This window comes from Tinamus guttatus, unplaced genomic scaffold, assembly GCF_059628265.1.
Source record: "Tinamus guttatus ecotype Peru unplaced genomic scaffold, ASM5962826v1 Tinamus_guttatus_pri_ptg000566l, whole genome shotgun sequence".
Taxonomy (NCBI): Eukaryota; Metazoa; Chordata; class Aves; order Tinamiformes; family Tinamidae; genus Tinamus; species Tinamus guttatus.
Genome location: NW_028289100.1, coordinates 592,512 through 653,459, shown reverse-complemented (window position 1 = coordinate 653,459; position 60,948 = coordinate 592,512). Strand labels below are relative to the sequence as shown.

The 60,948-nt window shown below is 45.1% G+C and overlaps 2 protein-coding genes and 3 non-coding genes across 5 annotated transcripts; all 5 read right to left on the bottom strand.

Moving 5' to 3' along the window:
• Window positions 1–1,815: 1,815 nt before the first annotated feature.
• On the bottom strand, window positions 1,816–7,111 carry HSPA8 (heat shock protein family A (Hsp70) member 8). The gene is made up of 9 exons (XM_088534552.1): window positions 6,981–7,111; window positions 5,896–6,105; window positions 5,208–5,413; window positions 4,962–5,114; window positions 4,312–4,867; window positions 3,777–3,979; window positions 3,256–3,454; window positions 2,702–2,934; window positions 1,816–2,268 (listed from the first exon to the last, which is right to left on the bottom strand). Exons 2-9 carry the CDS (start codon window positions 6,098–6,100, stop codon window positions 2,083–2,085), a joined length of 1,941 nt encoding a protein of 646 aa, XP_088390678.1. The 5' UTR covers window positions 6,101–6,105; window positions 6,981–7,111; the 3' UTR covers window positions 1,816–2,082.
• LOC148592533 (small nucleolar RNA SNORD14) lies at window positions 2,527–2,623 on the bottom strand. Its single transcript, XR_015913921.1, has one exon. It is a non-coding gene; the product is annotated as a small nucleolar RNA SNORD14 (small nucleolar RNA).
• Window positions 3,543–3,639, bottom strand: LOC148592532 (small nucleolar RNA SNORD14). Its single transcript, XR_015913920.1, has one exon. It is a non-coding gene; the product is annotated as a small nucleolar RNA SNORD14 (small nucleolar RNA).
• On the bottom strand, window positions 4,054–4,144 carry LOC148592531 (small nucleolar RNA SNORD14). Its single transcript, XR_015913922.1, has one exon. It is a non-coding gene; the product is annotated as a small nucleolar RNA SNORD14 (small nucleolar RNA).
• Window positions 7,112–13,575: 6,464 nt separating the features above from the next.
• CLMP (CXADR like cell adhesion molecule) lies at window positions 13,576–47,994 on the bottom strand. Its single transcript, XM_088534543.1, has 7 exons — window positions 47,952–47,994; window positions 19,341–19,498; window positions 18,409–18,610; window positions 17,431–17,598; window positions 16,930–17,052; window positions 15,230–15,371; window positions 13,576–13,873 (listed from the first exon to the last, which is right to left on the bottom strand). The coding sequence occupies exons 1-7, from the start codon at window positions 47,977–47,979 to the stop codon at window positions 13,579–13,581; spliced, it is 1,116 nt and encodes a 371-aa protein (XP_088390669.1). The 5' UTR covers window positions 47,980–47,994; the 3' UTR covers window positions 13,576–13,578.
• Window positions 47,995–60,948: the final 12,954 nt, after the last annotated feature.

The following is a 60,948-nucleotide window of genomic DNA, read 5'->3' as shown; positions in this document are numbered from 1 at the left end:
GTTTCCTACTACACTTACTTTCTCCATCTTCAAACCAGACATTTGCAGGCCTCGGCTTAGCTGAGGTTTGCTCTGCTGCCAATTCTCAAACATCTGAGACAGCTTCACCCTTGCAGCCAGACATCGGCATTTCAAACCATCCTGCGTATCAGCACGAAGCCCTAGGGGAGATCCCTTTCCTCAGCATTTAAATCCCAAGCAAATGCACATAAAAAGGATTCTGCTCAAACCTGCTGCAGGAAGTTGTTACACCAAAATCAAAGTTAAAACCCAGCTTACAAAGGCAGCCTGACACAACTCGTACGTGCCATCCTCATAAAAAGTGCAAGTTTCACCTGCCATTCCTAAAAGGCCCTAAAATACCCCTTCCTCCCAAACACTGCTGCAATGACACTGTTGCACACTCTTAATGTCATGCAAAGAGCAAAGTCGGATGTACTACCTGCTGAGGCCACTTGAGTGAGAGCATTTTGTGGGGCTTAATGACCCCCTCAGAAAAGGAAAGCAGCTTTGAGGTCTGGCAACAACTACTGACATCTTGTGGGCAAAATACATCAGCGTACCCAGGCAGGAGCAAGAGCCTGTTCCGAACACAAACCTAATCCCACTTTAGACCACACTTTAAAATGCTAAAGCGAAACCGAAATGTGTGCTTTTTTCCTTATTGCATGAACAAATTTAACTTGTATCTCCATTAATTTCCAACTATTACTAGGAAATAATGCCTTTGATGTCAGTATTGACACAAATAAAAACTGCTGCTCTCCTGCAGAAAACTCCCTCCACCGTAGCAGCCTGTTACTAGACAAGACAAAAAATATTAGGGCTGAAAGTGTAAAACAGGATCTAAGTATTTTTTAATCAAAAGTTGCAGTAAGGAAGGAAACAAAGCTTGGATCTTGCAGGTCTAGGTCACTACCTCCAAGTCCATGGCTTGTACCTCCAGGCTTTTTGCTTCAACATCCTGCAGCACAAAGGTAATTATATTCTTTTTAACAGTGGTATCCTGTTTGCAACCCCACTAATCAAAGGAGGAATCCAAAATAGTTGCACAGTCTTGCTATGGTGCTGTGCAAACTTGTCCACCTTTTATATGAACATCCCCTCAGCTCCTGGCTTTTCTTTCTGAATCCTTGGTCTAGGTAGCACATTTCTTAATTAAAGTTACACCCCCAAGACTCGGAAGCAAAAGACACTTGAGAAAAATTGAAACTTATTTGGCTTAAACAGTAACCAAAACTGTATCAGAAAGACCCAGGCTTCACCTCTCCATTTTTATGAAGTGTAGTAGGTTGTGGACTTACCCATTTGCACCTCAAGTGTGTGTAAGGCTACTTGACCAGCCCAGAAATGAGAATAATCGCCAGCTTTATTTAAATTCAAGCTGTCCAGAAGGTAAAGAACACAAACAAACCCCACCTTATGACAGAGAACCTTAAGCTCTGAAGAACCCTTTTTAAAAACATGCTTTTAAAGAAACTCCTCATTGCTGGAGGTTACACATAAGCAGCTGTGTTCATTTTATTGCTTTCAACAAGATACAATGCTTAGCATATGCCACCACCAGGCTGGTTTGGACACGCAACTGCAGCAGCCTAAACCAACTTCCCAGTTGAAGAGATGCCAGCCAAGACAAGCCAAACTTGCAGAGCTTTTTTCCCTTAAGTCAGGCTGCTAAGGTTGGAGTCTCCATGAACTCTTACACCTAATTTCTCAGCTATTGCTGTAAATAATTATTTTTATTTATTCTCCCCTGCCCCTGTCTCAAAGTCACTCCCATCCACACCCCAAAAAAGGAACCAAGATGCATTGTGATGCCCATTAAATAGTTTTTATTCCTTAGGACATGAATTGCATTTCCACTTGTTTACAGTACTGTAAAGTGCAATGGTATTCATCTCCCCTCCTGTGCACATGGTTCAAGTATTTAAAATGCCCAGAATTTTTTTTTACAGCAGCTCAGTTATGGAGTTTTAATCTGGCAATACACCCAGATGTGCCTACAGGTTTGCGTCCTTCAATCTAAGCCCCAGGCGGGGTCCTCCAACACTAACTGCTAGTGGAATGCATTTCCCAGCACCTCTAGTCCACCTCCTCGATGGTTGGTCCGGAAGAAGCTCCCCCAGACGGAGGTGCTCCACCACCAGGGAATCCGCCGGGCATCCCTCCGGGCATCCCTCCCGCACTCTGGTACAGCTTCGTGATGATGGGATTGCACACTTTCTCCAGCTCCTTCTGCTGGTGCTCGAACTCTTCCTTCTCGGCCGTCTGCAAAAGGATGAAGAGCTCAGCACGGGCTATGCTGACACACACATTGCCAAGGCGTTAACTGCTGCTGCACACTTCCCCAGGAAAGCGGAGGGTGGGGTTTCAGGCAGGACAGTTAGTTAAGAAGACTTTAAATTGAGTTTAACTAATTGACTTTAAGTTGCTCCTGAAGCAACAGGATCATGGAAGGGCAGACTTGCAAGCGAGCCAGCCTCAGCTGGGAAGCTGGAGAGCGCTGTGCGCTTGCACAGTCTGTGGTCGCTCAGACATCCAAGGAAGGTACTTGCGCCAACACAAGTCTTTCGACTTCTGGTGGAAACTACGAATGGCTTTGGAATCACTTTCATCACTGCAACCAGTTCTCCACACATTGACTTTTACTTGAAACATAGACATGTTACAGCTAAACGCTACCCAAAGAACACAAACGTACCTGGTTCTTGTCCAGCCAGTTGATGATTTCATTGCATTTGTCCAGAATTTTCTGTTTGTCCTCATCAGAGATCTTGCCCTGAAGCTTCTCATCTTCAACAGTAGCTTTCATGTTGAAAGCGTAAGACTCCAGGGAGTTCTTAGAGGACACCTTGTCACGCTGCTTCTCATCCTCTGCTTTGTATTTCTCTGCTTCCTGAACCATGCGCTCTATGTCTTCCTTGCTCAAACGACCTGTAGAGAACAATCACATTTTAGCTGCTTTTCAAGACAGACCTTTTTAGCACAGGACTCCTGTGCATGTTACCCAGTAAGTCCTACACTTAACTTGGTCCTATCAGCAGCATTAGCCATGCACACAGGCAAGCTTCCAGATGCTTGAATTGCTAATGACCTCCTGGGCCTCCCCAAAACTCGATCCCAACTGCACTAACAAAGTTCACAGCCCTAACTGTAAAGCTTCATATTGCATCTCATTTTGATAAGCTAGGCAAGGGCTTTACAGAGTGGAAGCCGCTGGGCAGCCTCCCGCCCTCAGACACGGGCTGCACCTACCTTTGTCATTCGTGATTGTGATCTTGTTCTCCTTGCCAGTGCTCTTATCCACGGCAGACACGTTCAAGATGCCATTGGCATCAATATCAAAGGTTACTTCAATCTGAGGTACACCTCTGGGAGCGGGGGGAATACCAGTGAGTTCGAACTTGCCCAGCAAGTTGTTGTCCTTGGTCATAGCTCGTTCCCCTTCATATACCTAGATGGAAACAGAAAGCAAAAATGTATATTCAGGTTTGACCACTGGAAAATTAAGATGTAATAGCACCTGCTCTGAAAGGACATGGTCGCTCAGACATCCAAGGAAGGTACTTGAACCAACACAAGTCTTTCGACTTCTGGTGGAAACTACGAATGGCTTTGGAATCACTTTCATCACTGCAACCAGGTGCTGATGTGCCAACACAGAGCAACTGCAACATGGTTGCGTGCCCAATGCCTACTTAACAAGCAGCAAGTGTCCAGTTTCTCAAGATCACTGGGGGAAGCCCATCATCACATCACTTGTGTTGCTTGCCTACCTGGATGAGCACACCGGGCTGGTTGTCAGAGTAGGTGGTGAACGTCTGGGTCTGCTTGGTGGGGATGGTGGTGTTTCGTTTGATCAGGACCGTCATGACACCACCGGCAGTCTCAATACCAAGAGACAGAGGCGTCACATCCAGCAACAACAGATCCTGTACGTTCTCAGACTTGTCACCGGACAGAATAGCAGCCTGAACAGCTAGGGAAAAAAAACAACACAAGGATAAGAACCTTGCAACAGATCATCCCTCACAATGAAGCTACCCCAAACGCTCGCTCAGACATCCAAGGAAGATTTTGGCCATCATTAGTAGACTTCTGGTGGAAACTACGAATGGTTTTGGAATCTGATTCATCATTGCAAGTGAAAACAAGATTACTACCCGATTCTGGTGCAAACCTAGGGCCTGCACTAATGCTGCTGAGATGTATCTCAGCTGACAGCTTGCCAACAATCCCCACCATCCAACAACTTTAGGAACTTACTTGCACCAAGTGCAAGAGAGGCTCATCTCTGACAGTTATTATTACCTGCACCGTAAGCCACTGCTTCATCAGGATTGATGCTCTTATTCAACTCTTTGCCATTGAAGAAATCCTGCAGCAGTTTCTGAATCTTTGGGATACGAGTAGAGCCACCAACCAACACGATGTCATGGATCTGTGATTTGTCTAACTTGGCATCCCGCAGGGCCTTTTCCACGGGATCCAGGGTGCCACGGAACAGGTCAGCATTCAGCTCTTCAAAGCGAGCTCTGGTAATGGACGTGTAGAAGTCAATACCCTCATAGAGAGAATCGATTTCAATACTGGCCTGCGTGCTGGAGGAGAGGGTACGCTTTGCACGCTCGCACGCCGTGCGGAGGCGACGAACTGCTCTCTTGTTCTCGCTGATATCTTTCTTGTGCTTGCGCTTGAACTCAGCGATGAAGTGGTTGACCATGCGGTTATCGAAGTCTTCTCCACCCAGGTGAGTATCACCTGCAGTGGATTTCACCTCAAAGATGCCATCTTCAATAGTCAAAATGGACACATCGAAGGTGCCACCTCCAAGGTCAAAGATAAGGACGTTTCTCTCAGCACCAACCTGCAAGAGAGATTTCACATACACAATACAACTGTGTCTTTTCCATTACTAGTTTTGAAGCTTATTTATCAGAGACAGGGACCACAGAGCTTACCTTCTTGTCCAGACCATATGCAATAGCAGCAGCAGTTGGCTCATTGATGATTCGGAGCACGTTGAGCCCTGCAATGGTTCCAGCATCCTTTGTAGCCTGGCGCTGAGAGTCGTTGAAATAGGCCGGTACAGTGACCACCGCATTTGTAACAGTCTAGAAGAGAGCAAGTAGAACAGTGAGCTATATGTGTTCATCATTATGCTCGTCACGTTTGGCTACATCTCCCCGAGGAGTCCTGCACCTCACCTTCCCAAGATATGCTTCTGCAATTTCCTTCATCTTGGTTAAAACCATTGAAGAAATTTCTTCTGGGTAGAAACTCTTGGTCTCTCCTTTGTACTCGACCTGGACTTTTGGTCTACCAGCATCGTTCACCACGGTGAAAGGCCAGTGCTTCATATCAGACTGAACAACAGAATCATCGAATCTACGCCCAATCAACCGTTTAGCATCTGAAAAAATAATTGAAAACAATAAGCATTTTCCATCACAGCACAAAGGCATCAGAGTTCCCTCTAAAACACAACACAGAAGTAGCTTAACACTGCCATTAACCCCAAATTACTAATGCCTTACCAAACCTTTAATTCGGGTACTACTAAAACAGCAGCAACTTTGAAATATACAAATGCATGTTACTATAAACTCACAGGCCTAACTGCAGCAAACACCTAACTGCTATAGCTGTAGCAATGAAGCACCTTAAAATGAAGTAGCCTTCGCTGAACACATGACTCATAACACCAGGACCGCCACAAACAAGCTAATGCAGTCTGGCTCTAAGGCATGCGTTTTCCTAATGCGTATTGTAAACAAAAGTTGACTGCTTAGTTGTCGTGCAACAAGTTAATTAGCTACCTAAGTTCCCTGTAGGAAATTTGACCCTGTCACCAGCTACCCATTCCTACAGCCTAGTTAAACCAAGTTCTCTTACCAAAGACTGTGTTGGTTGGATTCATTGCAACTTGGTTCTTTGCAGCGTCTCCAATCAACCTCTCTGTGTCTGTGAAGGCAACGTAGCTTGGGGTGGTCCGATTACCCTGGTCATTGGCAATGATTTCCACCTTCCCATGCTGGAACACACCAACACAGGAATAGGTGGTGCCAAGATCAATTCCGACTGCTGGTCCCTTCGACATTTTGTCTGTAAAAAGATAAACGAAGAGTAAGCTGACTTATTACAAGCGACCTACTACATGTGAGTAGCTTTCCATGTGGTAAGTCCACCGTAAACTGTAAAATGAAGACTAGCAGAGTATTTAATCAGCAAGGCTCTTTCGATGACACGGACGATAGATCTAAGAGCCAGGCACACGTGGTTCTGGAGATGGACTCCAAAGGCCCCGGCCCGTGCTGGAGCACGTGGCCCCGGACTCCAAGTCCCATCATGCAGCGCCCCGCCGGTCACGTGGCGCGAGGCAGCCATCTTGCACGGCGGGAAGCGCAGTCCCCCCCTCGCGTGGGCCGAGCCTCCCGGGCCATGTGGCCTGGCACGGCACCAGAGCGGCTGCGGCATCAGCCCACGCGGGCCCGAACGGGGACACGCCAGCCCGCCCCTCTCCCCGAGCCGTGGGCCTTCCCCCGCCACGTGGTGCCTCTGCAAAATCTCCCTCCGCTCCATAAAGGACTACATTTCCTACCATGCCTCGGGCGCCCCAACGGCCATCCTCCCCCCGCCTTCCCCAAAGGGAAGCGAAACGGGCGCCATGCAACACCCCGATTACGTATCCTTTCTCTGGATTGTGCAAGAGCGCCCGGGGCATGAAAGAAAACGTGCCGAGACAAAATTACAGGTGCTGCATGGCTCGCGAAATAGACACAAAGCTCTCAAAGGGCCGCGCACCCAGGCGAGAAAAGCAACCAGCGCTCTGACAAAATGGCGCCCCCACCCCCAGTCTCGTCCCCCCCGCAGTCCCTCCCGCGGGCAAGGGACCTCCAGGCCCCCTACGGAGGAACCCCCAGACTCATCCCCTCCTCCTCCACCCCCGGGACAACCCGCTGCAGGCCGGGCCCCGTTACCTGAGCGGCGCGGACAGGCCCAAGCGCGCACGGCAGAGGACGCTCCGCGGAGGTCGCTGCTGAATGAGAACGGTCGTCTCCCGCCCCGCCGCCTTTATATATCCCCGCAGAACCTTCCAGAATCGCCCGCCCCTGCCCGCCGCTCCAGCCAATCGCCGCGCGCCTTCTCGCCCCTGCCCGCCAATGGCGGCGCGCCGGAACCCGCGCCCCGCGTGACGCACACAGGAAGGGGGCCGGCGTGCCCGCCGGCCGGCATTCTCGAACCTTCATGCGCTTTCCTGCGCTCGCCCCCGCCCGTCGGCCCCAGGGGCGGAGCTTGGGCCGCGCGGGAGCCAATCAGCAGCCTCCCACGGTCTCTCTATTTGCATGAAGGTGACGTAAGCCCTTCCCGAACGCAGAAGAAGTAGGCGGAGGGAGGGAAAAAAAGCGCGCGAGCGCGAGGGCCGTGGCCAATCGCGTCGCGGCGCTCCCAGGTTGTTTTGCATATCGGCAGCGCGCTGGGGCGGCGCTGGCCAATCCGAGGGCGCGGCCGCCGGTGTCGTTTGCATAGAGGGTGGTGGGCGGGAGGAAGGGGGGCGCGGGAGGAAGACAAAATGGAGGCCGGCGCGCGGGTAGGGCGGGCAGGGGGCGCGCGCTGCCTTGACCCGGCCTCTCAGGACAGTTAATGGCCGCAAATCCCGGTCGCGTGTGCCGCGCTACAGCTCCGCAGAGAGCACAACCCCGTCCCAAAGTAAAGCGCTAGGTTTTCTGCGAGGAAAGGCCCCTGCCAAGCTGGCAGGGCTCACTGCCCTCCCTCAGGAAATGGCGGCACATGCGAGTTTGGCCTTACCACGTTGTGAACGCATGGGCTGTTGTTACTCACAGCCCCTTGCCTAATGTTTTTAGGTATGTTCTACAGCCCTGGCCTCACAAAATACAGCTCCATGTGCTAATGCTGCCCAGCAGGGCATTGCAAGGCACTTCCATTTTGCAAGATGCAAATAATACCTCCCCCAACTCCAATTCTGCCATCAAAAAGCCACCTTGTCCAAGTTGTTTTAGGCAGACATGGAGTTCTCAGAGCAGAATCCAGCCTCTCTAGAGTCCAGCTGTGCAATCCCTCATAAATCCTTTATGAATTTCCCTCGCCATAAGTGCTGCTATTCATGCACGCTTGTGGTAATGCCCCGGGCCGAGCGCCAACACGGTACCTCATCCCCTGTGAGTGCTACTCGCTGCTCCAGGTGCACACACATACCACTTACTGCAGTGGGAAGGAAGGACAGGCCTAGAGCATAACAGCAGGAAACAGCCACCACTCCGCTGGGATCCTTCAGCATCCACTGGGATCATGCAGGCAGATGAATGGCAACCAACATACAAGATGCTCTCAGAAGAGTCTTAGGCTGAAAACCAATCAGAAGTCATAAACCACCTCAGGGCAGGCCCCACCAGCAGTGCCCTGAGTTGCACTGGATGTTTACGGGGCATAAAACACCCCATGGAAACGTCAGAGGGAGTTCAGGAAGAGAAGGGTTAGAACTAAGTTATACATCTTTGCAGACTGCAATATGATGCAGCGAGGAATGAGTACAAAGGGGCTTCTGCAATGTAAAAGCAGAACAGCCCGGAAAAGCATTTTGGTGCTCTCCGTTAACACTGTGTACCAACTTGACCCCAGAAAAAAAGCACTTCTGCTGATAGCTCAAAGCCCATTGCTTGTAGAGAGCACCCAGATCTTTCAACCTTGTCCCAGTCAAACGTCCCTTCATGATGTGCCTGCATCCTGAAACACACACGTTAACGTGTCTTTGCACAGCAACTTTGAGGTACCCTACAGGGAATCCAGTGCTCCTCCCTTGGATCCACTGACAGCCGGTAACTGCTGCTCTCAGAGCCCTGATATCAGATTGTCCTTGCCACATCCCAGCAGACAGGACCTGCTCGTGGCCGCTGCTATGGGCACCATGACCTGCAGCACGTCAAACTCGGGTCACGCAGCAGTTTGTGGTTGTGCATTTCCTCTGCTCTGCCACCCACGGTGCCCCGGCCTGAACTGGAGCCTCTGGGTGACCACATGAGGCACCGTTTGGGGCCGAAACTTTGGGACGCAAAAATCAGAGAGACAGGAGGTGCAGCAGGACAAGTTAAGGGCTGCCACCCTCCTTTGCTGTGGAAGATAGGAGTGTGGGGGGCAATATTTAAGCACAGGCCAAGCCAATGAAACGTGGCATGCAAAGCACTCCACCCTGCCCAGAGTACAGCTCATGGAGCTCCCAATTCCTCTGGGCGCTGAATTCCTCAGCCGTACAGCACCGACTCCTGCACTGAATCCATCAGGCATGGATTCAGCTGGCTGCTGGCAGGGGAAGGCAACCTGGCAAAAGATGGTACAGGGAGGAGGGCAGGCAAGCAACAACTCATTGCAATAGTAATTACAGGCTGTTTATCTGCTTGACAAAGGTCACCCACTGACTGCAAGTCAGACAAATTAAGGCTCAGTAGGGCTGGGCTGGGCAATGACAGCCCTCCCCACCTCTTTTGTTTTAATGATTTCCAGCATTATTTCTTGAAACCCATTTGGCACCTTAGATCACAGATTGCTTCTCCTTTTAACTCTTACAACAGAGCTGGGAGACAGCACAGAGCATTAAAGGCATGCTTCCTTTTCATGATAACATCTTTTCTTTTAATTTATACCACAGCAGTGTCTGCACACCCCAGCTTAAGCCTGAAAACCATGCATTTCTAAGGCAGTGCTCCCCTTGGCAAAATTATCATCTTTCCCATCACGTTACCCCCTTCAGTGTGTCAGTATGAGCTGATCCAGGTTAAAAATAACCCCAGATTCCTCATACTGTACACAAGGCTGCAGTTGCACAACCCCCTTGCAACGCTTATCACCTCATCAGCAGTCTGGGTGCCATGGCCGGGCGGGAGGCGGCAGGAACCCTTCCTGGTGAGTCAGGGAGATGGCAGGAGGACACACCTAGCACACAAGGGTGCTGGCACTGCCTGCAAGGAGAGCGTTGCAAGATCTGCTCACAGCTTGCTGCACATTGCTGGTGCCAGGAGACCTCTGCGTGAAGCACCCTGGGGAAAGAAGGCTGAGCAGCCATCGCGGTAGGTATCAACCACAGTCATATTGACTTGGCCTAAATTCCACCTACATCTCTGCAACAAGATACCCCTGTTAGCTGCTTCAAAATATTCATCTGTAGGCAAAATCTAAGCCACATCATGTTTCATGCTGTCACGTAACTCAGACTAAAACAAAACAGGATTAAGCATGACTTGCTTGTCATTTCTAGACATTGCAAATAAACATACAATACTTATTAGCTTAAGAAAAAAAAAATCCCACTTTTGCCCTCATACCTTGTGCCTCAAATTCAGCTCGAGAGCACGGAGCGTACCATAGCACAAAAGATACTGCATTAGTACCAGTTTAGTTGAGCTGTAGCTCTTCCGCTGCAGCACATTTATTTATAAAACAACCAAACAAAAAATATGAAATCATCGATTCAAAGGAATCTGTAATAAATATTTGCTTTCCTCCGAGGTGTTCAGACACAGTACAATACACCAATTAGAGCAGGTAAGAGATGTAAGCTTAGTTTAGCTGCTGCGAAACCAAAGAAAGCTACATAAGATCATATGCGTGTAATCACACTCTAGTAATAATTGGTATATGACAGTAAATGCTTTAAATACACTATTTTACAAAATAGTTTGGCTTATGGTTCATTTGTTTCCCTTTAAGACTCCTGATGCTCTCATCCAGGACTCAGAAAACGTCCCCTTGGAAATAAAACATGCCTTGGGAACACTGTCTTTCTGGTATTTCCTCGGAGCAGGGAGCTTGTCCCCTCTCGGGTTCCTCTTGGCAAATGCAGTGCAGAAGGACGTGTGTGTCCGCGAGATGACCCGTGCGGGCCCTGCAGAGCGCCCCAGCGTCCCGGACTCCCCAGGTTTAGGCCAGGGCAGTGCCCACGCTCGGTGTCCCCATCGGGAGCGGCGCCCGGTGGCCCCGCTGCTGGCTCCTGACTCACCGCTTGGCCCCAGGATCCCCAGCCTTTCCTCCCACGCGTCCGCAGGTGCCCCGAAGCACCGGGAGCAGCTCCGGGGAGCCGGCAGTGAGCAGAGGGCTGCCACGGCTCACCTGCCCTGCGGCCTGTCCCCAAGGCCACCAGCAAAGAGCCTGCCCAGAGTGTCGCAGCCAGCAGCCTCCAGGCTGTAGCCAGAGGATCCTTCATCCAACGAGTGACAAGTCTGCTCCATGACTCAGGTGCAAGCCAAGTATTTCATACCTAGGACCTTTGCCAGCACAACCACTTGAATCGTTACCTTTATTATGGTGTAATGAGCTGCTGGTTGCTGCAGCACAGGTACTTCACTGAGAAACTGGCTCCAGTCTGTATATGCACAGAACACACATCCTCAGATAATCCATTGGGGAACACGGGGAGCATGCACTCCTGAACACCGAGCTACCGTAAAAGCCACAAACTGCTCGAAGTCCTGCTCGTGCTCCTGTTGAGGACTTGGCCAGCTCTGGAGTGTCCTGCAAGTCACTTCAAGGCCCAGCAAAAGAGCAAACTGCAGCGGAACCCCCAACACTCACAGCTGCTTCTTCCATATGGCAACAGGTACAACCATCCACCAAGACAGGGCCGAGTCTGGGACACACTTTTGGATTATCCTTAGGCAAAAGGAACAACATTCAATACCAGAAGCTGTCACAAAACATAAGCTTATCAAACGTCTCATACCAGAGGGGTCCTTGGTTTCAATCAGTGATCTGCTTCCCTTACACAACCAGTTGGTCCTCTATCCTCCTAAAGGTGGTTAGGTTGGCTCATGGATACAGCCACCAAGTTGCACCTTAATGCATGTGAGAAGTGAGTCCCTCAGATAATACAGGGCAAGTAGCTTTAGACTATTTCCCATACAGAAGTAACAGTCCGAGGCTCAGTTTTGATCAGATGTTGGTACTCCTGTAGAAGTTAGAGCAAGTGTTAAGAGCTCAAGCAAAGAAGCCAGAATGCTGGGTCTTAGTCAGAGAAGCATATTAATCATTGCTGGAATGACAGAAATACAGATTCATGGTTCTTCTGTGCTGATCCATGCCCTATAGAGTCCTTCTGCAAATGAAGAAAACATTGCCTCCCTCAAACCAAAGATCAGGCCATACAGAAAGCTGTTGATGTAAGATCACAAGAATTTGACCTATAAGCTGAGTGTCTTGTGTGTAGCAGTGGCCAGAGGCAAGTCCTCCAGAGGAAAGTGTAAACGAGAGCAAGTTACAGGAGCATCTGCCTGCAGAAGCCTGTCCCTATCTCGCACCATTTCTTGTTTGGCTTGCAACTTGAAGCATAAGGCTTTATATCCCTTATAAACACTTGTTCTGGCTAATTTAATCACGTAAAATATTTATATGATTCTCTTATTTGAGTACTGCTAAAGTTTAAGCCTCAAAAACAGAGCAAGGCCCAATGCTGGAAGTAAAATGGGACAAAGCACACATTTTCTTCTATTAGTTTTGTATGTGTTTTCCTGACCTTGCAGTATTTTCCTCACACTATGCTGTCAGTCCACTCTTACCTGGATGCCTGATGGTCAGATTAAGGATGCTGTTGATTCAGCCTTGGGAAGAGCTCTCCTTTAGGCTTCTGCAACATGACTCATCCCAAAAGGGGTGAATTCACAGCATTGCAATGGGAAGAAAATATTTTCTAAATGTTTCTTCAGGGGCTATTTGGCAGACTGGTTGCCTTTTCTTTTTGAGATGCTACCTTAAGTTGGGATTCAGCATCTGATTCTCATCTCACTACAGCTCATTTGATAGACAACTCCAGTGGAGTTACTGCTGATTTACAGTGCTGACCATAACAGCAGAATCAGGCTCCTGCCCACATCTTTTGCTGTATTCCTTACTTTAACAAATAAGCACCTGTTTCCTTGACAAAAAAGATCCTTTTAGAACAGAGGTTACTTCAGATGCATGTCCTGGTGCTGCATCTCTGACCCTTGAATTACATTTCCATTCTGGTTCAGTTAACAGCCGTCAAAAGTATTTCACTAGGAGACCAAATGCAGAAATCTGAGACAGCTCTAAGTTCCCTTAAGATGGCTCAGCAGACACTCTTCAGCAGAGAAGGTGCCTCAAGAACTTTAGATAATGGTTCTTTTAGAAAGTCCACTAAAACCAGTTAAAAACTTCCCCTCCCCTGTAAACCTCACCAGAACTTTGTATGCTATTTTGCCTCTGTTGATCCCTTTTTTAAAAAGTCCTGAGGTTTGGTTTCATTTCATTTATACAGCGCTTAGATGATTTTTTTAATCTGCAGGTTTATATAATGCTTGCTGGTCCATTTCTTAAAGACTTAATTAAAAAGAAGGCTCCCTTTTCCCTCAAACTTATCTTTGTTTTAAAAAAAGAAAAAAAAATCTGTAAGAAGATCAGTGCAGGAAGGTCTAAGACAGATTTGAGTGGGAGGGCTTCTCGCAGTGTGAATAATCAGCAGTGATTGAAAGGAGGCTGCCTGGGAAGGTAGGGAGCTACTCTGCAGCTACGTGGCTGGCGGTGCGCGAGGTGTTTCGGGAGCGCGGGCCGCGCTCACACCGTCTGGAACGCTCGGCTCTGCGCGGGCACCATGACCAGCGTGGCTCCCATCTTCACCAGGTTGCCGTAGTCAACTTTCTTGGGCTCAGCTTCCCTTCCCTCCGGCTCCTTCTGGCTGTACTGCGGGGGAGTGAGATGCGGAGTAGCTTCCGTTGACAAAGTCCGTTGGCTGCGAGAGGCACTGTTGGCTGTCGACCTGGTTGAGGAGGAACCCGAACGCGAGCTCCTGGAACCGGAGGAAGAGGAGCTGGGCTTGACGAGATGAGCTTTGGGCGCCTCTGCATCTTCTCTGCAACCAGAGAGAAAACAGGGTTCATTCAGACACCGTGACAAGAGAAACATTCATATATTGTATGAGGCTAAATAGCAGGTGCAATGAACAGTTGTTCGTTCACATGGGCACATTTGCCCAGCAGGTTGAGCAATGCACCAGGTTGCACAAATTCTGTTCTCCATAACTTCTGCGAGTTGAAATCCCTCTGGTTCTGCAGAGGGTTTGATCAAATGGCTTTATAAAAACCAGCTGCGTGTGCCTGCTCTTGCGTGGGGCTACGAGGTCTGGGGAGTGAGTGCAAAGAGCTCAGATACAACCGTGAGTGCTGTAATCCTTTCCCATAATGACACAGCACTTGCCCAGGACTAGTAGAGACCAGTTCTACTAGTAGAAATGGGAGGAGGAAGAGAAATGCAAGAACTGGGCCCAGAGAAAAGGCAGGGGGAACAACTGATGCAAGAATAGGCTGAAGCTATGACTGCAAATAAAATAAGGAAGGAAACCTGGCTGGTTAGAAAAGCTCCCCCCACTTCAAAAGAGTTATGCTGGTTACATATGCAACCAGAGCAGTCAGCTGCTGAATGGATTACAGAGATTCTTGCTCAGCGGTACATGGGTGTCATGCGAGGACAAGCAGTCCTTCACAAATAGAAACGAGGATGCAACAGCGCAGCAGGGTCCTTCAGGGTCAGGAGCCTCTAGCCTCTTTCCTCATTCTTGGAAACATAGTTTTCTTTCGAGCGCTTTCCTTCCTGGGAAGTTTAGGCTCCGCTGGCTGGAGAGCAGCCTCGGCAGCAGAGCGCGCGTGGGCATTCCCGCGTGGGGCAAGGCCTCCGCGCTGCGCAGCCCCAGGGGATTTGCAGCCCCAGCTAAATCCAGAAGTGCAGTTGTTCGGAAGACTCAAGAAAGACCGAGAACCTGCCCGCCTCGCCGTTCCAGACATCGGACTATAGAAAACAGCCATCTTGGAGAAAAAACATGGACAAATGCCTTAAGTTCAGTACTGCAAAGGGCTAAGAAAATGCGTAACAATGATTAAAACTGCAAGCAGAAAAAGAAAAATGTTTTCAATTGCATTTAACATGTGGGTTTTTTTTTGGCGGGGGGAGGGGGGGGGTTAATGCTATTCTTGCCCTGGAAAGTGCCATTTCATCTATTTTTGTCTACAGAAAAGTAATTCTTCCAGTCAAGATATTGATCAGCAACAGTTCAGGGCGACTTTGCAAGTTTTTTAGAACAACCTCCGCAGACACTTGTGCCTGGGTTACTTAAACCCGTAGTGAAGGAGTGTGTTACTTAGTATCATGCCGAGTCTATGTGAAAGTAAGAGAAGGGAAGGTGGGAGGTGGTGGATGCAATAAAAAGTGTTACCTGATTTCATTTGGGGCCTCCTCCTCTTCATATCTCTTTTTCTCTTTCCTCCTTATCGTCAGCCTCACCACCAGGAGAAGAAGGCAAAGCCCCACCACCACTCCACAAACTGCTCCAGCAATCATGCCGATATTCTGTGCCTCTGTTGTCCAGAAAACACACACCTATATTAATAGATCAACCCTCAAAATGGGCCATATATTCAGATTAAAGCTCACTCCACAGAATTTCTGCCACTGGGTCTAAACCAAAACAGCATGCCCTCCTGCAGAGGTTGAACTGGTTTATCTTAAGGTATTGCTAAAACGGAGCAGACACCAACACCGAGAAGAATATGTAGCTCTCCAAGGGTGGGATCACAAGTGCTGTGCCTTCTAGCTGTGTGCCAGAAGTTAAATGCCAAGGAGGAACTCTCTCACACAGAGCCACAGAAAGCAGAAGTAACAAGACCAGGCAATCCACATCTGAAGCAAGGCAGCAAGCAGTGTCCTAGAGGCAGAAGTGTCTCTCAAGCATGAATATTTCCCCATGAATATTGTTTTCCCCTCCTCATCCTGAAACTATTACCATCCACTTACAAAATGAATTATTCAACTGGGGAAAAAGTGACTTGAGGGGAGAGAAGAGGAAGAAAGGAAGACCATACTGCATAAGTGCAGGGCATTATTCATCCAAAACAAGGTTTACGAGGCCTAACTTGCTAATTCCTATGAGCCCTCGGTCGCTTCCCTAGAAAACCTTCTTTTGATAAGAAGAAGGCGGTTAAGTTGGATTTGTCTGGAATTTGTTTCCCTAAGACTTGTCCCTGCAGACTACATAGCAATTCTGGGTGAGGTTTAAACCAATTCAGTTCAAGCACCATAAAAGCTGCTCAAAAGCTTTCATTTCAACGCCTGAGGGGAACAGACTTTCCTTGCCACATGATCCTATTGCAGTTATTTCATTCCTGGTTGGGCAGACAAATTCCAAAGTCGGGGAACCTTCACAACAGAGACTGCTCGATTAGCAGCCCTTTATCACAGCAGTTCCATCTCCTGCAACCTGACCCGACAGCTGCACCTAAAGAACAGGCTAAACTGTATTCCTGGTATTTGTCATTAGCACCAGTGCTCAACCCCACCCTTTTCCTTGTACGCATATGCAAACACACTGGCGTGTGGACACATACACCCTCTTGATGCAACTAACCATGCAGGACATTGTAAACTCCAGTGTTTGCACTGTAATTTATTAGACATTTTAAAAACAAATTCTGTCCAGAGTAACTGTATATTTTGCACATGATTTTTCATTTAAGACAGCATTTTTCAGGCAACTTTTAGTTAGTTTACTACCTCAGGTAGGAGCGAATTTGGCATTGCAGTGATGGACTACCTACTGAGATTTTATACTTGACAAGAAATTATCATGCAGTCACGGTATAAGTACCCTTAAAGTCTCCGAAAACTCTGTGGCTAAAGCTTTTATTTATTTATTTATTTTCCTCCCTAGAACTCCATTAGTTATCCTGAAGAAACAAAATTTCCAACAGACCAAAGTGTTTGAGCCTGATGAAGGTATTTGGCACTCTACATGATTCTGGGAGATGCTGTGCAAACCATGAGGGCAATAAGGAACTGCTTCATGTAATTCCATAGACAGGGCATGTGTGCAGCAATGCTGCTCAGTGCTGCAAATACTAGTTATACACTGATACTCACGCTGCACTGTCACCTGAACAACACAGCTTTCTTGTCCAGCCTCGTTGGTGGCAACGCATTGGTATAAGCCTGTACTCATCTGTGTGAGATTTTTGAGTAAGACTTGCCCAGGATTAGATATATCTGAAACAGAGAAGCAGCAAGATCAACCACAGTTTTAAACAAGGAAGCTATAAAGTATGGTTTAAAAAAAAAAAGGGGGGGGGGCACAGAACTTTGACACAGAGAGATTGAATTACCAAATCAAATCAGCTCAAGATTGGCCTCACAAAAGACCATTTGTCAACCCTCAGTAAAATAACACAAACTACACTGCCTTGTTATGGGACATCACCCAGCTGCAGCAGCGAGGAGCACTGGCACACCACTGCTATCACTGCCACTACATGCTCCCCGTTTACGGCACAGGCAGACGACTTCCAGCCTCAGGACTCAGTGGAGTTCAATGTGTTTGGTTACGGCTTTCCTGAGAGTACTCTAAGGAGAGGTGACCTTACTTACTGACTCTGGATGTAGGTGGGAGATGTTCAGTTCTCTCTTCATCCTCACTTAAGCGCTGCCATCGGTAGGAGATGGGTGCAGTGCCAGATCCAGAACGACACTGCAAGGAAAGGTCCTTTCCTTCCAACAGCTCCCCTTCTAGCCAGCATTTGGGCTTGGAAGGCTTCTCTGGAAGGAACAGAACACAGATTGTGCAGATGCCACAAGCCATTGTCTTGGTGGACAACACTTGATCTGGCAAGAGAACATGTATCAAAAGCAGCTTGAGAGCTGGCTCCTCCGGAGAGGACGAGCAGCAAACAGGGATGCTTGCTAACACACTTGAACTGCAGCTTGGTGCAGTTTCCTAGCCTAAGCAGCAGTGCTGGCTGGCCCACAGACATGGAAATGCTACCCTGTGCCTTGGGGCAGTTAGCATCATGAAACCCGTGTAGCTTCATCCTTGCACTGCTTTAGGTACCGCCTAGAGAACATCGTCTCCCACCCCCTTCCTCCACTCCTTCTCCTCCTCACAGTATCTGGCAGGACACAACAGTTCTCTGGGAGGATGGCATATGTGCCCAAAGGCAACCAAACTGAATTCAAGGAAGGGGAACAATGCCAGCAGTTTACAGCTCAGCTCTGACTCAGTCCACCTTGCAATCCTGGAAGATGGACGTAAAATTCTCAGTGAGATCTGGGCAGGGTGAACACCACCTAAGCTAGAGTATCATCCTAAATTGTCATGAGATCATAGGTGTCATTTGGAAAATGTTTTATACGATTTTACAACTATGTTGGCCTCTAAACAGTTCTTTAAGCTCTTCCTGTGTCTTGTCCTTTGCCAAAAAATGCAAAGACAGACATGGAGCTGGTCAGTGAAATCCGATCACGAAGCATCTTTGTGTATTTATACCTTGCTGAAATAAATCTGCCTCCCGGACATTAGTCTAGTGTTTTTTCTTTTTTTCCTTTGGAAGAACAGCAAAATGACCTTACCTATAACCTTCAGGGTGATGCGAGCCCATTCGTATTGCCCGGCATTTTTAACTTTACAGATGTACTTTCCTGCATCACTTGACTGCAGAGATATGATTTGCAAAGAGGCATCTCCAGCAAGGAAGTTGGAAGTGAAAGAAACACGGCCTTTCTGTTCTTCATTCAGGTCATCATAAACGTGGCCTCCAGAGTAAGTGATTACCTGACAAGCCGAGACAGACACTCATCAACCAGTTATTCTGTTACTTGTAACACAAAGAGCAAAAAAAAAAAAAAAAAAATATATATATATATATCAAAGCATTTCCAGAAACCGGGGGCTAAGGTTTTTGCAGGGCAAAGTGACTCAGCTAGGGTCATACATGAAGCCTGAAGCAGAGGAAAAAATTAAACCTGGATTTCATGGCAGAGACTCACCCAAACAGTATTTGCACTGCAGGCTTGTATTGAAGTATTTGTGCTTGTATCAATATCCTGGTATGAACATGAGCTGATGGCATAACATACAAAAGCAGCCTGCAGTCTTGGCTGATTGGAGAAAATTCAAGTTATCCCACGTCTGATTTTTAAGGACAAAGCTTTTTATCCCCCCTCTCATAAGCAGCTATTTCAAAAACTGCATGTATGAAAACATGGGACTATCTGAAAAGTTTAAGGGCTATTTTAAGGTTAATCCAACAAGATGACCAACACTGGCATAAAGCAGACCTTATTATCAGTGCCTGCTTCATTATAAGACACATTCATATCAAATAAGTTTGTGCCTCCCATTCCTTTAAGTCAATTATGTCTCCTAAGCCTTAGTTATTCCCACATTATTACTTCCAAAGCAGAATACAGAAGGCTCTACAGATTAATGACTGTTCTTCAAGTCAAAATAAAAATAAGGGCATTTTCTCAGCCGATGCAAGCCACAGCTCCAGAGAACCTACCGCTTTCTGTACTGTTTCCGAAACGTGCAGCAGCCACTCGATATCCAAGCTTCCTTGCTCCAGCAGGCCCAGGCGGTGGTGACAGGGCAAAGTCACGTTTTCCTCAGCCACTCTCTTGAATTCCGTCTGAGCCTCAGCTATCCAAACCGAGCAGGAAGCTGGAACACAGATGCTGGCAATCAGAGGACAAGATAAAGGATTTACCTCTGCCGTGACAAACCAAGCAAGCTGGCTTAGATTTCGCTGGATTCTTCGTTTGCTTCACAGCATAAAAAAAAACCCAACAGCTTGACTTCATGGACAGATTGCAGCTGATCCAAAATGACATCTATATGTATACAGGGAGTGAGTTTCACACTAGTATTTAAGCATGTAAAACAGATGGCTTCACACTCCAGAGCTGTCAATAGCGAAATCGCACAAGCCTTTCGTTAACCTTCATCTGCACAGTGAAATTTGCTTGAAAACCATAAAGGCAGCCTGGAGATTCGCAGGCTCTATGCACACACCTATATCCTCCATGAACTCCAGATTCCAGATGACTTGTTCACTTTTGCCTTTGCTTTTTGGCTACCTTCTTTCATGAATATCATTTGAGCCCGGGACACTTCCAAGGGCCATGTGCTTAGTTCCCATATCCGTGTGACAAAGCTTGGAGCCTTGTCCCTAGTCCTGGAGATCCCTCTTTACGTATGTTTCAACAGTGGAAATAAGAGACCAGATCAGAAACAAAAAGCTTAACCTTAAAAGCACAGTGTAAGTAGAGTAGAAATGTCTTTGAATAGCAACATAAAAAAGCAGAAGGGGTCACAAACTATTGGCAAAGTGAAAAAAAAAAAAAAGTTTTTCCCGGTTGAACCACTAGAGGGAATCAGAGCCTTATAAAAGCTACCAAAAGGCAGAAAAATGACACCAGAAGGGACACTTCCGAGTTTCTGCTGTTCCTTCAGGACCAGCCCTGCTTTAAGAAACATCCACCCATTCCCCCTGTCCCATGTTAGGGCAACCATTCCTCAAGTTTTGAGCTTCTGATACTTAAAATCCAGCCTTGCTCAGTATTTCTATAGAAGGCACCAACACGTGCATACCCACTTACAAAAACACATAGAAATACACCAGGTGGAGTGCTGCAAAGGATTAATTAAACTCTCCTCCCCTACACAGATCTCCACATGAATCGATGAGCCTGAAAGCTTCTTTTCAGCCACATTAGCCGCATTCTTTAAAAGAAAAATTAATCCAGTTTGGGCCTAGTGAAGCCAGTACTAAAGTGCCATCTGCCAAATACAATTAGACATTTTGTCTAAAAAGGAAGGCCTGCTTCCTCCTGCAGCCTGCATTGCTGGGGGCTCCCTTCATTAACACACTGACACGCGCTAGATGGACTGATCAATGAGCTTAATTGAATGGCCCACTACAGCAACTGCAGCTTTTTCCCAAATCCTGTGCCAGCTGCACACACCTCTTGCAGGGAACCCTTTGGAGAACAAGCATCTTCTCCGCTCATTAAACCCCTCCCTCAGGAACCCGGGTTGCATTTTGAGGCAACACAAGAGCATCGTTTTGCTGCCCCTGTGGCTTAGATACAGCAGATACACTCACATCCTGAGCACACACGTTTGCTAGCTTGGACAAGCAGCTGGTTGTGCTGTGCCCCACGGGCCCTGCACCTTCTCCCCAGGGGATCTGCAGCCACACGAGGGCAGAGCCTGTGCAGAGAGCGGCACCCAGCACCACTGCATCAGCATCACCTCAGACCAGAGCTCCTCTTCCCCAAGCCTCCCAAGGGTCCTCAGCAATGTGCTACATCAGCAGGCTGCATGGGCCTTGCCCCAAAAACCACTCCTGGAGCCCCTCTTCCCCTTGCACATCCTGTGTGGCATCTCTTTTACAGCTTGGGAACCGCTTTTCCCTTTACTCAGCCGGAGCTCCGATTCGGTCCCATGACTCCGGGGCTTGGTTTTCCCTGGAGCAGGACGCCGGGCTCTGCGGCAGCTCCTGCATCCTGTCAGCGTTAGCACACAGGGCTGGAAGGATACAGCGTTCCGAGCAGGTCCTGCTGACGCACGCACCCAGGGAGAGCCGGATTGTTTTATTGTTTCAACATTCGTGCTGTTGTTCACAGGACAAAAGCTCGGCCACCCAAGGCCCCGCAGGCAAGGGAGAAAGTTTGCCCTTTCTTTCCGCACAAGCATTTTCTATTCAAGGATTACTGAGCAGCAGATGTTTAAGCACAAACGCTAGCACCCCTAAACAGGGCACCCCAACAGCACAAGGGCAATTTCACCAGGGGAAAGACACAGGACCGACCAGGGCCAACGCATGTGCTCTTATTCACATAACTAATACAAAGCCCATCCAAACCCCAGTATGTACATATGCAAAGGCAGGTACCTATTGAGAACACAAACAGACTGGCAAGACAAACCTACGCACAGAACAGAACCAAAATATGTTGTTGACATTTTTTAATCACTAAACTCATGTGCTAAAAGCTAAGAGCTTCCAGATTTAAATCTTTCATTACCTTCAGATGAGTGCTTAAATTAGGGAGCAATGCTAAATATAGATTATACATATTAAATAATGAATTGTGCTATATCACCTACTGACTGCTGGAAGCAGAAGGAATGGCCTAGAAAAGATTGAGAGATCAACACATAAGAAACACGCAGTCAAACTTAGACATGGCCCAAACCACCCACTTCCTGACTAATTTGAGAAAAACTAAAATGGGTCTTGAAATACAGCCTGCAATTTTCCTGTGACTCGATACACCCTGTGTCTTGTTGCACCAGACAAAGAAGATTCCCACAGTTTCCAGGGTTATTTGCAAAAGTCAATTTGTTACCTTAAAAATTAAGGTCACCATCTTAAGCTCATAAAGTGAGATGTAAACCTCAAATTAAGTAATGTTTTAAGTGCTCTACGAGATCAAAACCTTAACAGCAAAAGCTGTTCACCTGCGACTACTGGACATTCGCACGATGTCAGTCGCGGTGCGTATTCACCTGTCCATGTTATAGGAACTTCAGGTTTAGGGGCTGTAATACCACCATCTCTTAAAACAAATCCAGGAACAGTATGTGTTATTTAGCTCTTACGCTCCTTGAGCCAGCAACTTTTAAGAAATATGAGTGTAATCCACTAAGTGTAGGGTGACTGCAAGAAACTTTCCACCAATTTGCAATTTGGAAATGCAGCATTTATCTAGTGTTCATACCTCAAATCTGAGCTTACCTACTTCTTCCCTCTACCACTTACATCTACGGACTCTAACACAAGCTGTTTTATGATTCTCTTCTGTTTGTATTTTGATAGCTCTGCTCATATCTGAGGCTTAGTTCGACGAGTTACTAGACACAAGGTCAAAAATGATTTCTGAGAGTACTTTAAAGCATTCTCTAGAGCTTGCAAGCACAGATTTGCTGCTGAGGCAAAGTTGCTTCAATATCAAGGCAAAATTCCAAATTTACAAATTCTGGTTTCCTATTTTATGCTGCACAGTCTGTAATATTGTATGGACAACTTCCACTTCACCTGGGATAGGTGCTCTTTCTGCTTTTATTCATTTATGTCAAAACATTTCCATGCATCTAAATGTGACAGGAGCACTGAATGGCAAAAGTTGTCAAGGCACATCACATCTTTTCTGAAAGAATGAGAACAACCCACTACAGAAAATTTCTTAAACGTTATCAATCATTTTGGTCATTAGGATTTGGGGCTGCCTCCTTGGAATACTCAACCATTTTTCACATATCTCCACATGACCCCAGCAACTGAAAAAAAGTCTTGTAGGAAGGAAGATCTGCTCCCACGGTTCTCTGTTAAATCCACACTCTTCCAGATCCCTGCAGCCTGTTAGCAAACACCTCAGTGTACCTGACAGCTCCATCCTACAGCTGGTGGCAGCTGCGGACTCAACTGCTCCAGTACCTCAATTCGTTGTGGTCAAAAGCAAAGTTAGAAAATATTTTAAAAATCCTTCTAATTTAGAGCCATAAATAACTAGATACTTGATATTCCTATTCCTATAGAACACCTATCCTACTCAGCAACACAGTAGGAGACAAAGTATTATCTGTCTAAAGTAAATACAGTACGAAGAACATTTAAGAAATCGGAAAAAAACAGCACAGTCTGCTGTACTGCAGCTCTGATCCATTCCTCCATGCCAGGAATTTAAGACATTTCACATCTGCTAGCTTGATTTTGCAACAGTTAGTTAGGAAATGATTTACCAAGCTCATTTATACAAAAACAAAAGCCTGTTCCCACTCTAACCAATGTTCATAACAGTGGTAATTATTGCAAAATACTCAGCTTTTGTTGAACAAAAATTCATCATTTTACATGCCTGAAGAGGCTAACTACTTTTATAGCAAAAAATAATCTGGGTGAAGCTTGGAGAAATTCTCAATTGACTTAATCCAGATCAACTAAAGGAAAAAGACTAGTTTAAGAAAAAGCCTTTGTTAAAATTCTTTCCTGCCCACAAACACTGTTCAATAGTGATCGCTAAGACACGCACCAAGTTTTGCCGTTCTCTCCGGAGCCCCGTGCCCTGGATTTGCAGCGGATCACTGCAGCCCTGGCTGATTCAGCAGCTAGTTCAGGGCCGCAAGCAGCAGCCGGGAGGCTGGCACCCTCCGCTCGCCATGAGGCCGCGCCAGCCCTCGCGGCACTTCCAGCCAAAATAAATACAAAATGGTGTCTTTTTGCAGACAGCTACTCTGCATTCTTAGCGCAAGGGAGGAGAAGCCGGGGGCGGCTGGAAGTCTCCTCGGGATAATTAAGTGGGCCGAGGCCGTGCTCTGGGACATCTGCTCTCTGCATGCCTGGGCTGGAGGGGACACAGAGGCCACGGGTCGCCTTCTCCGGAGAGCTCGAGCGCTCCCGGGAGCGGATCCCGGCCCCAGCGCGTGCTGCCTGCAGCCTGCCACCCTCGGCCTCCCTTTGATCCCAGGAATGCGCTTGGGAAGGCAGAGCGTCGCGAGCAAGGGAAACGCGGGGAGCCGTCGGCTCCCGCGGGGACGGGCGAGCTGTGGCGAAACGAAGAGGTCGGCCGAGCCCCATCCGTATCCGCAGAGTCTCTAATTGGAACCACATGTGCTGGCGGCTGAGGTTTTCTGAGGAGGCTGCTGCACAAAGCAAAGAGAAGAGCCCTGCTGAGTTTCCAAACAGTGACGCGAAGAACGTGGAATTAAGAGCACTGAGGGGCTAGGAAGGACGCAGGAGAGAACCCGTGTTTCACAAAGCCAAGTCTCTGCTTTAAGAGCCTCGCAAGGAACAAGAGGAATCCTGGGGCACAGGTGAGATGGTGGTCAGCCCAGCAAGGAACCAGTGTTCCTTGAGGGAACTGAAGGTTTCTCTAGCAAGCAAGAAGAGATACAAACCTGACTGAGATCCTGCAGCATTAGTGATCACAGATCATATGAAGGTCTTACAAACATTCCTAGAAACAAGAAGCCAAATCCTGTCCTTGAAAATGCTAATGGGAGGTTTACCTTTAGCACCTACCCCCACAGAGGATTGAACCCAAAGCCTGGAGAGCCTTTCAAATAGAGGAATAGCCCTGAATTACCTGAGCACTCGAGGCAGCCAGCTGCTCGGCACTGTGCCTCTTTCCTCATTACATTTTAAAACTAAGCGCAAGTAGGAGGCTCTGGGTTTACCTCCCTGGAGGGCACACAACACAAGACACAAGAACTGCATCTTCCCATTTCATGGTTCGCAGGACGTTTGTGCAGAGAAACATGTAAAGTCTGAGCCCTTCAGTCCTGGACCAAGTGGTCCAGGTGGCTTCTGTTTACAGGAACACAGCTCAACTCAGCATCAGTAACACGCCTGGTAATCTCAAACTGGGTGGATTAGAGAGCCTGTCAGCATCTACCACAGGTTCCTCAGGGGCTGAAGCACCTAAGGCTCATGGCGAGTGCCACTGGGCTGCTCCGAGGGCCTCACAAAGCTGTGCTGAGGAAAGCCAGAGAACTAGACATCCCACCCCACCAGAGCAAGGTTCACTCCTTATCAACCCAGGGCTCCCTGGTTTCAAAGAGGGCTTAGTTATGGGAAGAAGGATGAAAAAAGAAGCCAAAAACACAGGAGCAAAACAGATTTAAGTCCACTAGATCAGATCCCTTATATGTTCTTCAAAGTTTAAGAAGCAAGTTCTATCAGCTGAGGCAACTGGTAAAACTTGGCGAAAAAGGAAAAGCAGATGATCAAGAAGACTCCTCATAAACCATTAAGATGCTAAAGATGCTTTTTCCTCTCACTTCCAAAAGTTAACAGAAAGCACTCAGCTATTACTTATCGTTTTCTTCCTAGAACCGACTCTTAGTTTGGCAAGTAAAGTGCTAGTAAGAAACCTGCAGTTCTCCCAAATAAACTTCATCTTTTTCTGCATCTTTCTCTCCCAGACACTCTCCACGAAGTTGGATGCCATCTTAAGATATAGGCTCCAGTCCCTGCTAAGCTCTTCCATGTTACCTCAGTGAGATGTTCAGCAGCATACCCATAATTGCACATAACATGGTGTGACATCTCACTTACCCACTACAAGCACTGCTAATATGATACAAAATGAATGTCTAATGTATTAGCACTCTGTCACTTCTCATATTCTCATATTCACTCCGTCTCAAACCCTGAGCCACAGCCTACCCTAGGGCAGAAAATGAACAGCAGCAGCAGCTCCTCCCCATCACCCCCATAAGTCTTGTGAAGAAGATATGTTAAACTCTAATACTCTGTGGATGGACAAGACTTGGAGTCTTTTGGCCTGAATACTGGACCAGAAACATCAAACTCACCTCAGAAGGGTTAGATACCATTGACAGCCACAAGGCAACTACTCAACTGCCCCCAGCCTCAGTTTCTCTCCAGTGCAACAGCTAGGGCTTGTGCTAACTATTTTCTATTTTCTTTTGAGCATAGTGACAATTCTTTTCAGTCCTGGCCTTAACCAGCTTCAGCATCAACCGCAAGTAGAGAAGGAAGACCAGGTTTTTACAAGTGCCACTACTACAGTTCAACAACTGCAAAGCTGCACAGCTGCTACAAGTGTTTCTCAAACAGGACAGTCAGAAAACAAGAAAACTTTGCTTAATCTTTGCTACAAAACGACAGACTTGTGCATTTCTTTTGGCTTCTAGTTCGTTAGCTGGACATTCTTTTCCAATGACTACTGCCAGCGCAGCTCAACCTGAGGCATCCTAGTGCAGTGACTATAGCCAGACCCACGCAAAGTGGGGACTGCGTTACCCCAGACCCATGGCTGATGAGCTCATAGTGTTACTTGATCAGGTTTGCTGCAGAGCTGCGAGTAGGTGGCAACCTGAGAAATATTAACAAAAGAGTAATAGCTTCTTGACTTTTGTAGATCTTTGGGGAGTTTCATACAATAGCCTTTTTCACATACTTCTCTTATTACTCAAGAACTGGCTTTGCACTTGAAATGTTCTTTTTCTTTAACAGGCTGAAAATCTGAAGTATTTAAATATTTCCTCCAAGCGTTAATTAAAACACAATGGAAGATAGTTGGTAAAGACATAAACCAAAGAGATCCATTTCCGTTTGCTCTATTGCTTCACTCAGGAATAGAAGCAGCAGCCTCAACATAATGACTTCAAATCCAATTTTAGCCATCTCCATTTCAAACACTCCAGGTGGAAAGACTAAAACAAAACTCCAGATCACTTGAGCTAAATAAAAGTTGCAAACAGGGGTGTGGGTGGAAGCTATATTCCAATGAGTTAAATAGCTCTAAACCTATGAAAAGGCTGAGCTAAACTCAACTGCCTGGTTTCTGGTACTCCTAGCAGCAAAGCACTGCCTCTGTATTAGGGATGAGACTGGTAGAGAGGAAGATTTTCTCCTCCCATCACTGCTCTTCTCATGCCAGCAGCTAGAATGTGCATTACAGATGTTTTGCATGTTTGCAAACGTAAAGGGCTCTGCACAAGCCTAAGGCCATTGCTAGGGGAAATCCTGAATGAGAACATACGAGCACCATGCCTGCCAAATATTCCTGTGACCTTTGCAGAAAAGACTAATCTAGTCCTCCTCTGGCACATGTCCTTTTTCTGAAGTGAGGGATGCCCCAAGTACAACTGGAGAGGCAGAGCCCTTTGCAAAAACTGGCACTGGGTATCAGCATTTGAGAACAAGAAAGCCCCCAGAGTTACAACACATCATCCAGCTCTGGTGAGCGAGCACAATGTTTTCAAGATGCTGAACAGGAAGCAGGGGGGAGGGCTGGGGTAGATAAAATGAGATTTGGTCAGCAGTTGAGCAAATCTGCTAATTGGATGTGAAAAGGTCGGGCATATTATCAAGGAACATACTGTAAAGGTCAGGTGAAGTATATAGAACAAAGCCCAGGAGGAATGGGCAGCACTTCCATGACCAGCTGAAATCCCATCAAGATACTCTGAATTTTCACCTTCCCTAGAGTGTATCAGGGAGGTCAAACCACATTAAAGGTACCAGCCTAAAAAGCACAGCTCCCCCAACCCACAAACACTTCTAGATGCAGCCCAGGATACATTTGGCTTTCTTGGCCACAGGAGCAATGTGTTGGCTCACATTCAACTTGCCCACTAGGACCCACAGGTCTTTTCCCGCAGAGATTAAAGGAGATAAGCTGGAGGGTACAGGAGTTACAGAGTTAGAGCAGAGATACAGGATTTCCATGGAAACAGGGATCTCAGTAAGTCTGCACAGCCTGAAGAGAAGTGATGGATGAATAACTTATGCCAGATGATTTGGGAGACTTTGCCCTGGGGATTTCTCAGGGACTTTGTCTAAGTTTCCTGGTGAGAAAGATCAAGCTCTAGGAAAGGACCTCAAGTCTTGATGCTAAAGCAAGCAAATCCCAGAGAAATTGCAGTTTCTCTGTCTCATGACTCTCCTTTAAAGTACAAGATATAAAAGCAGAATTCCAGACAAATATTAGGAAAATATTTTCACCGTAAGGACAGTCAATACACTTGAAACTGAGGCTAACACTGCTTTGAGCTAGAGATTGAAGCAGAAGCCTCGCCATGCGAGGTCCTTCCAAGCTATTTTGGTCCTTCCAAGCTATTTTATCCTATAACAAGCTGTAGATCACAAAGCAGGTGAAGGAAGGACCTGTGTGATTTGAGCCTCGCTCCCTAAACCTTAGGCCTTCTGCCTTAACTAACTCTAGACCACACCAAAGATGAATAAAAACAAGAAAATCAGTCAACTCCTCCTACCTTGGTTACAGAAAGGTTCCTGAAAAGTACCCGTTGGGTTTAGCTGCTGTGACACACACGGACTGTGTACACAGCTGCTGCACGGGGGTGATGGGCTCCTCAATGATTAAGTTTATTGTAATGTCTGGCAGCCATCTGTCAGCAACACTTACAGTAAACGCAGCTCTCCTAGCATGGGTGGTCTGTGGGGAGAGCTCAGCACATTTGATGAATTTTACATAATTTAACCTCTTTTTTTGCTGACAGTATCTGTGACCAGGTCACAGCTGAGTCAAGTTCCTTGGTTACTATAGTGCTAGGCTCTTTTTGTGCCTTTAATTGTCACTCCATATGATAGAAGAAGCCAGCTGCTGTCAATCAGATGGGTCACCTGATAATTCTTCCTGGTTGACTGAACTTTCAGGTAAATGCACATTACATTTAACATGAGGTTTTCTCCAATATTTACTTGTTTAACGCAAGGATTTTTTCCTGCAGCCTTGAAATAAAAGTCATTAGGTAACCATAGCAAGTGGCAAAAGGGCCAAAGCAAATTTGTGAGGGATAAACAATATTTGTGGACTACTTAGCACTGCCTGGCAGTGCTCCCAATTGAGGGACTGAACCTAGAAGTCCAGCTACCATTCCCAGTAGCTGCGTCTTGCTCCAAACCCTAACACTGATCCTGAGAACGTACATGAATGCACCCTCTACAGAAAACTTATTTCCTTCCTGCCACAAGTTTAAAACTATGGTTTATATTTTTGCTATTCTTTGTTTCAAATGGGTTAATTCTGTCTTCAGAAATCCCCAATATTCTTGGGCCAAAATTGCCACAAGACAAGCCAACAAAACATTTGGCAGCTCACTGAAATACTCGTGGGTTTTTGCTGTTTCACTTTCTCAAGGAAAAACAGCTTTCCCTATCATTATCCTCCCCCACCAGTGCCCCACCACAGAAATTGTGCACACTGGACCACAAAAAGGATAGTCATGATTCTCCCACTGAACTTTTCATTCCAAGGTCTCAGTGGTTTTTACAGCCATTAGTTAAATGATACCCATGGCCTTAAAATGAAGCTGCTCAGTATCATTATTTTGCATTAAAATGAAAGGTGGAACAGATATCAAAGGCTCAAATAACCCACACAAACTACAGACGCAGCAAGACTGACCAAGGTCACAAGGAGTCAGTGGTGGAGCAGCAAATAGGATATATAAAGCACGAAATCCAAATCACACTAATGCTGGAAACTCCTCTAGACAAGCTCTTTGCAGGAGAAGAATTTAGGGCTGTGTCCTAACCAATAGGCCAGACAACCTTCAGCTGAAGTAACCTTACAGGACCATGTTTACTTTTTTCTTATAAGCAGCGAAGCACTTAAGGAAGTGAGGAAAGGATGCTGGCCCTCCTGCAAATTACTTCTCAGCCTCACGGAAAACGTGTGCCCACTGTGCTGACTTGTTCACTCGAGTGGCATCCTCTGCAGACCGCACAGTCCGAAGTGGGGAAATCAGCTCATGGCAGCCAATTACTTACAGTTTCCAAATGGGACAGAACGCAAAGCCAGCACAGAGCTCAAGCTGCGAGGAGGTGGCTGGCTTCTTGCCCGATGCATCGGTTCATGTTTCTGAGGCCCCCTTCAGCCTCACATTGCCGAAAAAGGAAAAGGAAAAATGTTACACCAAGAAGTGAGTAATGCTGCATCTTCTCCTTTCGCTCCCTGCCTAGAGGACACATCTCACCTAGGTACGCTTCAGCCATAGTGGAACAGTTGATCATTTCTACCTGACACACTTACTTCACAAAGGGAAGCAGGACAGGGACCTGCCACTAACTGTTCATGACACTCACCATATTCCTGGCTGCTGCTCAAGGTGGCTCTAGAATGCACCTTTCAGGTAATACCAAACCCCCTTGAGCTCCTGGAGAAACCTGAAGACCAAAATGAAGCTAGCCGGTCTTTCTCACTTAGTGAAAGCGCCACTTGAACAGACCTGGCAACAGACACAGCATTTCCTACTGAACCTTGCACAGTTGATAGGAAAAGAAAATATTTTCCTCTCATTACTAAAAAAGGCAACCAAACCTTCTATTCCTATGGCAAGAGCAGGCAGGGTTTTACAAGGCTGCTCCTTCCTCCAACTGGCATAGCAGAGGGAACAAGCACTCCAAAGAACTTGAGCTCTTTGGCTACCTTCCCAGGGGTCCAGTTCATCTTCAGCCTTATGCTGCTGATCAGGAAACCAATTAAATCCTAAGTACTGCATTGATTTTGAGATGACACTAAGCCTTTGCGTCCCAAGGTGCTAAAAGAGTAGATAAAAGAGCCAGAACATTAAGTCTTTTGCATCTTAGAAGTATGAAGGCTGGTACTCTACAGCACACAGGTGCAGGGAAATGCAGATCATCCCAAGCACTAAGATGCTGCCACCGCTCTCCATCTCCCCTCCACCTCTCCCTGTTAATGCTGCAGGAATGCAGGGAACTGTCCCATCCCATGGCAAGGTAGCTGCTTGTGCTGTGCTTGGAGTCGAGGTCTCAAGGGCTGCTTACACGCACAGTATCCAGTAAAGGTGCAGAACAGGGCCCTTAATCGCTCTGTCTTCGGAAACATGCTGCTCATTTCCTCCTGCTTTCTCTGCCATCTCACAAAAACACTGCCCTACACCAAGAAGGGGGGTAAGTCTAGGATGTTACCAGCAAAACAGCGAGCAGCTCCACCCCACTGAACACCCCTTGCCTCATGCTGCAGGCATGCAGCACTGAGCCCTGCAGTTCACATTCATTTCCTTTCTTCACCCCAAACTTCTGCCGTGGTTCCAAGCCTGCGTGAGCGCCCTTCTCTCCATAACAGCTCCCTGCACGAGGTCTCTGGAAGCAGCGGGTCGGGAAAGGCGTTATGTAACAGCTGCAGGAACCGAGGGGGAGGATGAATGTCAAAACTTGCTAAAACATGAAGCCGGGAGCCTTGAGGATTCACTCTCTAGCATCCATCAAACATGATTAATTTTAATGTCACAACATTTTAATGTCAATTACTTTTAATGTCACTGCTTCTTATTTACAAGTGTAACCACAGTTTACAGCTGATAAGAGATTCCCCCAAAGAACTTTTAAGATCTAATAAAGCAAATGCAGCACAACTCCCAACCTGGTACCTCCCTGCTATTGTCAAGCTCTTGATGTGATAAAACCAACTACTTCAAAGGCAGTTTAAAAACAACTGAGGCTTGTGGTTTTAGGGTCAGTTTTTTGTTTTTGTTTTGTTAAGTGGCTTCTGCATTTACTTCCCTGACTACAGAGACAACTGGTAATGGAACATGTTCTCTGTCAAGTAAATGTAAATAATGATACCAAGCCATACATGAAAAATTAAGCCTCAGACAATGACCTTCTGTCTGGACGCTGCATAAAGCAGAAAATGCATTCTGGATATATGTATATATTTTTTTAAAACTATATGGAGAAAACATAGGTTGAGGGTTGATATAGGTTGAGGGTTGATGAGACAAATATCTTCAGAAGGAATTAAAGGGTGAATTAACTGGGGAGAAACTGAACAGCTAAGATATTTACAAAGCAATAGAAGTCTGAAGAAAAGTTTCAGATCTACTCAGATGTTGTATTTCAAATAAAATTACTTTTTATATGCTCTTAAATAGAGATTAAGAAGCAGATTTGAGGAAAAAAAGTGAAAATAGCACAAAACAGATAAGAGAGCAACAGAAGAGAGAGTGAAAAGGAATATCAACTGGGTTACTCAAGACCTGCGAAGCACTTGGTAGCCACACCAACATACTCTCAAGGTATATATGCACAATTCCTGCTACCCTGGAAAGCAGTAGTTGCAACTACTAGGTCCAGCTACCACAGGCAAGATTGGTACATGAATTTGTCTGCTAAGTAAATTCCTGGGGAAAAAATAGAGAGGTTGACAAAGCCTCAAACCTCATGGGGTTCCTCACAATGAAGACTGAAAGAAACTGTCCATATCTTTGGAATCAATTACATAAGATGCAAAGACGAGTCCAGCCTCTATTTCAGCTAGGAACTTAGATGAATAAGATAAAAAAAAAATTGCAAAACAGAAGAACAAACTGAAAGGAAAAAGGAATAAAATCAAACATTTTAAAGCATAGCATTGGCTACTGATGGTTGTAGAAAGTGACCCTGTAAGGACTAATGTACTGATTAATCAAAGAAAAAGCAAAGCATTACTGAGTTGAACAGATAAAAGAGCACATGTAGCAGGGCAAGTATTTTTTTTTATGCTTAGCTGAACCCTGATATATATATATGGGCAATTAAACTGAGTTGAATGGGAGGGTAGGAAAAACATCTTTGTATAAATAAACAAAGCAGCATGGAGACAGTCTACAAACTACAGACTGCAGCTTTTGTTCCATCTTTTGTTTTGCTGTAGTTGCTGGTGATCCTGAAAAGCTGTCATCTGTGCAGTGCTCAGTTTCATTTCTCAACTCTGCTTTTTGCCTGCCCAGTTTGCACTCAGTGATCTGCAGTTCTGTTGTAGCATTAGCAGCTGCATTTACAGCAAGTTTTAACTCTTGAGGAACTGCAATTCATAAGGAAAATGAGAAGACTGAGTGAAATTTCATGCTACTTTGTCACATTCTGAGGAAAGACCTGGTAATCAGGACCTTAAACAAGAGGAAAACATCTAGCTTGGCAGTATTTTCCTGGGAATATATCTGTTTGTCAGGTTTATGACTTTTTTTGACAAATTCTGGCCCAGGGAAGTCCACAACAGAACACTCTGGTTGAATGTAAGGGAGAAGTGCCTCAAACCTGGGAGAGTACTGCTGGTCCTGCAGAAGTGCTACTGCTAACAGAAATGAAGGACAAAAATGAAGCTTTCATCAAAACTGAGGCAATGAATTGCACAAGTTCCCTACTCAGATGGGTTGTGTCTGTAGACCAGTTTGTCAGGAAAAGCCTTTATTAGAGCAAAAGAAAGAATGGCCAAGACTTATTCCTTCAGTGATATTGTTATCTATCCTTATTTACACTTGCTGTCACCACTAAATGGTAAAGCACAAAGCAGCTCATTAGAGATAACAGTTTTACCTCACAATCATCAAAACTTTAGACCTGTAGCACATCCTCTGTGGAACAGCCTACATGCTTGGCTCTGTTGCTGAATTAACTCCCAACCCACTATACAATTATAAGTAAAGGTAGCATGATTAATAGATATTTAAATGCTAGAGTAGAACAGCACTGATCACACAGTCTAATTTTCAGCACAGCAGAGACACCACAAAATGTCACCATAACCTTTACACACAGTTAAATAGCTCATGGTTCAATTAGTCTTTCAGAGAAATAGCCCCATTTGCTCCACTCTGAAAGACTGATTCAATGGTACATTAACCTCACCAATAATTCCTTGAATTGTGATTTCCATTCTGTACTTATTCAGCTGTTAGCTATCAACTCCTGTTTAGCCCTTGTCTGCTAGATCACAAAGGCCACTGAGAAAATATGTCTAATCAAAGATCCCATAAAACAATACCTAATTACCTCTTGATAGAAAAAAATAAAATATAGCAACACAGATTCTGCACTTAGTGTCTCTGGGTAACTCAGGGCAAGTAGTCACCCCATGTGCATTATTCCCACTAATCCTGTTGCTTCCTGTACATCTCCAGAAGAAGGGGCTGTCCTCATCTCAGGCTCCATCTGTGAGGGGAGAGGTTTACCATGAACCGGGCCTAGCTGTCAGCTAATATTAGGATCCAGGGCTCACAAGTGGGGGTAGGATTTATTTAACAGTCAGTTGTGGTTAATCCCCTCTCTCTTTTCAGAGGGAGTGTCACAGCATCCTGCCTCTTGACCATGGGAGATGCCCATCATAAACCTCATGCCCAGGTTGGCCTGGACACCCTGGTGCACATCACTAAGCATTTACTATAAATGGTCATCAGGTAAAACATACAGAGATGCCAAGAGCTGTGAGACGGCACTCTGACCAAGCTCTGTATATATCCGACAGCCAGCACAGCCCAGAGCCATCTCCCAGTCTGGAGCAGTTCACATTCCTTCCTCCAGCTACACTCGCTTGGCTGCATTGTTTCAACAAACTGAAAAGCTGCCTTGTGCCAGTGGTTTAATGCAGGGACCTTTACCCTGACCCAGACTGCGCGAGTCTCTCCAGGCACAAGCTCCCAAACAAAACACCACACTCCAGTTGTTTATGCATTTCTGCTGTCCTGGAACAGGCACAACACACACATGGCTGCAAGGCTGCAGGGACATCCAAAAGGCCATCTCTTCACAGCACTTCCTGAGGCTGCGAGAAGCTAAAAGGCAAAGGCAAAACAAATTCATTAAGAAGTTCTTCTGCCTAGTTTAACTCTTACCAATCAGCTTCTCTAGTCCATCGTTTCTGCTCCCTCCAATTCAGAGTCTGCAAACTGATTCAAAACTGCAAATGCTAGAAATGAGTGCACAGTCCTTGAAATAAGATTTCTATCTTCCCCGTCCAGATAAGCTAAGTCCAGAATGGCAGAAAGACTTTTATTTATGAAACAGGCATCATTCGTGGCTACTTCCCTTAAGAGAAAGGAGAGGATGGTAAATACCTAGGGCAGTAATACTAAAGACTGCCAACAGGAGACCCATGCAGCTCAAAAATGCACCTAATGAAGTGGAGCATCTGGCAACAAGAAAACAGATTTAAAATGCTGACCCTCAACAGTTAAAAGGCTCATAACCAAAAGCCAAGGTTTTTTTTTTTTTTTTTCCCCTTCAAGTATAAAAATGCCTGTTTTTTTGCCCAACTGCCCAAGTTCAGCAATGTTTCCCTCACAAGCACGCTGTTCCACAGCTCAGGTACAGGTTTTCTTCCCCACCTCACACTGATACAGGAGCCAGTTAGGGGGAAACAGTGATATAGATAGACTGTCAGTCTGATCCAGTCCAGTAATTCCAACCTCCTTATTTCCATGTTTGCTTTCAGGCAAAAGCAGTCTGACTCACAGAATGAATTCATGTTGAGAAAATGAAATACTTTCAAGTTAGGGTTTTTGTAGAGTTTCCAAGGCATCTGTCAGACAGCGTCTGATGCAATTGTGACAGCACACAGAGAACCAAATCCAGGGCACGAACGGCTATGACAAACCTGTGGGCCAGAGAAGAGAGCGTGGCTAAAAGTACATTTGTCATTTGCTGATACCAGATGACAAGGGGCTAATGAACTTCACAAAAATGTGCATAATTGTTTGGGGACTTGGCTTGCTCGCCATATTGCTCATGGCAACTTGGACATGCATTTGCTCCCTCAAGCTTCCATGTCTTTGAGTTGCAGCTGAATGGCTTTTTAAAGGCACATCACTGACTTTTTCACCATATTCTGGGGCAACAAGTCTAATGGGCAACATACCTGTAACAGCAATATATGAATAGCACCAAGGATACCACTGCCTATTGTGGAACCAAGACACTTATGGGAGATCTTGAAATGGAGGTAATTCCTCTGTTCCCAGTAGAGCAGCCGTATGGAAGAGCTGGTGGTAAGGGAATAGGAGCAGTAGACACAAGAAAGCACCTACCATTAGCAAGTAAATGCAACCAGGCTCCGAGAAGCACAGAAGGATCCACAGCTCCATGCCAACAGCTCTCTACAGAGTACCAGGTGCAGCCCAAAGAAAGCAGCTGTGATGCTCCAGAAAAGAAACCTCAGTGTTCTGCAAGATGAGCTCAAAGGTATCAATTAAGCCTAAACTTCTGCAGGTTGCCAAAATAGTAACCGTAAACAGCCAGAGAAGAATTCTCCATTTTTTAACCCAGTTCTACTTTCGGCTACTCTGCATCAGCTCCTGAAAATTACTGGAAAGAAGTGATCGGGCTAACTGGTTATTCTAACTCACATGGTGCCTCTATTCTCCAAGAGGCTCATTAGTGTTGGCTTTGAATTTGGGAGATGCTTTGACTACAAGTGTGGCAGTTGCACATTTAACATGCCTACCAGCTCTTTCCTTCCCATATCTGCTGCAGTGACAGGCTATTTACCCATTTTCTCCCCATTTGGAGCCTAAGCTTACCCTCTCAGCCTCTGCTGCGTTCCTTCAGCCCAGGGAGCTCAGCAAATGGAAGAGCTCCTTCTGCAGCTCTGTAATCTTGCGAGTACTTGATTACATTCGCCTTCTACAGTGAGAAGTGAAAGAGGAAATAAAGTAGCTCATCCTGGAGATAACAGCAGTTCACTGGCCCCAGACCACACAAGTCTATGTCTGGCCCTCATTAGCATCTAAAAATAAAACCAGATCTTCTCATCTGCCTCAATTCAAGTACATAAAATGCATTCCCTTGTACAGTCCTCATTCATCATCAAGGCTCATTTGGAATGATTACAGTATCAGCATGATTGGCACAGGCATAACAGTAGCAGGTAAGACTTAAGATCTGGTTTGTGATGAGACCACTTCATCTCATGCAAACCCTTAACTGACAGCCAGCTGCCTTTGCCCTCAGTGTGGAAGCTGCTGTGTGGGGAGATTGTTTGAGGGGAGAGAATTGTCAAGGGTTTGCCCAGAAATGTTTTATTCAAGCTGTTTATCCTCAAAAGAACATTTTCCTTTTAGAATAAATTGTCTAGATTCTGCTCATTCTAAACACAGGAGACAGGATTCAAGCATGTTCACTTTGAGGAAGTATGGCTGAGCATTTCCTACAAAATTTATAAAGAACTTAAGTCAGAACTTCTGACTCCCAAAGATAAATTCTTGCAAAACATAAGGGAAAAATTGGTTCTGTCAAACAGCATACAGTTATGATGCAGAGTAATGAATTGCAGATAAAAACAGAGAGCAGCTAGAGGGTCTCTATAAAAGGAGAGCTGGTAAAAATGAACTACTCATCAATACTGAGAGATCACAATGCAAAGTACCATAAACTACATGGTTAAAGAGGACAATTCCATTCCTGCAGATGAGGTAGCTATGGCCCAGAAAGGACCTTTACAGAGCATATGAACAGTGCCCATTTAAAATGTCCACAGAAATAACATACATCTGCTTCTGTGGGCCTTCCTGTCTGCACATGATGGACCTAACTGATGGTGTGCATTTATAAAGCATGTACCCTCATTACCTGCTCAATTACTGCTTTTACAACACATGATTTGGCAATAAAGGTTGCCCATTGTGAGGCTCTACCAGCTCCCAGCAGATTTTCTGTTAAATTCTGCTTCATAATGAAGTTTTGCATTCATAAACAAATTCCAATTCCCCATTATAATTTAATGCAGGTTGGCTCAGGATATATTTTCTTGTCTTCTGTGTTATCAGTCTGCTTGCCACATCCTCGCCAAAGGGGATTCCTCTCCAAGTCCTCCTCTTGGTAGGGTAGGATGGCCTCTTTCAGCTGAGTATTATACACACTGACAGTGCTGACACAGAAGAATAAAAGCTAGAATGATTCAAGGCAGCAAGCAGGGCTCTTCCCTCAAGATCAGAAACAGGCAGCTGCACTGCAGTACTTCCCTCCTATAGCTCAGACTGAGACCCTACCCAGTGAGGACAACCCACAAGCCCGTGGTGATGTCCAGCCTGTCACACTCTCTTCCACTATAGAAAAGCTTATTAAGTGATAACAGTGAGACCACACAGATGTTTCTCCTCCACAGAAGTCAGAGGGCTTTGCTGAGGAAGCCCCATGTCATGAGGGAGATGTTAGTAGCCGGTTTGGGACACTGTGGTATGAATGGGTCAGAGAGCACTGACCCCAAAGCTTCCCATCTGATCTGGCCAGGTTAGCAGGACCTCAGAGCACTGAAGATCTTCTGTAATAGGAAACACTTAACTGGGAAGATACTTTCTCATTTATCTTGCAGGGCTTGCAAGGGCTTGCAGCAGCACCTTGGACTAGGATCACAAACTAGGATCCCTTTGCACTAAGCGCTATAAACATGTCAGCATGAAGAGGCAGTGCCTATTCCAAGAGACAGCTCAGCAACCCTCATACTCACATTTATCCCCCTTCTCACCCCTGCTGACAGAGCTGCAGTGATGGAAGTGAGGAAAATAGAGCTGAAGAGTTCTCTGCAGATCATACACATGTCACAAGGCATTGCAGAGTGATAAAATCTTGCATTGATAGGATTTTCCTACTCAGGAAAGACATACATTTAAAAATAGAGAAAAAAAAGAAAAAAACAACTTACCTCAGCCCAGCACTGCCTCCATTAAGTGACAGATTTTTAAGTATATGGAGAGTGCACAGTATAATTGTTTCAGCTCTAACCAATCATTCAGAGCAAGCTTCCTTGTTCACTTGTGATTCTTCCGAGCTGGGGTAGGGGTGTAAATACTGCTGCTTTGTTTTAATCAAACCAAGCATACATGAGTTTTATCCACACATCAGTTTATGGAGACAGAGCAAAAATCACCTGGCTTATTTCAGCTAGAGCCAGTCCAGCAAATGGGAAGAGCCTGAGCATTGACGAGATGTTGGAGGAGCAGTAATGGGGGATACAGACAAGATTGGCATCTCTGTAATTTGTTTAAGTGGCCAGTGAAACAAATCGTTCCACGTGCGTGAAAGTCTAAGTCCTCTCCCCATCTTTACACCCGAAGATGTTTCTAAAACAAAAAAAAGAATAGTTTAATTCTTTAAAAAGTTTCAGGATACAAATAGTTCCAGGAGCTCAGAAAGCTTAAAAAACCCCAAGAGCTAAATGAAGAAATAAATCCCACTAAATGAGTAAGGACTGAATGTTTCAAAAGGCCCTAACACCACACTGCTTTCAGCAGAGCCCAAGCACAGAGCCTTTAAAAAACCTAACACCTCAAATTGGTTGCAAGCATCTTGGCAGAAAGATGCAGTGCCTGGCATCTTGGCAATGCAGCAGCAATCTGCTTCATGCTACAGCCATTTATTTGATCTAAGCAAAGCCAGCACTAAGTAAAAGGAGCTCAGCCACTCCAGCTCATCAGAAAGACAAAAACATGGTTACAACATAAATATCTTAACAGGGAAGAAATATTTTAGGAAAAAACACCAAGAGTTGAAGCCAAAAAAATATTCATTTTAGTAAGATACATGATTTGCTGACAATTTTATGGAAGACTTTCCACCATTTGAGGCCTTCAAACCAAGCCTGTCTTTCTGGAAGAGATATTTTGCTTATATGCTTAAAAAACTCAAGGGTAATAGGAGTGAAATTCTCTAGCCTCTCATATACCTGCCCTCTAGCAAACCTCAACACTGCCCTTCATTTTGTTGGGCTCCATCTTTGAAGAGATGGTTCTTCCTGCCAGGCTGCCCTAGACCTCCCGGAACTGTGTCCACCAGAATATCAAGGATCCCTCAAACAGAACAAATCTTGCAGGACTATTTTCTTCCCTGGCTTCACATGCTGTGATCCTACCTACGCTGTACAACTAGTCAGTTGTAAGGGCCTTCAGCAAAGCATGATCCATGAGTCTCGTGCAACCCTGGATTAGTAGCTCCAAAGCAAGTCACTTGAGGATTGAGCTCTCCTTATACCAAGCCAGAATGGATGCAGATTAACTAAGGGCCCCAGGCTTAGCACGTTGTTGGCCTGAGCCAGACAAGTTCATGAGGCCCTGCAGCTGCATTTCCAGAAGTGCCGGCCCTTTATTACCCAAGTTCACCACTTCAAATAGAGGCATTCCAAAAACACTTACAAATGGAGCCTGGGACTACTTATATCACTGAGTCACTGGCAAACCAAGAAAAGAATCTAGACATGCTCAACACTGCTTTGACCAGACAGTCCTCTGAACTGCTTACAATCCCTAGCTGGGAAAGAAATAAGAAAAAAATTACAGCATTTGTCAACAGAAGAACTAGGCTTTGTCATGTGAAAATGCCCTTTGTCTCCAAACAAGGACTCAAAACAATGGAAGCAAAGACTGGTCTTGCCCACAGCACAGACCACATCAGAGGATGACAAAGCAGTATTGTTGAAGCATCCATCCACACTGGATGGATTCCCTAAAACAGATAGTTATGCCAAATGCTGCGACTCCTAGGGCATTAACACCGAGCTCTCAGAGAAGGGGAACAGGCTGCTGCAGAACAGGCCTATTCCAGGCAAGCAGATAGCACCAAATTTCAGAGCTGATGCTCAGCAAGGCTTTGAAGGCCTCAGAACAAAGAGAATGCCCAGTCACCAATATGGAATATAATCTTTGCACTTTGCTGAGATATATGGACTTCCAAACCCACACTGCAATATAGATGGGATCAGGAATTGCCTGAAACTACCACTGGATAAAGCAGAGTCAACTGCTGACTGAAGGGTGAAACCATGAGGGATGCCCTCCCTCAAGTCTTTGCTCTGCCTTCTAGAGGCTCTCAGTACTAGGGGCTTTCCAAAGGAAATGGCTCATAATTCCTGGTTTACCCTTGGATTAAACAGTCTGGGCCAAATCCTTCCTCATCAGGCCTTTAGGTTACCTTCAAGTCAGTCAAGTTCTATCAGCAGAGACTTGCTTCCCGTTCTGAACAGCTCTTTGTGAACAGTATTTTTACATGTTCTTCATTTCATGCAAGACACACAGAGCGTTTAACAGACATTCTCTGAAGCTACATGCTGTTGCACTGAAATGAGTGCTAGTGCCAGTTAATGCCTGGGGAAAACAAAGCAATTTCCTTAGTATTACCCAACAAGTGAGGATCCAGCACAGAATTCCCAGCACTCCTTCAGACACCAGCCTTAAGCCTCGCTTCAGCAGATTTGTTCTGGAATTACCCTAGTATAATAGAGCTCGGAATCTGGCTCAGTCCCTCCTTCTCTGCCGAGGTTTGATAAGTGATCCTTTGTTCAGCACAAGGCCTGATGCTGGAGAACATGGCTCCTTTTTCCTCTTGTCCCTGGAATTGTGATTGGAAATAATTGGAAGTGTCACTGGAAGTAATCAGAAGTGACAGTCCCTGGGCTATAAGGCTTTTGCTTGAAGTCTAACAACCCCCCCCCCCCCCCCCAAAACAAAACCTAAATTTAAACAATGAAGTCACAAAGTAATCTGCCTCCAAGGTTAAAAACCCTGCAATTTTTTTTTGGTGAAACAGAAGTGCCTGATTCTGTTTTAGCTCCATATTCAAGGTTTGCTGTGCAACATCAAAGACTTGTGTTTCCACACAAGCAAGCACACACCACCATTCCTGGTGCTTTGCAGCCCTATCCTCCAGACAAAGTTCATCCCTATATTAAAGATTCCTATGGCCTTTAAAATTTTATCAAGGTTTTAAAGTGCAAAAAAAATAGCCTAGCAGTCTGAGCCCTGAGACTCAGCTAGCACGCATCTCATAAATATTCCGAGTACTGGAAAACCACCTCTTCCTGATATTTTTACTGAGGCACAGAGGGGGAAGGGAGCAGAGCCACTTGTTTTATTTTTGTATTCCAGGTCTGGAGAGGCCTTATCCAATCCCGGTTTGCATTAAGTCCTGTTGGGGCACTTTGGGAAAGCAGCCCCTATTCCAAAGGGCCCACAGCCCAAGTAAAAAGCTAGTGAAAAGCACAAGCTGGTGGAGCAGGAAGGGAGGAGACAGAGGGACAGACAGCTTGGCAAAGTCTAAAACAGAGTGGGGAACTGAATCCAGACTCCCAGTCCCTTACACTAAACAGCCCCTAACACTTTCCTGACCTGTTGCTTTTGGTTTTACCTTCAGCTACTCCAGCAAAGCAAACCACTTGCCTCTAAAAGGGATCCAAGGGCCCTTGCACTGACAGATTGCTTCCTGTGGCATGGTTAAAACGCTGATCCCAACCCAATGCGCTCTGCAGCCACTGTCATGCGTTGCCTCCAACTGTGCACGCTCCATTTCATTGTTTCCAGGAGAGCAGCCTCCCCTCCACCAGGGCACACTGTAAACACAGCAAGATTGTCACTGACCTTTCCCTACCAACGGCAATTAAACTGCAGGCACTAATCTGAACTCCAACCCTTCTACCCAATTAAACTCGGGAACATATTAAAGCTCCATACGCATTTTGAGGCCACAAAAGTAGGGATGACAGCTATAGGGGAGGTGATAAAAAGGCTGGGAGTTGCTTTTTAAGGTCTATTGATTCTTGTAGAACAGCACATCTCACATCACAGATGTGGGTCTAGCCCATTAAGACAAATGCTGAGTTAGAATATTTGCTTTTTGTAGCTGCCTAGCTGGGAGAAGATGAGGGAGCAAGCAAGGAGAAGAATTGTTTAACATCTTTTTCCAGTCACAATCACCCCTTTCAGAACATTTTACAATTGTTCATGTCTTTTGCCAGGTTGCAAACAAAAGGTGACTCTTCCCAGTTCATCATGTGGGGAACCTGAGGCACCAAAAGTGATTTAAGGAAGCCTAGCACTGAGACTAGGCTGAAGCAAGGCAGCACCATCCTCCAAAGGGCTGCCCTGCTCTTTTCTGTACTGAACCTGCACTGGGTGCTCTCAGGGTAAAAACAAACCTGATTTTATGGGGCTAGACCATCACCAGAGATCCTAGTGACAACTGCAACACAATTTGCTCATGTTGACCTGGCTTTCCATCACTTGGCTCACACATTTTTTATTCTTGGGCTTCTCAACATTTCTGTATTCTCTATCATTTTGTGCTGTGAGCATCTATTCAGAGCCTTCCGACCTGACTTCACCCTTGGCTTTTTGCTGAGCTCCTTCTATAAACTAACCGTTTCTAAGAATGGATGAAGCAGTAGTTTGGGAAAAACAAGACCCATTCATCTTAGGGCATCATAAAGTTTCCAGTACACCCAGAGCAGCCTCTTTCGTAGCACGTGGGTGCATACAAGGCAGGCAATTTTGAACATTTAAGAACTGAGTTTTCACTGTATATTTATATCCAATTCCAGATGTGAATGATGCACATACATGCAATAGCTACCACCTAAGCTAAGATAGAGAATTACTTTAAAGAACTACATTATGATTTCACTAAGGCTGCAAGGACCACAGGAAAGAAAGTGCCAAGAAAGCATCTAGCAACATCCCTCTTCCCTGGGTACTGCACACACGTGCTATCATTTAGCATCACACACCAATCAGATTTTCACAAATACACACGAGACTTGGTCACAGTGACTGTTTACATTTCTTTTCAGGCACTTTCCAAAAAAAACTTAAACAAATCCCGGATTGCAAACCTGCAGAGTTCCTTATAAAGCCCTGTATTTGCCTTAAGGAAGACAGGGGCATTTGTTGTGATCCTGAGGATAAACATCGGGACATCTCCAAGCCAGTTGTGCAATGACAAGCATTTCTGGGAAGCTTGTGCTGCTGCTGCTGCACAAAACATCCTTCTGCAGTGGGCTTGAGGACCCTAGTACAGAGAACCATTTCCCTCTAGGAGACATGGTCCAGTGCAGGCACCATGGAAAAAGACCAAGTCTCCACAGGTCTCTACAAGAACACCTTATAGTTTTTCATCCCTTCACAGAAGTGAAATCACAGCACAGGCTAAGGGACTGATTACATTCACTTGGTAATTCTTTTGACTCAACAGAGATATTCAGTTAAATAATTGGCAGCTATCCTTGGGAGAAGAGTGTTATTTTGAGCTAAATACACCAAAAGTAATTCTCTGTACCCCTTCATATGGCAAATACTCAAAGAAAAGATCAAAACCACAGTAATCCTTGACAAAAAACACTGTTCACAGCTATAGATTGGTTCTTTGTGTACTGTAGTCACGGGCCAAGACTGTTTTTGTTAGGTGCTGTATAAGTATGGGACAGAATTCTTGCCCTACCAAGCTTCTAATCTAAATACATGATGAAGCAAAGAGGCTAAGGCAACACAGAGGGAGCATGGAACAAAACAGAAGATGGTAATTGTCATATACTGATAGTCTCAGCAATCTGGGAAGGACCTGAAAAATCAGCAGGAACATACGATCAGCTTACTTGAGAGATAGCTTGAAACAGTCCCCCTTAGTCTCTGCTAGTTTCCAGGCACAAGTGTTCCTTCAGAGCAGTCCCTGGGGAGCTTCTCCATGGCCTCCCTCAGCCTCCATGGCGCAGGATCCTGCAGTTGCCCCTCAGCTTGTCCTCGTGGCAGTGGTGCACAAGGGGAAGGAGAGGCAGGTCAAGGAGATGAGGGGCACCGTGCGCGGGCTGCCGGGCTCCTCGCGCAGGGGACAGGCCCGCTCGCACGTCCGCGAGCCCGAGCCCCGGCACAGCCCCAGGCTGACCTGCCGCCGCGCAGCGCTGCGGAGCGGCGCCCCAATCCTCACGGGAGCAGCTCCGGCTCGCTTGCCGAGAACACCCGGGCAAGCGCAGCCTGTCAGACCCCATCGCTCAGGCCGGCGGGGACCGCAGGGGTTTGCACCATAACCTTTTCCAGCGCGGAGAGACGGAGCCCTGGTGCTCCATGCCACAGCTCCATGCCCTTCGGCCAGCACTGTAAGGGAGTTCTTCACCTCTGAGCTTAGCAGGCAGAGCGCAGCTACAGCAGGAATAAGAGGAATACAGCGGCTCCAGCTGCACCATGCTAGGAGTTTTGCCACAGATAATACAGACACTCATTCTGAGCACGTCTTTACCACACTATTACAAGGCCAACTAAATGCACAAGTCAGAGCCGCATGTATATTTGTATTCAGCAGCTTCAGTGAAGATTCCCCACTCATTATTTCACGCTCTTATCGCTCCCCAGAGACCCTGCACACAGTGCACGTCTAAACTTGGCTCCCAGTGCATCTGCTCTTGATCCCAGAGAGCAGACTACTTAACCTCCTGCTGCACCCTCCCATCTAGAGCAACTACGTAGACTTACTGATGAAGCAGGCAAGTTGACTGGGGAAGAATGGAAACAGACTCTTCCTTCTGTGTGGGTAAGAGGCTGCCTGCTCCTCAGATTAAAAAGATTTGAGCCACTCAAGCACTGCAGTGAGCAGAGTAGTTTCAGCATCAGCAGGAGCACACCAGAGTCGGATGGCTCAGCGCATATTGTATACCCCTTTGGATTCCTAAACCCATCAGTTTAAGAGGGTCAAAGCTCATACTTTATCAAAATTTGTTGACAAAGAAAGCCAAGCATGTTATGCCCATGTGAATATGGGCATATTCTATGAATTCCCTTCTTTAAGGAAAAGATTCATTAATAAAATACAAAATTGGCTAGGGGATGAAGGAGAAAATGCACAAGAACTCCATCTCCTGACAATTTAAATCCATTAGGCAAAACATTCATTTACATTAAAATATTTGCCACCTCTACTGGCTGAAAAACTCACTGTTGTCCATTCTTAAGTTTTCACACCCCAAAACAAAGAATTTATTATTTCACATGGAAAATTCCATTCTGATTTAAGAGTGTTGTTTGTTACATCAGCAGTTTGAAATAAAATTTTGACCAGCTGCAGATTCAGATAAGAATCCATGTCAAATGCTTGCACATAGGCATACATCCTACCATCACTCCATCTTCCACTCCTCACACCTTCCTTCATCCAACCGTGGCAACAGCAGCAGGTCACGGGTCCTGCCACACTTAGGAAAGACTCCTTGGAGCATCCTATTAACATTGGTGAATGAGCCTGGACACAGCAGAACCATTAGAGCTGTTTGATTACCAGGCACCTACCAAGCAGGCAAGAGAAAGGGCAGTTCATTGCTATAGTGTGGTGCCCAAAGACCAAACATTCAGGGTCCTGCTGGGTGCTTTGGAAAACCATTTGATGCCCTGCTCCCTACCTGTGTTGAGGCTGAGAAATTCAGTTCATGGGCTCAGCACACGATTGTTTTTGCTGTGGCTTTACCAGCATTATGGAGCAACCCAGATAACAAAGAAGTGCAAATCATTCTAAAAAGTTTATTGCGCTTCCTGGATAAAAGCAGCACTCGTCATGAGCTGCAGCTACAGCCACAAGTGTTTTCTCTGTAAAGAGCTCTTTGCATTTGCTCCTGGCTTTCAACATTTGGCCTCTGTGATGCAAGTCTTCACCTCAAGAAGTTGAGGTGGGCACAAAAGTGCCATTGCTCTTTCTTCTCCTCCAAGTTGAGCAACTGTCCCTGGTTACTCAGTTTCTGCAGAGCCATTTTTCATTTCTGCGGGACAGACTCTGACAGCTCTTACAAAACCAGCTCCTCACCCTTAGCTCAAGGTCTCAGCTGCCAAGTCCTCCATCTCGCAGCCACACCGAGACACCTTGTCCAGAGCAAGGTGGAGAAGGGACAAGGTGCTGCCAGCTCTGCCCCTACAGAAGGGACAGCACTTGTGGGCTCCTGCACACGTTCTCACAGAAAACCTTCTGCTAACAGCAGTCCCTGAAGCAAAGCCCCTTCTCTACCAGGCACTGTGCAGCTCTACAGACCCATGTCTTCTGGGCACCTCTGCCCGACTCGGCTGTATCACCCCTGCGAGGTGGAACAACACAGGGCTGTGCCCTGGCACGGCTCTCCAGCACCCATGTGAAACATTTACATCCACCCCTCGAGCCCCTCAGGGCGAGGGGATGTGCACAAGTCCCCCGGAGGATGAGACACACGTCCTCGCGTGGCTGGGGAAGGGGGGACCCAGCCACCGCAGCCCCTGCCCCATCGCAGCAGATGTCCAAGCCGCCTGCCCGGCGGCACGGTGCAGGAAGCAGAGCGGAGACACCAACTCCCTCATCACATTACGGAGCCTCCGGAGACACCGCGAGCCCGGCTGCTTCCCGGCCACTCGAGACAAGACCCCGGGGCTGCCAGCCCCTTCCCTCTGCAACCTAGGGCTCCGAAACCCCTCTGCCCTCCGTCCTCCTGCCCTCACTACCCTCCGCTTTTAGTCTTCTTTCCTGCTCTCTGCTCTTCTAGTCAGTCACCTCTTTCCTAGTCCTTCTTACGGCAGCCTTTTTGCCCCCTTTTTATTAACCTTCTCCTTCCATTTCTTCCTCTGCCTCCCTTTCCCCCCCCAATCCTTTCCCCCAGCCTCCTCTCACTTGCACTCTAGCACATCTGTTTCTAATTTGAGGCATCCACTGGCAACAATGGTCCTTTTTTATTTTAAAATCAGAATGTTAAATGCCTGAGCAAAGCAAAACAGTTAAGCAAACTTGACACTACGCCTGAAACAAAGACATTTTGTTCACCTTGCTTCCCCAGTGAAGTTAAAACCCCTCACTAGCTCATTGCTTATAAGCACTGTGCTTTTAAAAATGCAAAATGAGCGGGTTTAACCGCTGCTTCTAAAAATGCAACTAGTTTTTAATAACTCTGGTCATCAACCTACTAGTAATTAAAACACCAGGAAAAACATCAAAAATAAACCCAGACAGTACTGAATTCAGACTTTTGCATGAGTTTATTTTCTTTGCAAGCCCCTTAAGCTCAACATAAATGATTTTTTTGTTGTGCAGAGAAGGCACATGCAAGTTTAACACCACAAAATAAGACCAAAAAAGCCAACATACCTAAAAAGAAGATGGAAAGTGCAGACATTCCGTCTCCAGGAGAGAGGGACTTTTCCTCCCTTTTTCTTTCTTTCTCCCAGGAATGGCAGGCAGACCTGCAGAGAATTCAAAGGAATGCCTCTGGAATGCACCGAGAGTAATCACATCCATGTGTCAGAAAAATAACCAACTTCACCGCTTCTTTCCTTCTGCTGTCCATATTCCACCCAGAATCAGTTAGATCCTCTATCTCCGCAGCTTGCTGTTCAGGCCCTTGAGTTTCTGGAAGGGAAGAGACAGCGGCGGTGCAGCAAGGAGTTCACATCCACGGCAGCAGAGAACAATTTCACTCGTCTGAAGAGAAAAGGAGCAAGGGGGGGAACCCTGTGCTCAGTGCTCAGCACATGGCTGCCTCGCAAGGAGCCCCTCCCTGCCATCAGCTGGGATTAATAGCAAAGACCAATCATGGGGGTGAGGTACTGCTGCCTCCTAACAAAAACACATTTGAAAATGTTTTTTAACCTTTGGGGGGAAGAACCAAGGCTTCTCTAGTGTCAAAACAGTTAAGCTGGAACACAATAAAGACTCAGCATCAAAAAAATTCAGGCTCATCGCTCAAAGGCTAGAGACAGGCTCTTGGAAAGAGCACACATGCTCTCACAGTGCTAAATAAACTTGCAAAGACATATATTATCTTTGTTTTCATTTACAGATCAGAAGCTGCAAAATTTAAACCCTTAGCCTTACTGCAGGCTGTTTTCAGTTTGCTTCATTTTTCCCGTTGTGAAAGTCTGATTTCCTACAAAAACACTAAAAATAAATTTCATATTTAGCTTTAAGTTTGTAGTCCACAGTCCAAAGGGCCAAGTAAAGCTAACAGGTTATATCTACATTTAGTGATTTCTGTGGATGCAACTTCCACACATTCAGAGTAGTTTTAAGCCAGCCAAAGTAATATTTGCAGCCCTTCACTACCATGAACACAAACTCCTCAGTTACTGTAAGAAGGTTCTGCTGGAGTAGGGAAAGGCATTTGCAGAACATGGCTTTGACCATCTATGGGTCTGCTGAGCTGAACAAGCCAGAGCTGAGCTTTTGTATGCTGTAGCGAAATGCCCAAGCTACTCTTGCTGCTCTCAAAGCCACTGGAACAGCTGTTTCACATGTGTGCTTACACATGACTACTGTGATCTTTAGTACTTCACACATATTGGTCATACTTGCATTTACATTCACATCCCAGGATACACATGCTCCTCAGAAAAGCAAAGTGCTTGCTTCTTGAACACCAAGAAAAGAGATGGGCAGTCTGAAACTCCACAACAGTTACAGAAAACACCTGAGTCAAATAAATATTTTGGTAGTGATCCTGCACTGATCTATGTTTCCATTTTATGCAGAAAGCAGGACCACAGCTAGTCTATATAGCTGTACCTCAGCAGGCTTAAACAGCAACTAAGCATATTTTGAAGCTAGGCATACTCACACAGGCATGTCCATGATGCACAGCTACCTGCAAATCCAAGGAATTCATCCCCCTTCTGCAGCCTGGAGCTGAAGGAAAGGTTTGGAAGAGGAAAACACTATAAAAACCATTTCTTTTAATAACTAAGAAAATATTTCTAACACCCAAGAGGAAGAGCAAGCTATTCGCATGCACACCTGGTAGCCTGTGGTTGCAGAGCTCTGACTTCAGTTCCATCTTCTCTTATTAGTTTCCTAAATAAACTCATCAAGACTCAGCAGCTAAACCTCCCCCTGTAAAAACAGACATAAGGTGCTGCCCTTGCTCTTTAAAAGATGTAACAAGCCATGACTATTAAGTTCACACTGAGGAAAACTATGGTTGGAAGCTCACTGGGACTTCATTAGCTTAATTCTACATTACAAGATTTTCAAATACCTACTAGAAGAGTCGAAACGGTGCTGCACTGGACAAAACAGGACCCGAGCTGCAGGTAGAACAATTAAGGAAAAATAACATAGATGAGTGTTTAATGAAACAGGCTGAAGGAGGAAAACATGCATTTATCCCTTCTGGTTTTAGCAGCTGGGGACAAAAAACAGGATTTGTCTCCTCTCTGGAACAGCAGTGCTCTTTAACAGCAAGAAAAAGTTTTGAACAGCAGATCTAGCATACACATAGGTAGCAGCTATCAGTAACAGGGAAATATAACAGTCCCTACAAAACAATGCTATCTTTGTCATCTGCCAGCACTATAGGAGCAGGATTTCTGTACACATTTTCCCCACACACTTGACCAAACAGGCTGCCGTTTTTCAAACAGTTGAGTGGATTTGAGAGAACATTGTTGATTTTCAGGGTAGGACATAAATCAATGGAGAAAAGTGCATTTAATCCCTTCCCCCTCTCTCCAGAAGCCAAGCAGCACTGAGCTTGTCTCTCTGCATTACAAGTCTGACAGAAGATGTCCCAAGCTATGCTGGAAATACCCAGCGTGCTTCTTGGCTTTAATAAAATCAATGCATCGGGAACGCCGACAGAAAAGCCTTCCCACCCTGCGCTTGCTCCCCAGCCTCCCCCAAAGCCCACGGAGACGGGATGCTTGAGAGAAGCCCAAGCAGGGGGAGGGAACGTTGAGTCCCAGCAAGGAGGTCACGCATGCAAATCCCCTCCCGCAGCATCTCCTGCCCCCACGTTGCTTCCAGGCTCTTCAGGAAGCTCCTCAAGAGCAGCCTGTGCTTTGGGGCTCATGGGGTCTCTCCTCCCTATGGGGTTGGCACTTATTAGGGCAAGGGCATCTCACTTGCCTGCCAGCTGGAAGAGAATAATAATGGCACACACACATGCACAAGGACTGAGGAGATCAGAAAGCCTTCAGAGGCTTTCATAAGGGAACAGGTTTACTGCTCAGCTGTGGCCAGGACCCCATTTGGATGTCTACAATAGGTTCAGATTCTCATAGCCACACAGAAACCATTCTGCTTAAATCTTGAGCCCAAACAGAGCTATGGGATCATCTTCTCTGCAGTCACCTCAGTCTCAGCCCCTTCTGTGCTTGCTTAAATAGTCCTTACCATAAAAAGGTTCTCTAGAAGCTGCATTTCCCTCAAGAACCTACCACATTCTGCTGGTTTGCTCCTGCATCCCATCACCTTCAGAGAGGATCCTCTCTCCCTGTTTACTAATGCTTTTTTTGTAACACCAGCTTACTCCTTTCACCTTGCTCCCCTTGCCCCAAGGAACAGTGGGCTGCTGTCATCCCACATCATCTGCAAAGCCAGAATCAATCCCGTCACAGAGAGCAACCCCTTAAGATGCAGATGTACATGTTACCTTCACAGCCCTAAGTGGTGCCATGTATTCCCAACAACAGCAGCCCTGATCCTCCTATTGCTCAAGGAGAAACAAAAAAAGGGAAGAAAACACTTTGTTTTAAAGCAAAAGCATTTCTGCTAGGATATGTAGAAGAAAAGGAGTTCTGCCACCACCTTCCCTTTCTACCTGTGTTTCTGGGATAACTGCTACATAGCCCTAACACAGCCTTCTGCTTCGGTCACTTAAGAAACTTGCTGAAACAGTCAATAGGGTGGTCAGCCTGGCGCACCAAAAAGAGCACTAAAATTCCACCCCCCCTCCAAAAAAAAAAAAAAAACCCACAATAAACATGTCATGAAGAGGAGTATTCACACAAAGCAAGGAAGCCTCTGAGGAAAAACAATGAAAAGAAACAAGAGAAAGGAAAAAAAAATAGAAGATGAGACTTTTACTTTCAAACAAAGACTAAATAACTTACCTGAAACACAAAATAGTCTTAACTGACAAGTTTATACCCAGCTTTAAAGACAATCAACCCACCAAGGAATAAACCTGCTCTGCCTTCAATGCTTATCTATAATCCACAAAACAAAAGGAAGCTGCTAATCCTGGTTTTAACACTCTTTCCCCCTGAAAAAGGTGCCTGTGAAAACACCTGTTTTCACTTCCCTAGACGGGATTGGATAATTAGCAAATTACTGGTCATCAGTGCTTACAGGTGTGGAGCATTAGCAATTAATGAGGGGAGGGAGGGCTAGAACCCAGAAAACTAGAAAAGCTGAAGCTGTTTGTAGTTGGGGTGATTTTCTTAAATTCTGAGTAAAATGGGGAATGGTTTTATGTAAGTGAATGTATAAATACAATAGTAAGGTAAGTTTTTTTGGTGGTTGAATGTGTATTTATCTTTTGGTTAATAAAAGTGAGGAAAGAGAATGAGAAAATAAAAAGTATAAGAAGAAAATTATTAGACTACTTTTTTTGCTATGAGCTTTTTTGGTTTTGAGTAGCTTCAATTTTCTTTAGGAAGTGTTAAAAATAAATAAAAAGCCATATAAACTTAATCTTGATTTGTTTAAAGAGTAAAATTAATTTTTTTTTTTCTGATAGCTTGCTTGAACTGGTAAAAGTTAAAAATGTATTAGTTGTGTTTGCTTATTGTGTAAAGCATGCTATGTGCTTAAGGTTTTAAAAAAAAGTGCCTAAGAATTAAGCAGGTAAGTAATAATGAAGGAAAAATAACCTTGTCTAGAGAGCTTGGCAGGGTTTTTGTTAGTCAAGAGTTAACAGAAGCACTTTGCTTTTTCCTGAGGTCAGCTATTTGATAGTGTGATGTTAGGTTTTAAAGAAGCTGTGCTTATGAGTTGGCATTTTTTTCTAACTTATTCTCCAAAGTAAGTAAAAACTTTTGTGAGTAGGGCTCTTAAAATGTAAACTTAAAACTCTGTGTAGAGGGAACTGTTTAAAACCTGTAAACTAAAATTCAAGCAAGCGTGATCCAAGAAGGAAAATGCTGGAGAAAGTTGAACTGGGACTGCTTTGCTGGGGTTGCTCTGACTAGGTTTTTAGCCCCCTTGAGGCTTAAGTTGTGTTAGTGCTTTTTGTTTTGGTGAGGAGTAATGTGAAAGCTTTTACACTGTTCAAGTTCCTAGTGTGGAGAAAGCCCTTTCTGATAGCTACCAGATAAAACTTGTGAAATAGCACTGTGCTTTCCAGCAAGTTTTTATGCAGAGTCTGGATACATTTGATCTGTTTCCTCCTTTTTCTTAAAATTGTTGCACTTGAACTGTTACTTCCTTCTTGGTAGTCAAATTAGATCATCTCAGTTGTCAGAATGACAGAATAATTTCATTAGGCATCCAGTGCGGCAAGAAACACATATGAAGCCGATTGGACATATTATTTGTTTGCTGATGCCACTAAGCGTATAATTCTTCAGAGTCAAGTTGATGAACCCTCAGCAATAATTCTTATGTTCATGCTGCGCAAAAAGAAGGGGAAAAGCCAGCAAACATGCTTGCTTCTATTGCAATTGCTCAATATCTAGCTGTAATGACTGTGACTGTCTTGGCATCTTACTGTGCAGGCCTGGAATACTTTTTTCTCTTGGCTGTGATTCTTGAACATAGCTTATTCAGCTCTTTTACTAATATCTTGCACTCAATTGTTTGAGAAGATCAAACAAACCAAGTACATAATTTTAAGGAGAAGTAAAACTTGACAGGCTTTCAGTTTATTTGCTTGCTTTTTGGTTGTGATAATTGATATTAACATGCCACACTTCCTACAGTAACTGAAGTGCCACTTTTTTTTTTCTCATTCAGGTCTTGAGGAAGCTGAGTAATACAGAAATGACTAAATATGGTAAGGTAATATGACTGCTAAGGTAAGGCTTGTGGGTCCCTGGTCCAAGAAATTTGAGAGGTCTAGTTTTTAAGAGAAGTTATATGCTGTTTTTCTGAAATTTAGGGGGGTCTATTGAGTCTGAAAATGACTGTTTCACTTGGAAATGCTGGCTTGTTGGTATAGTTTCTTACTGTGCTTGTGTCCTGTGCATTCAAAATGTGGAGACTTGTGAACTTGCTTGGACACACTTCTGTGTGAGCATGCTAATGTACACTCATGCATATGTGAATTGCCTATTCCCTCAGCTCCTCTCTTGCAGTTTGCTTGAGGCAAATGTCCTGTGTGGTTATGTTTAAATAATGCTATCTAAGATAATCATTTAATGTATATTACTAATTTAACATGAACTGTAAGGAGTGAAGGTTCCAAGACCTGTTCTTTCAGCTCTGTTATAGTGCTGGGATGGTCACTGATGCTATGTTGCTGTCTCTGTGTGGCTAAAAAAACTTGGAGAGGTTTGCTGCTCGGTATCTAAACCTTGCCTGACAGTCTCAGTTGTGGAGTTTCCTCTTAATTTTGTCTATCACTTTGAAAAAAATCTATACCCTTCTAAGAGCAGGAAGCAAGGAGCCCTGGCACTTGCAAATGCTGTGTCTGGCCCTTGGCTAGCAGCTGCTCTTGCAGGTCTGTGGTGCAGGTGCCTGGGAATAGCAGGATGGATCTTCCAAACTGGGCTTGTCTGGGCCTTTCCTGAAGGCTTCTATCACTTCTCCTGCATGTATGGAAAGGATTTCTGTCTCTTGAAAGAAAGATAATGTTCTGCAGAGAGCTGTTTCATGTAGTTTTCCTTGTCTTGTCATCAGATCCTGTTTAGGTACAGAAAGCCTATGAATTTCAATATTACCTGCTGTCTCAGGCTATTAGTGCTATCTATTCTATGTATTGAGCAGAGGTGATTGTACTTTAAGGGTGAGATCAAGAGGGAGTTGAAGAGCCATTTCAAGCATACTGTGCTTTTTTTCCCTTGGCCTCATTTGTCAGCTGAAATGGTGTGAAATGTCAGGCTCAAATGGCTGCTGTGCAGGAAGAGCAGTGAGTGGTAAATGTGTTGGAGGGAACTGTAGCACCCTTGGGCTCTGCTATTCCCAGTTCTCTAGGCCAAGCAAAGGGGAGATGGTCTGTCCTCAAGTTCTGACCCAGCTGGAGGGGGCTCTTCCTCTAAAGGATGCTTGAGATGTGTAAAGATGTTATGTCCTCATGGGGCTCCGAAGTTTGTTGCTATTGTCTGTTTTTTTGCTGGACTTCTGAGCAAAAGGTCCATCCCAAGTGCAGTGTTAGGCTGTACCTGTGTTGGCAAACATGCTTCTGCCCCTGCTTAGGGTATGAGCATCTCCAATGCTAACATGAAGAAAGTGACTTGCTGTGGTGTTTCCTTGAGTGCACCTGGTGGTGGAAGTGAGCAGATCCTGCCCCAGTGCCTCTTGCAGCTGGGAAACCAGTCCCAGGCAGTGAATTTGCTAGTTTTGAAAGCCTTATTTCCTTTGCAACTATCCCTCAGGAATTAACACTTGGATAAGAACTGTAAAGGGGTTTTTTGCTCTTGCATGCAAGTTTGGCTTGCAGATAACACAATTGTTGAAAAATAGTCATGTTACTGTGTGAGATTGCTTGTGAAAGATTCACAGCCTTTGTGAAAGCCAGATGCAGATCCTTCTGGAAAAGTCCTCAATCATCTTTAGAGCAAGTTGTATGTCTTTTAGCTCAGCCGCACATTGAATTCATCAGGCTGCATTGTCTGTGTTTAAAAATAACCCCAGAAGAAAAAACTTTTTCTTCTCTCAGCTTTGATCCACTGAATTCCTTCTACATTACTTTCTCTCCTATCTATACATCTAATAAAATGAGATCACTGGGGTTTATATGGACAGATTTGGCAGTGGTTTTACATTAATTTGGAATCTATGGCATGATTTTCCTCCTGTTATTAATTACTAGGCCCCAAGAGTATGTGCTTTGTATAACACTTGAGTATGACTTTCATTATTCTGCTTTGAGTTATGCTGGTTAGTGCTTTAATCCCACAAAAAAGTCCTTTTTCTTAAAAGTTTAAATTCATTAGAAATAGTGAGAAAGGATCAAGAAGTAAATGAAACCTGTGTGATCTTAATTTAAAAAAAAAAAAAAAAGGCGGGGCGGGGGGAGGGAGGGATAGAACCTGCTGTGTTCCAGCTGTCCTTTCTGGGTTTGTCCCCTTCCCTCTGTGACTTCTCTTGGCAGAAGGTCTGGTCATGTTAAGCATTTTTAAAAACCTTAACACAAATGCTGTGCTTTGAGTAAATACTGTTAAATGAGCAATATTCTCTAATGTTTGAAACTGAATTTCTGGTGGGTTCTGATGAGTCCTGGTTTAAGAAGAGTGGGTAGGCAAGCCAGGTTTGCTCAGTTATTTTGAGAGGAATTAAATAGCCTAGTCTCTCTAAGGAAATCAGTTTTTATGGTCCCAGTAGCAAGGAAAGAAGCAGAAGATGTCCTTCCTGTGCACACAGAAATATTCATGAAGATGTTGAGATTGCTAGGCTAGAGTGAGAGCTCTCCATCAATAAATAAAGAGCATCAGTATCTCATGACATCAGTGGGGAAAGAATGACATCTCTTTTGCTTTTATTTCCTTCTGTTTTAGAACATTTGGGTTTTAACAGTCAGCTCAAAATGACACTTAAAGCAAGTTTCTGAAAGTTTTATTAAAAAGATCTACTTAGTGTTGCACTGAAGGAATCCATTAAGCACTGTAGCAGAATGTGCAGCTGTGCAAGTCTTCCCTAAGCCTCTCCATGGGGGATCTCAGTGCCCAAGACAGTTGCCTGGCAGGTTTGAATAACCTGATTTCAGATTGCAGAAGTATTGAAGGGTGTCAGGAAGGCAGGATACCCAGTATGCTTACATAGGCAAGTAAGCAGAAGAAGCTTGTGAATTCAGTACATCACCAGGGCTAGAACCTGAATTTCAGTGCTGCTTACATGCTGTTTTGACTGCTTATGTTGTTTGTATTTTTACTACTTGTTTTTTATCTGGGTTGCTTTGCCCTCCCCTTTTAAAAAAGAGGGAGCTATGGGTGGGAGGGAACTCCAAGTAGCTGTAGCATGATTCTCATTCTGTCTGGCTTCTAATGCAAATGAGTTCAAATGTGAAGGTGACTAACTGTAAGTTTGACTGTTTCCTTACATCCTTGTTTCTTTCCTTTTAGCAATGTATCATACTCCAAAGGTGCCCATATACATTATGGGAGAAAGGTGCAGCTCAGGATGGAAAAAGCATATGCTTTTCATGATTGTGAAATGCATAATCCTATAGGTTTTTGTGAGACAAAGCTTAATTTCTGCAGCTGAAATGGCCCCATCTGACAGGAATGAGGACATTGGAGGTTGCTAAGTATCTGTGGTGTTGCAGGTTTCTTCCCTGCTGACTTAGGCATCTCTTGCAGGTGCTGAAGTAAGCTCTTTTCCTCTGGGCATGAAAGAAGGGCCAGGGGGCAGCCCATTCCATCCCTGCAGAGGGAAATACCTGTGAGGGCATCATTAGAGCCCCAGCCTCAGAAGTAGCATCTGAGGCAGCAATTCTGTCTCGGGGCAAACAGCAAAACGCCCCCATGGAAGGTTGCCACTGAAAACAGTGATGCCTGGGGTGTGTGTTGCTGCAGTGCATGGGCTGAGTGACAAAAGAGGAAGGGCTTGGCAGGCACGAGCCCTGTTCTGAATGACTTTACCTGGAGGTAATCGCTTCCGCCAGGCTGCCTCTGACATTAAAAATGGAAGAGGCTAGGGACATTTTCCACCCAAAGCTCAATGGAAAGTGGCAGGTGTCAGATTTTTGCAAATTTCTAAGCCTAACTCACAGGCTTTTGCTGACAGGGATGTGAAGGTTCCAACCTGGAAAAGCTCCAACCTAAATTTCTGCAACTAACTTAACATACAAAATATTTTTAAAAGGAGGGGGAGGCGGAAAGGGCAGTGAGGTTAAAGGTAGAAATGGAAATAGTCCAAAGCAATGTGGGGAAGAAATCTCATTTGTACACTTAGTCACTGAAGATGCTCACTTGCAAGCTGGTTTAGTCATTTAGAATATTGTCCTTTTGCCAGAAATGCCAAACATGGGGAATAATGTTTTTCTTGTCTTGTATTTCAAGTGCACACGGAGGAAAAACAAATTGGGTCCTTGGGCTAAGCTCTCCTGTGTTACCAGCTGTACCTTCTTTCTGTGTTAGAATCAAGGGTGGTATAGACATATCCTGCATACAAGTAAATAGTATTGTGTTATTTAGCCTACTATTAGATGAGGAACAGATGCTACAGGAAAGCAGATCCTTACTTGAGGTGACTCATTTCCTGCTCCAAAAGGTACATGACAGATCTGTCTTGGGCAGCACTTGTGTATTTTGTCATAGCGATAAATTTCGTGAATTAACCCTGCAGACTATCTTGAATGAGATGCAGTCCTAGGACTGGATGCACAATGAAGATACCATAGCTTAAGTTACTGCATGTCAAGTGCTCCATGCAAGTAATTCACAGTTCTGGGCTGCTATAACTGCATGGGATATACTTTGTCAAACAAGAGTGATATAAATTGTTCAAGCTTTGACTTAAGATATGTAATTGGCTGAGACATGATCTGGCATTTGTCTGGGCCTTGTGGAGAGGAGTGTTTTATATTTGCTATACAAAGGAAACAGCTTTGTGTAATAATCCAGTGTACCTCCTGGGGAATGAATCCATGCACAATAGCTGAGTATTTGTCTGCCTGCACTGAGAGAAGAGCTAGATGGAGTTAACTCCCACTCAGACTGAGCTTTGGATTACTGAAATGGAAAAATGTGTAAAGGGAATATTCTGGCTCAAGCAGATCTCTGAATGGAGGAATCCTGTTAATAAATATTGCTTATTTCCTCTCCCAAGCATGTTAGGTTCTGTCACAGAACTTTTCCATTTCTCTGAAGAAGAGCTTATTGGGAACACTTTCAGGAGTTGGAATTCTTTTAACTGTTGCAGTCAGGGCTGAAAGAAGCTTGATATTTTTTAGTGGATTTTGCCTGTGCCTTTCTTCTGACCTTTTTTACTGTCCTAGGTCTTGCTGCTCTTTTTCCCTCCCTGTCGTATTTTTTCCTAGGTGGATACTGTATTCAGTGTCTTTTTCCAGTTATTGGGGAGGTGTATTGGGGAGGTAGTCTGGCCCTCAGCTCACTGAGAGCCCTGATCACAGCTACTAAGAAGCAGCATCCTCCAGCATCTCACAGGAAGGATATTAAAAGTAATGAAGTGCCCTCCCTGTCTTAACAGCACTTAGTTTTAGACCCTCAAAAGTGTCAAGTGCATTGCTCTGGTGAAAAATGGCCCTTCAAACATCTCAATGTGGTCTCATGAGCAAAGGATGATTCCTAGTTTATTTGAAGAATAAAAGCTACTACGAAAGCACCACATCTGCACTGTAGGTAATTCCATGAGATGTGTCCATTTTAAAAATTAAAAGTCAGTTTAATCTTGCTTGACAAATGTAACAAATTATTTGAGGATGAACAATTCGGTATCTACTGTATTCACACAAAGTCAGATTGTCTGCATTTGATTTCTGAAGTTTTTCAGATATGTGATGGAGTCATAAGAGGGTGAGAGAGGAAAGAAAGAGGAAGAAAAATGGATGAAAGGGAAGTTTTGCTGCTGAACTGTCACATAGATATGAACCTGGCTTTTATGTGTTCCAAGTGAGCTCTCAGATCACCTGGTATTCTTCTTTTCCTTCAATTCACATTAGATCAAAATCTAGCCTAAACTTTCACATACTTCATGAATTCAATTTTACCTTCTCACTGTTTAAACTTCTAAATTGAACTGGTATGCAGATGTATTTTATTAATGATTTTTTTCTTAGCCTGTAACTGGAATAACCATTCTGTAACTGCTGGCCATAATGAAAAACAAGGTATTGGTAAATAGAAACTGCTAAAAGACTATTCAAGCTAGTAGCTGGATGCAAAATTGCTTTCTCAATGTAGGGTTTAGTCATCTTGACTTTTTACTGCTTTTTTAAAAGTCATTGTAAGAGTCAAAATAATTTTAAGTAAGAAGGAAATACCCTGACTTCTGGAATAAAGTATTTTGGGTTTCGCCTCCTTTTCCCCCTTTCCTTTGCATCCATTGTTAATGGAGGGGAATGAAGCTACACAGACAATTTTTGTCTTCATATGAACTGTGCAGATTTTGATGTACCTGCTTTATTTTGAAGGAATACTGTTTTATCAAACATGACACTAGCTATAGGAGCTCTAATTCCCCTCTTTTTTCCAGCTGTAAATTGTAGGCAGATGGTGTCCAGCTAGTAGAACTCCAAAGATGCTGCTGGAGAGGTAAGTTCTGACTTCTTGCCTTTTAATTTAGTTGGTCTGTTCCTGCCACTGCCTTTAAATATTCAGCCATGCTCTTCTAGTAGTTTCCTCTAAGTTTGGTAACCTGAGGATAAGAAGTTAGCGTCTGCAGAGGAAAAAATAGTTCTTGTTGGCGAGATGTTTTTGGTTGCCTTTTCTGTTATAAATGTTTTAGTGAACCTTTAAACAAACTGTCACAGTGTGGTACTCTGAGAACTAACAAGAGCCTCCATAAATGGGTAGTTAAGTGATAGTTATGTGAGCCCTGCTGTTCCTTGACAAAGGCTGAAGGATAAAGGGCATCAACATTAAATTCTGCACCTGTCCAGCCTCAGCTGAAGCATGCAGCAGCTAGCAGAGAGCTTGCAAGGCAGCCTGCAAGCTTAAGGTGAAGGGGGTGTACATGTGTCCAATGTTGAGGACACTGCTCAAGTGTCAGCCTTCTCTTTATTTGTACCATACTCCCTTGCCTTATCACAAGACAGGCTGGCAGACCTGCCTTAGCTGTGGATCATTGTATACAAATTTAAATTAATATTCTCTAGTAGAAGATATGATCTAGAACAGCTCTACTGAGAGCAGAAGTCCACATATACAGGTAATCATTTTTTCTGATGCTGCAGAAGAACAAGAGGGAGGATCACTTTTCCTTGGCTGGTCCTGGAGTCTGAAGTGGTTTGGGTTGCTTGAGCCAGAAGCTGTAATGGCCTCCCAAGGTCTGATAGCTGAAAATGTGAAATAATTCAATGCAATAAAGCTGGGAAAATTGGAGGAAGGTAAAATCTACTGTTTTCCACCAATCCATTCATGACTCAGAACTGTTCTGTACAAATATATGACTTAATGTTTTATCAAGCACCTCAGTGTAAACAGTCTTAGACTTTAATATGAATCACTGTATTTGTAGTTATGTTTGAACAACTGTTCCTTTACATACAATAGCCTATGAGTATCTGCTTGTATTGCAGGATAAAATATGC

Coding starts and splice junctions, on each gene's coding strand:
- HSPA8 (XM_088534552.1), bottom strand. CDS start 6,100: ATGTCGAAGGGACCAGCAGTCGGAATTGATCTTGGCACCACCTATTCC. Junction 5,414..5,895: donor TCCAACCAACACAGTCTTTG/GTAAGAGAACTT, acceptor TTATTTTTTCAG/ATGCTAAACGGTTGATTGGG. Junction 2,269..2,701: donor ACTGGCTGGACAAGAACCAG/GTACGTTTGTGT, acceptor ATCCTTTTGCAG/ACGGCCGAGAAGGAAGAGTT.
- CLMP (XM_088534543.1), bottom strand. CDS start 47,979: ATGTCTGCACTTTCCATCTTCTTTTTAG. Junction 19,499..47,951: donor ACTTTCCATCTTCTTTTTAG/GTATGTTGGCTT, acceptor TCTGTGTTCCAG/CTTCCTGCTCGGTTTGGATA. Junction 13,874..15,229: donor GAGGCCCCAAATGAAATCAG/GTAACACTTTTT, acceptor CTCTGGTTGCAG/AGAAGATGCAGAGGCGCCCA.